At 41.5% G+C, this 72,089-nt stretch overlaps 4 protein-coding genes across 4 annotated transcripts in view; 2 read left to right on the top strand and 2 right to left on the bottom strand.

Annotated features, from left to right (window-relative positions):
* cdca7b (cell division cycle associated 7b) overlaps window positions 1–8,205 on the top strand; it is a 16,774-nt gene extending 8,569 nt beyond the window's left edge. Inside the window, exons 7-10 of the mRNA XM_039819970.1 lie at window positions 1–42; window positions 904–1,053; window positions 7,156–7,292; window positions 7,756–8,205. The exon at window positions 1–42 is cut by the window's left edge and continues 111 nt beyond it. Of these exons, the coding sequence (XP_039675904.1) occupies window positions 1–42; window positions 904–1,053; window positions 7,156–7,292; window positions 7,756–7,777 (351 nt within the window). The 3' untranslated portion in view covers window positions 7,778–8,205. The remainder of the gene's footprint in view (window positions 43–903; window positions 1,054–7,155; window positions 7,293–7,755) is intronic.
* Window positions 8,206–9,205: 1,000 nt separating this feature from the next.
* On the bottom strand, window positions 9,206–18,571 carry sp4 (sp4 transcription factor). The gene is made up of 7 exons (XM_039819969.1): window positions 17,955–18,571; window positions 17,603–17,673; window positions 16,304–16,654; window positions 15,007–16,201; window positions 14,402–14,600; window positions 13,470–13,669; window positions 9,206–11,644 (listed from the first exon to the last, which is right to left on the bottom strand). The coding sequence occupies exons 1-7, from the start codon at window positions 17,959–17,961 to the stop codon at window positions 11,373–11,375; spliced, it is 2,295 nt and encodes a 764-aa protein (XP_039675903.1). The 5' UTR covers window positions 17,962–18,571; the 3' UTR covers window positions 9,206–11,372.
* An 18,397-nt stretch (window positions 18,572–36,968) lies between these two features.
* Window positions 36,969–39,598, top strand: sp8a (sp8 transcription factor a). Its single transcript, XM_039819968.1, has 2 exons — window positions 36,969–37,247; window positions 38,026–39,598. Exons 1-2 carry the CDS (start codon window positions 37,227–37,229, stop codon window positions 39,256–39,258), a joined length of 1,254 nt encoding a protein of 417 aa, XP_039675902.1. The 5' UTR covers window positions 36,969–37,226; the 3' UTR covers window positions 39,259–39,598.
* A 926-nt stretch (window positions 39,599–40,524) lies between these two features.
* On the bottom strand, window positions 40,525–58,731 carry itgb8 (integrin, beta 8). Its single transcript, XM_039819967.1, has 16 exons — window positions 58,093–58,731; window positions 56,870–56,955; window positions 54,636–54,807; window positions 54,394–54,500; window positions 53,737–53,876; window positions 53,221–53,386; window positions 52,300–52,458; window positions 51,700–51,795; window positions 51,493–51,585; window positions 50,319–50,459; window positions 48,093–48,513; window positions 46,812–47,034; window positions 46,611–46,714; window positions 45,724–45,840; window positions 44,814–44,977; window positions 40,525–42,399 (listed from the first exon to the last, which is right to left on the bottom strand). Exons 1-16 carry the CDS (start codon window positions 58,184–58,186, stop codon window positions 42,271–42,273), a joined length of 2,412 nt encoding a protein of 803 aa, XP_039675901.1. The 5' UTR covers window positions 58,187–58,731; the 3' UTR covers window positions 40,525–42,270.
* Window positions 58,732–72,089: the final 13,358 nt, after the last annotated feature.

Below are 72,089 nucleotides of genomic sequence, written 5' to 3'. Positions count from 1 at the left end.
GTAGCGTACCGCAACAAAGACAAGATCTGGGACAAGGAGAACGTGAGTCACATCAGGCCTTTACCTATTTAGTGCTCTTGTTACTGTACTATACTGTCAGGCAGTGTTGTAGTACTCGAGACCGCTCTTGGTCTTATGACCACTTTTTGAAGGTCTCGTAATCCACCACATTTGTACTTGGGCTTGTCTCGGTCTCTGATTTTATTTCAAGACCACAACTGCAGCGTAATCACTAAATTGCCTGTGTATCGTCTGATTCATGTGTTAACATCATTACTGTGATTGGATGTAAAACTTCCTGCTTCAAATGCAACCAATAACTTGACTCATTCTTAGTTTTGAAATGTTACTGTAAACCCCCGTTCCCCGCCAACACTTAACACACACTCCAAAAGTAAATGTATGTGACAGGAGAAGAAGCTCTGGTTGTCTAGGAGATGTCAGCCAAATCGGTAATAACATTTAATCTTTTAAATTTTATTTATTATATATTTTTTAAAGAGCTTATTTGCAAAACAACATCTAAAAGAAAACACACAGCAGTGTGTAAATTCTGCAATGTAACACTAACCGACACAGCTGGGACCACCTACATTTTTTTATCTGCACTAAGTAAGGAAGTATTAAGGAAAGTAAGTGTGAGTGATGCTAGCTAGCTAAAGTTATTAATCTGCCTCTATAACAAAACTCTCCAGAAATCTCTTCACCCCTCACCCAAAGTGATACAGCAAATATTAGCTCTACATATTAGCTAGTTGTGTATAAACTGTGTGTTTCAGTTGTTTGGTCTGGTCTCGGTCTCGAAACTCTCTGGTCTTGGTCATGACTTTGTCTCGGTTTAGATGGTCTTGACTACAACACTGCTGTCAGGTGACGTGTGTGTGTGTTTGTGTGTGTTTCCAGGGCAGCTCATGTCACCAGTGCAGACAGAAGACTCTGGACACCAAGACAGTGTGTCGCAGTGGTGTCTGTGTAGGGGCCAAAGGTCAGTTCTGTGGGCCGTGCCTAAAGAACCGCTACGGAGAGGACGTACGCGATGTTCTGCTCGACCCGGTCAGTGCTAACACATGCAAATGTTTAATTCTCCATTTCTCTCACTTTCGATTTGGTAAACTTGAAAATGTGGGTTTGTCCGAGACTGAACTTAATTGTCATTTATTTATTCGTTTTTTGATCTTGCCACTTTATATAAAAAAAACTATCGCAAAATCCTACTGTAGGGACAATTAAGAGCAAATAATATGTAACAGGAAAAGTAATATTACTATCATTCACAACTGGGGTAATAAGTCGGGAACAACATTGATAAGCTTAAATAAGCTGTCATAAAATGTATACAATGATGTTTTGATGTTATTTTTCTCTTTTTACACTGCTTTGTTATGCTGTATTGTGTCTGTTTTAATGATTTCCCCTCTAAAAATAAATATTTGCCTTGATTTTACATGGGAAAATAATATTCTATTGTTTGTTATTCTTAGGCCTGTCACGATAGTCAATAAATCAATTAATGGCACGATAAAAAAATGAAAAAAAAAAAAAAAAAAAAAAAAAAAAAAAAAAAAAAAAAAAAAAAAAAAAAAAAAAAGAGAGAGAGAGAGAGAGAGAGAGAGAGAGAGAGAGAGAGAGAGAGAGAGAGAGAGAGAGAGAGTTAGTTCCCGCAGCACTTTGCGCCCGTCAAAAAAATAAAAGTATATGAGGCGATATCAACCGTGTTACCGCTCCCGTTTTCTCCCTTTCATTCCAAACCACACAGCTGACAACCTGCAAGGGGAGGGTGGGGGACAGGCTCGGATAAATATAGGGTACTAGGCTCGGACATACACGCGCTGTGGACTTGTGTCAGTCTATAGCGGTTTCAGGAAAGTGGCTGCATGTGTTTGACAACGCACAGAACATTAACGGTACAAGCCTACAGCTGTCTGTGTGTGTGTGTGTGTGTGTGTGTGTGTGTGTGTGTGTGTGTGTGTGTGTGTGTGTGTGTGTGTGTGTGTGTGTGTGTGTGTGTGTGTGTGTGTGTGTGTGTGTGTGTGTGTGTGTTTTTTTTTTTTTGGGCCCGCCCCCACGAAGCTCCGACCTGCAGAGGAGCAGAAGCCGCACCTTTGCCAAAATGAAGACTGAAAAACAGAACTATTTTGCTACAAACATTTACTCGCCATGTGGCAGATAGCCATATAGATAGATAGATTTAATTTATTAATTATACAGTGCCTTGCGAAAGTATTCGGCCCCCTTGAACTTTTCGACCTTTTGCCACATTTCAGGCCTCAAACATAAAGATATAAAACTGTAATTTTTTGTGAAGAATCAACAACAAGTGGGACACAATCATGAAGTGGAACGAAATTTATTGGATATTTCAAACCTTTTAAACAAATAAAAACTGAAATATTGGACGTGCAAAATTATTCAGCCCCCTTAAGTTAATACTTTGTAGCGCCACCTTTTGCTGCGATTACAGCTGTAAGTCGCTTGGGGTATGTCTCTATCAGTTTTGCACATCGAGACTGACATTTTTGCCCATTCCTCCTTTGCAAAACAGCTCGAGCTCAGTGAGGTTGGATGGAGAGCGTTTGTGGACAGCAGTTTTCAGTTCTTTCCACAGATTCTCGATTGGATTCAGGTCTGGACTTTGACTTGGCCATTCTAACACCTGGATATGTTTATTTGTGAACCATTCCATTGTAGATTTTGCTTTATGTTTTGGATCATTGTCTTGTTGGAAGACAAATCTCCGTCCCAGTCTCAGGTCTTTTGCAGACTCCATCAGGTTTTCTTCCAGAATGGTCCTGTATTTGGCTCCATCCATCTTCCCATCAATTTTAACCATCTTCCCTGTCCCTGCTGAAGAAAAGCAGGCCCAAACCATGATGCTGCCACCACCATGTTTGACAGTGGGGATGGTGTGTTCAGGGTGATGAGCTGTGTTGCTTTTACGCCAAACATAACGTTTTGCATTGTTGCCAAAAAGTTCGATTTTGGTTTTATCTGACCACAGCACCTTCTTCCACATGTTTGGTGTGTCTCCCAGGTGGCTTTTGGCAAACTTTAAACGACACTTTTATGGATATCTTTAAGAAATGGCTTTCTTCTTGCCACTCTTCCATAAAGGCCGAATTTGTGCAGTATACGACTGATTGTTGTCCTATGGACAGAGTCTCCCACCTCAGCTGTAGATCTCTGCAGTTCATCCAGAGTGATCATGGGCCTCTTGGCTGCATCTCTGATCAGTCTTCTCCTTGTATGAGCTGAAAGTTTAGAGGGACGGACGGGTCTTCGTAGGTTGTAGTGGTCTGATACTCCTTCCATTTCAATATTATCGCTTGCACAGTGCTCCTTGGGATGTTTAAAGCTTGGGAAATCTTTTTGTATCCAAATCCGACTTTAAACTTCTCCACAACAGTATCTCGGACCTGCCTGGTGTGTTCCTTGTTCTTCATGATGCTCTCTGCGCTTTACACGGACCTCTGAGACTATCACAGAGCAGGTGCATTTATACGGAGACTTGATTACACACAGCTGGATTCTATTTATCATCATTAGTCATTTAGGTCAACATTGGATCATTCAGAGATCCTCACTGAACTTCTGGAGAGAGTTTGCTGCACTGAAAGTAAAGGGGCTGAATAATTTTGCACGCCCACTTTTTCAGTTTTTTATTTGTTAAAAAAGTTTGAAATAGCCAATGAATTTCGTTCCACTTCATAATAGGGACCCACTTGTTGTTGATTCTTCACAAAAAATTACAGTTTTATATCTTTATGTTTGAGGCCTGAAATGTGGCAAAAGGTCGAAACGTTCAAGGGGGCCGAATACTTTCGCAAGGCACTGTATATTATTTAAATGTAATATTTAGTGTTAAATAATTGTTAAATGTAGTACAGAGTCCTTAGTCTATCCCACAAACACTCGAGGAATGCTGCAAACGTTTGACAGCCAGCAGGCTATGAATTACCTGGGAGAACATGCGTGTCACAAACGGCAAACAACAGCGTGAAAGACGACATACTAAAGAGATCAAAGACATATTGTGGATATTTAAAATGTCTTCCAGTTCCAGTGTTAAATATTCTTTAGAAATAAAAGTTTATTGATCTTTGAAAAGGTGTACCTGTATTATTATGCCATTATCATTATATTAGATGAAAATGGTCTCTCAACGACAATATGATCGTTTATCGCAATAATTTCTGGGACAATTTATCGTCCAGCAAAATTTGTTATCGTGACAGGCCTAGTTATTCTATGTTTGCGGGTTGTTTTTGTATTGCTGACTTGAGAATCAGAAGGGCTTTTGGATGAATAAATTTTCTGTTATGCTGATTGATATCTAGTTATTGAAAGTTTTTATATTTTCATTTCAAACACCGTGCATCTGGTGGGAAAAATGTGGGATTAAGTTTACATTTCCAGCGACAGCCATACCGTTTTTTTTTTTTTGTTTTACGTAAAAGCTGAACTGGGTTGTCAACAGAAGAGGTGGAAACCAACAAAGCAAAGAGCACCACCTACATAAACTACAACTTAATTACTGGAAAATTCAATAAAAATGGAAGGTATAAGGTGAATTGGTGACTCTAATCTTGACACTGTGGTGATTGTATAGATCTTCTGTGCTGCCGGGTTGAACGTGTGTGCGAAACATCCACATTTCTTTTCAGCAACATCCATATTTGAATCATTGTCTACTGTCATGGCTACAACTTTGTTCTATTAGAATCCGCTTTATTGGCCAAGCAACACATACGTGGACTTTGACTCTGTTTTTATTGATTTGGACCCCGAAGGACTGATATGATTTGACCCTCTTCGCTTTCTCTCCCTGGATGAAAACCAGGACAGGGGGCCTCCTGTTCTTCTGGTATTCTACCACAAGCCCGTTGGTTTTGCTGATAGAGCTTCAGGTGATTGTTGTTGCACCATGTGACGAAGCTCTCTATCAGTCCTCTGTACTCTTCTGTAAAAATAGTCGCGAAGGGAAGACCGCATGTTTCTCACTGTATATGATTCACTGGAATACATGTCAATATAGTGATAACTTGCATTTTGCCAAAAAATACACTAAATCCCTTTTCTTCTTTTTTTATTTTATTCTTTTTTAAATTAGTTGTAGTTGGGGCTGCTGAAGCTAACCTAATACATTACAGAACATACAGTGCCCTCCACAATTATTGGCACCCCTGTTTAAGATGGGGTCATGGACTTCTAAAAATTCTCCTTTTTTTTTAAACAACATAGAACTCAAATGCAAAAAAAGAGAAAAATCCAACCTTTTATTTAAGTACATTACTTTGGTGGTAAAAAAAGAAATCACACATTTAGAAAAAAAAAACTTGAAATCATGTGTCCCACAATTATTGGCACCCCTGATGTTAATACTTTGTACAACCCCCTTTTGCCAACAAGACAGCACTTAATCTCCTTCTATAACATTTCACAAGATTGGAGAACACAGAGAGAGGGATCTTTGACCATTCTTCTTTGCACAATCTTTCTAGATCATCCAGAGTCCTGGGTCCTCTCTCATGCACTCTCCTCTTTAGCTCACCCCACAGGTTTTCGATTGGGTTGAGGTCTGGGGACTGAGATGGCCATGGGAGGACCTTGAGTTTGTGACTGCTGAACCATTTTTGTGTAGATTTTGCCACATGTTTAGGATCATTATCCTGCTGAAAGACCCAGTGACGAACCATCTTCAGCTTTCTGGCAGAGGCCATCGGGTTTTTATTTAAAAATGTCCTAGTAGTTCAAAGCATTCATAATGCCATGCACCCTAACAAGGTTCCCAGGGCCTTCGGAAGAGAAACAGCCCCAAAGCATCACAGATCCTCCACCATACTTCACGGTAGTGAAGGTGCTTTTCGGCATACTCATCTTTTGTTTTACGCCAGACCCACTTAGAGTGTTTGTTGCCAAAAGCTCAATCTTAGTCTCATCTGACCAAAGCACACAATCCCAGTTGAAGTCCCAGTGCCGCTTAGCAAACTCCAGATGTTTACGTTTGAGTGTTAGTGAGAAAAGGCTTTTTCCTTGCATGCCTCCCAAACAGCTTGTTGGCATGTAGAGAGCGTCCTGATGGTTTTTTTGAGACTTCGTGACCCCAAGATGCCACTCTTTGATGCAATTCTGTGACAGTGAGCTTAGGACTTTTTTTCTTTACTCTTACCATCCTCCTCACTGTGCGTTGTGGCAAGATAAACTTGGGACCTCTTCCAGCCTTGTTTGTCACTGTTCCAGTTGTTTTAAACTTCTTAATGATTCCTCTGACTGTAGATACGGGGGCAAGTTAAGGCGAGTGGCTATTTTCTTGTAGCCATTGCCTGACTTATGAAGGTCGACACACATCTGCCTTACTTGAATTGTGTGTTCTCTTGTCTTTGCCATGTTGACAAATGGGTAAGAGAATTAGGACCGCGGGTCACGTCATATTTATACCCCAGGGAAACAGGAAGTCATGAATTACTATTTAAAAGTTCCTAGATACCCTGACCAACTTTAGCAACTACAGAAAAATATATTTAAAAAAAATCTATTAAATTTTTCAGTGGAATTGTGGGGGGGCCAATCAATTGTGGGACACATGATTTCAAGTTTCTTTTTCTAAATGCGATTTTTTTTTTTTACCACCAAAGTAATGTACTTAAATAAAAGGTTGGATTTTTCTCTTTTTTTGCATTTGAGTTCTATGTTGTTTAAAAAAAAAAGGAGAATTTTTAGAAGTCCATGACCCCATCTTAAACAGGGGTGCCAATAATTGTGGAGGGCACTGTATTAGATATACAGTATTATGGTTTGTTTGTATGCACCGGTTTAAGTTGTGTCCTTGTCTTTGCAATTGGGAGCTGCTGTCTTTGAGTTAAGTGCTAGTGTCACTTTGGGACATTTATCACAGAATGCAGTAAAAGCACTGACCACTTACCAACAAAGATCCTGCCTAAAGAAGAAATCTGTCAGATACAATGAAGAATTGTCAGTGTATTTACAGTGCGTGGCTTATTATGAATGTGTGCCTTTTTGGTAGCAACAGCAGGTGATTTGAAAATGTTTAAGACTTGAGGTTGGAAGGAACATAAAACCTCAACATGGATTCACTTGTGTAATAGATTAACAGCACGGTTGGTCACCCACATTAAATCCGGGCCTTTTTCTTTGTAGACGTGGTCGTGTCCCATCTGCAGAGACATGTGTAACTGCAGTCTGTGTCGTAAGAAGGAGGGCCGCTGTGCGACCGGCTGCCTGGTGGGATTGGCCCGGTACAACGGCCACGACAATGTCCACGAGTATCTGGAGAGGTACATCACCGCATTCTCACTGTACAGTTTAATGTTATAGACCTGGATGGGATCTCCCTAAAACTGTGACATCAATGTCCATGATGTGAACATTTTAGGAATGTAATTCAGAACAGTCAGTGTAAAATCACTGTTGGAAAATGTCTGTGCTTCTGCATTGAGCATTGAATTAAGAAAATCTACTAGAATTGATGCTTTTTGAAAATTGAATATCTTTTGGGTTTGGGACAGCAAGTTGGACAAAACAAGCTATTTGAATACATGAACTTGAGCTCTGACATACTGCCATGTGTATTTTTTTTAAATTCTTTTAATTGTTTTATGATATTTTAGACTGACGTGTTTATTGATTAGTTGGAAAAATTACTGACAAATCCAGAATGACAATAATCACCAGTTGTAGCCCAACTGAGAACATGTTGACAGCAGATAAAGCTCATGTGTTGTTTTGTCTCCATTGCAGCATTCAGAAGGATCTGCAGTAAAGTCCGGAGAGGAGAACCTGCTCGTACAGCTAGTACCCGGAGCAGGCTCTTGTGCTTCACAGTACCGTAGAACTCATTTTAATGCACATTTTTAGGTTTTTAGGTTAGCTTTTATCCAACTAGAGAAACAAAAGCAAAACATGTTTTTATGTCACCTTATAAGGCACATACACTGTTAATATGTTTTATATATCCTGATCTAAGCCTGCATAAGATGCAGGGATGTTTTTGTTGTTTTAAAGTCTGTTCTCAGTTTTGAGTTGAATACATTCTTTTGAATATTTCTACTCCTGATGTTCACTAGGGTTTTCTGTGTTAAGGAAGCAAAATGAGCCTTTTATAAACCAACTACTTTTCTAAAAGTGAGTAACTTTACAGCATTGATGTCAGTTCACTGTAAATTCTAATAAAGAATGGCATTATCTGAATAATTTTCCATGTTTTTTTTAATATGTATATTTATACAGGCACACTAGACCACTGTGTCTTTTAAGGAGAAAAGTGTGTGTGTGTGTGTGTGTGTGTGTGTGTGTGTGTGTGTGTGTGTGTGTGTGTGTGTGTGTGTGTGTGTGTGTGTGTGTGTGTGTGTGTGTGTGTGTGTGTGTGTGTGTGTGTGTGTGTGTGAATAAAAGTGTGTGGGGGTGTGGGTGTTGTTTTTAGGGGGGTGGGGGGGGGGGGGGGGGGGGGGGTTTGTTTTGGGGGAGGGCGGGGGGGGGGAATAAAAAAAAGGGGGGGGACAAGTCACGGGGGGGGGGGGAAGGGGGGGGGAAGGGGTTTTTGAGGGGGGAGAAAAAGGGGGGAGAAATAGAAAGGTCTGTTAGAACTTTGATCTAATCACCAATGTCTTCATTATCTATCTATAGTGTCTTACAGCGCACACTCAAAATTAATGTGGGTGTATGTTCACACTTTGGCAATACAGATCTGCAGACAGGTCCTGGAAAATATTTCAGCCCAGAGTATGTATTTTGGGGTTAATTTTCTTGATCAAACGCAAACCCAATGGACCAATTTACATCCAACAAGAAAATCGGTCCTTGTTCTGATATTTTGAGAGTTCCTTACATAAAACCTCCAAACCATACTCTCCAAAATCCACAAAAACACCCAAGGGTGCAGGAAGAGGTTGTAGATTCAGGTATGTTTGAGGTGCTTCAAAGGTATGCGTGAGCTGCCTACTACACAATTCTTTTTGAAAACTGGCAGTCAGTGACCTGGTGGTGAACTCTCAGAAGTCATACTTTGATCGTAGCAGAGTTGGGGTGTTGGATAAATATTTTTTTCTGAAGTAGAAAGTTTATTGGCTCATTATCCATCCACACAAACAAAAATAACTATCAAAGCAGCTGTTTGTTGGGGTCCACTGTTTTTCTTTGGGAGTGCTTTTTCTAATGGTTTCCATCTGATTGACGCACACAAACATCAGGGTGGAATTAAGACTGTTTGTTTTAATCACTTTATTGTCAAGTGTTATGCAGGCAAAGCATCTTTTCTGCTTGAAGTTGTCCTTTTTTTTTCTTTTTTATTGACATAACACGTTTGTACAAACCAGTTTTAAAAATATCAATAAACTGGGGCCTTTGAGGCTAACCTGGCAAAAAACCCATTATCAAATGTCATGGAGACGAACAAACATCTTTTAGAAAAAGATTTACAAATGAGATGTCACTACAAAATATCAAAGAAAAAAAGTTGGTAGTCACACAAAATATTACCAAAAACATCTAAATTTGTTTGGTATCAACCTTTTCAACTTTAAACAATAGTAACTTTTTTGCTTTCTTCTTCTTTTATTTATTTTTCTCCATAAAACACGGTATGGCGAAAAGAGAAGAAATGGACAGCAGTGGTCAGACGTAGAAAAAGAAAACCGAAGCACAAAGAGTAAAGAAGAGAGAAGCAGCACTACGGCAAAAAACTCAAACATGCTGTACACAACCTCAGAATCAACGCACACAAATACAAGTCCAGCAAAAGGCAAATAGTACAACTCAAGGATAAATAATAAATTAGCCATACACAGTGGGGCCATGTGTGTTAACATACTGGGAGGGGATTTTTTTTAAAACAATTGATAAATTCTATAAAATAAAGTATCTTTTAATAAAATAAAAAGAATGTACGCACTGAACTAACACAGAGCAACACCACCAGAAAACATCTCATAATATCCACATAGCTAAGTAGCCCGACCCCTTCCCACCCCAGCTCTTATCACTCTGTCTCACTTTACCTTCCTGTGCTGTGGTGTGCTCTCCATGTCACCCCCTAATAATGCAGGAGAGCTCCCTCTAGCTATCTCTGAGGTTCCCTCTGTACAACAGCTTGTGTTAAGGCAATTGTGGTACATCGGTCACGTTGCAGGGATAGAAATGAAGAAGGGATGTCACCAGAGCACAGAGAGCATAAAGCAACATCAGTAACTGTGCTGCTGTCCAACGAACCTGTCATTGCAGCTACCAGTACCATCTGATGGCGATCGATCATATAAAAACTGGCACTGGATAGACTGCAGCTGTGATGTTAAAGCCACCCTTTGGTATCCGAACAGTAACAGGCTTTGTTCAGACGACAGCGCTGCTTTCAGATGTTATCACTAATCTAAGAGCGAACTGGCTTGTTTTATTAACAGAGAAAACGTCCCCTGACAATGTAAACATGGTTTCACTTAGATTGTCATTATAGTATTGCTTTCACTACACAAACAAAGTTGTAGAAAGCTAGATTGTTTTTCTCTATAGAAACCTTTTTTTCTAATGGCCACTGCGCCTTAATAGGAATGCATTATTTATAAATCTTTTTATATGTGCTTTTTTTCTACTTTTTTTTTATTATTATTATTTTTAGAATTATCCCCTCTTCTTTAATAACAGTTTATCCATTGACTGGTCTCAAAGGAATCAACACCTGAATCTGATCTGAGGACTAAACCTGAACCATGAATAAAACTCAAATTAGGTAGATCCTCTCTGTGGCAGCATGGGAATACAAACTCATTCATACAGCACACACACACACACACACACACACACACACACACACACACACACACACACACACACACACACACACACACACACACACACACACACAATCCCAAGACTGCCCTGCTCTATCACTGCTCTGCAACAGTCCTGTACCATGATTGACCCTCAGGTATGAAACAGGAACACAACTTTGTGCATAGAGTTAGATTCTGTTGCGCTTAAGAAAATGTCTCTCGATGTTGGATGGTTTTAGATTTAGCAGGTCCCCCTGTCTTGTGCTAATCTAGACACTACTTACATTCCTTTCCCCACTGCGAATGGAATTATTATAAATTCATTTTAGAAATGCCAAACTCATCTTTCATATGTTTAGGCTAATTCTTTTTATATGTTAGTTATTTTTAGATTGTTATGTTTATATTTTTGCGTTTCTGTTCATCGCATGATCTCATCTCTTTTGAGTCCCTTTTCATGAGAGAACAACGTTTTTAAAATGATAAAAAGTAAAAAAGCAAAAGAAAAGCAAAAGCAGCCACCCCTACAGTCCCTGCAAAGGCTCCCAAAAAAACAGGAAGTCCGCCTTCAGTGAAGAAATGGGAGTCGGTTGCCTATTGAAACTCCTCCACTTCCTCCTCCTCCTCCTCCAGGTGATTAGAGATGGTGGGTGTAGCGGGGTCAGAGTCACGCGAGAGGGTTGCCACAGCGACAATCTGAGTGGAGGCGTCCAGGCCTTCAGGGGCATCTTCCTCCATGTCATCGGTGGTGATGATGGCCACTGCAGCGCCGACTTTCTTGTTCTGGTGGGTCTTGATGTGCTTGGAAAGATGGTCGCTGCGCATGAAGCGCTTGGAGCATTCGGGACACTCAAAACGCTTTTCTCCTAAAGAGGACAAGACAGAATTTGCTGTTTTCTAGTTTTCTACACATAATTACCAGTTGTTACAAACAAACTTGCTTTGGTTGGGGCCTTCTTGTTCTTGAGCTCTGTTAGAGAACTGCCTCACTAATTCTTACAAATAAATACATTTTTATACATAATAAATAAATAAATAAATAAACAAAATAAATAAATAAATACAGCTGTTGGGCAAGAAATTAAATTATAGTAGTTAAATTGTTTTAATTTGGGATTTGAAAGAGTTTGGATTAGAGCTCAAACAACTAGTCAGTCGACATAAAAATAAGCAGCAGGTTTACACGATGATGCTCGCGGGTGAAAACGACAAAATATATCAGGTGTGCCTTTTGTTTATTAGGGGTGGGGGAAAAAATCGATACAGCATAGTATCGCAATATTTTTCGTGGCAATACTGTATCGATACACAGATGCCAAGTATCGATCTTTTATGATATATGTGTTGGTCAGTCTGTCTGCTTACAATCCCATTTTGCAGCAATAAAATTGAAGTGAAGATGTCGACAAAATTTTCCTTTGGGGACATTATTTGAAATTGGGAAAAATTTGAAGTTGGAAAAAAGGTAATATATTGCAATATATCGCTGAATATTGCAATATGTTTAAAATCGCACTAATATCGTATCGTGACATAGGTATCGTGATGATATCGTATCGTGAGGCCTCTGGTGATTTCCACCCCTATTGTTTATACGGCGACAGTTTTTGGGGCTTAAAAACGCAAAAAAGTGAAACCACCCTCCTGAGTGGCAATGTTAAAAACGCCGTGTTCCCGTCTAAAGGATAAAAACGCAAACGTCTGAAGACTGCGGTGTGGAGAGACGACAAAAAGGCGTCCAGGTAGTCTGTTGTTACGGAGTACAAAGGCTACAGAAATTATAGGCTCCTGTTATCTAAAAGAATTTCAATGTAATGGCTCAATATTTAAATAATTTCGACAATGTGGATAAGGTTGTTATAGTTTGATGACCATATGTAGGCTACTCATTTGAGCCAGCTGCCAGAGTAGGCTACAATGTTGCGGATGAAGAGAGAGAGAGAGAGAGAGAGAGAGAGAGAGAGAGAGAGAGAGAGAGAGCAGGAGGCAGAGGAGGTTCTGCTTCAGGCTCCTCTGCCCGCTGCCTCTCGCTCTCAAGTAGCGGCTGTAGGGCTGCGAGGCTCAGGGTATTGGTAGTGCTCCCGTGGGTGCTGTGGCTTATCACGGTCGACTGTGTCGGTCATCATCAAACGTGCAACTCCACCTCCTCGTCTGTCCAGACAAAATAGTCAGCTTTTGTTGTTCGCTTTGACATGTTTTGGTTTCGCTCTACTAAGGAGAGAAGTAGAAGGAAGATTCTACGCAGGCGCGCAGACTTGGTGGTGCTGTGTGGCACTACCACCTAGCCACCTGGTGTGCATACTACATCGAATTTCACACAATTTTGTGCCACCATATGCACGCAGATTTCTCTCCCAAAACTCTCGTCTAAGCGCGGAATAAAAAGTGAGAACGCAACGCCACTTTTGCGTTTTCTCTTCATGTCGTTTCTGTCTAAACCTAGCCTTTGTTAATCATTTCTGTCATTCTTCAAGCAACAAAGAAACATGACTTGCTGCTTTTCTTTGGGTTTTCAACTGTAGGTCGAACAAAACATTTAAAGATGCCATCTTGGGCTCTGGGAAGTTGCCTTTTTCACTATTTTTTTTTCTTCATTATTTTTTTTTTTTTTTACATTTCATCCACTAAGACCTGACCAGGGTGACCCACATCACCAGTCTACATCCCTATGTCTGTATGTCTTTTTCCTACCTGTGTGTGTTCTCCGGTGTCTTTGCAGCTCGTCGCTCCTGGTGAACCTCTTGCCACAGAAGATCCAGTTACAGACGAATGGCCTCTCGCCTGTGTGCCAGCGCAGGTGGGCCCTCAGGTGGGACGTCTTTCCGTACACCTTTCCACAGCCCTCCATGTGGCAGATGTGCTGCTTCTTCTTTGTGGGGTCCCCGCTGTTCCTACAGCACGCACGTGAGTTAGGAGTGAGCTCGGGTGGTGTGTGTTTTGTAAAAGCTTTTAGGACTTGAAACAAATGGAATCACAGCTGGGCTTCATTGTGCCTAGGTTTTTTTTTTTTTTTTTAATGCATAAGTAATTTGGTCATTTTGCTGAATGCTAAAATAAATGTACAGTAAACAAGCTCTGTTTTACATATAAAGTTAATGTCTCTGAGTGAATTAATCAGACTTTTAACAAATTGATTAAATGATTATTCTAGCAAAGCTGAATACATTTGACCAGTCTTGGCAAGTGCTGGGTGGTGAGAGGTCGGATCTCTCACTTTAGGATACAAGCTACACTGTGCTCTGACCATCTGTCAAACTAGTCATCAATCATTTTGGAATAATCATAAAAATGTAAACATGAGTTTGTAAATCATGAACTTGGGCACGCATAGCTGCAGATTTGTGACAGGCAAACAATCAAATTTAGGTCACTGTGTTTTTCTTAACTTTAGGGGCTCAGTGAGAACTGTGGGTGGGATGAAAACATGAAGAATTTGATGCCTAAAAGCCAGTTTCTTTATGAATAACTGTATAATGCACTATATTTGTATTTTTGCATGAGACTTGTTTGTCAGATTTTTAAAAAGAGACAAAACCACTAATTCCCCATATGACTACATGTTTAACAGCAGTTTTTCATATCGCACCACTGCATGGTGCTCTGTGTTTCTAATGTGTTCGTACCTTGCCTCTCCATCCCTGCAGTTTGGACAAGAGCAGGCGACACGACGAAGCCTCTTGCTGGGCGGGCCCTCATGGTCTGAAGAACTTTGTACGGAGCCCAGCTGGTCTGGACTCATCGATGTGCCTGATGCCACGCTGCCAACAGTGACCGTCACTGGAGACGACTGAACTTTGACCCCATCCTGACCCTGTGGTTGACCTGAAAGGTAATTGGAAATGACAAAATGTGTGAACTGTGGGGTAGTCTGAAGAAAATATGAGAAGAGAGAAAGCTGACAAAGCAAGATCCTAAACAGTCTTCAGTACAGTTTCAGACACGCAATTTCACTGGGCCAGCAGGACATCTCTGTAAAGTTCAACTTTGAATGGTAAATGTATGAAGTATGGTGTGTGGCGTTGGTTTATGCTACATACTTAAGCCTATACAGTGTACAACACAACTAAAGATTGGAAGGTTGAAACTGGAAAGTCATTAGAGCTTCATATTTTCTCAATAACTAATGCTTAATCAACCACATTGCTTTAACCACATTTTGTTTATGGTAATAGTTTAGTGATGGATGAGTCACAACACATTTACATAGTCACTCTTAGAGCGGCCTTACCCTGTAGACCAGTAATGGTGAGGGGAACACCCTGCAACTGAACCCCAGCGCTACCCAGCCCTGCGATGCTGACCGTCTGTACCCCAGACCCCGGGTTGATCTGGGCTGCGCTCAGCGTCAGGGGAGCTCCACTCAGGGAGACCAGCCCTCCACTCCCCACTGTCGTCCCACTGGCCACCGGGGCCAGTGTCAGCTGCTGTGGAACGGCCGTCCCCAAGCCTCCCTGCAGAGACACTCCACCGGGCAGCTGCAGTGTCTGCCAGGTGATCTGCCCAGAGGGGGACAGGGTCGGGGTACGGATGAGGACCTGGGCTGGGTTCTGGAAGGCCTGGATGGGCTGCAGGGTTTGTCCTGGGGCCAGCTGGAGGGTCTGAATGTGCTGAGGCTGCTGCTGCCCCTGTGCCTGACCCTGACTCTGAGGCTGCAGCTGGATCTGCTGCACAAATTGGTGCCCCACCTGGCCCACAATCACCTGCTGAATTCCCGCTGTATCTGTCTGGTTCTGCAGCCCGTTGGCCTGGTTCTGGCTTTGAGAGTCTGCCTCACTGCTCTGCACTTGGGTGTCAGCTGGTCCTCCCTCTGATCCAGCAGAAACCACTTGTGTCACATCAGAAACGCTGTCACCTTCAGCTACTACCGTCGAGCCAGTTGATGCCGTCGCAGGAGCAGTCCCAGACACTGCTGTTGTCACCAGCTGGTTGCCATTGGCAACAGAGAATGTGCCATCTGCTGATTGGATAAGCTGCACAGCCCCACCCCCTCCAACATTATTTATCACAGGCAAAGCCAGGGTCATGCCACCGAGGTTTATGGGTACTGTGGTCATAACAGGAGTCTGGGAGCCCTGCAGAGTCTGCAGCTGTAGTGGGAAAGACTGTGCAGGGCGGATCTGCAGCGGGACCGTCTGATTGGCTGTACTTGTCAGGATGGCTTGCTGGTTGGCTGGCTGCAGGATAGCCTGGGTATGGCCTGGACTCTGGGTCTGGATGAACTGGACCTGCTCTTGTAGAGCCCCGATGGAGGCTGTCTGAGCTGGGCTGATATGGATCTGCTGCCCATCTGAAGTCTGCAGGTGAGGGATGACCTGATACTGGACCCCGCCCCCAGCATTCGGCAGGTTCTGAACCTGGATGATCTGGAACTGCTGCTGTTGCTGACTGGCTGCAACACTGTTGGTCCCACCTACTGACTTTACCTGCCCAAAAGGAAAGGAACAGTGATACAGTTAAGAGCACAAACATTGGCAGACAAAAAAAAATAATTTGCTCAAACCCACTGATTCCCCCACTTCCTTCACCTTGCGTCCTCCCGTAGAGCTGTCATTAGCCAAGGTGGTGGCCACCGTCACAGCAACAGGCTGATTGGTGTTCTCTTTGGCCATAGTAGGTGCTGCTGTAATGATCTGCCAGCCGTTCCCCGTGAACTGAGCTGGGACCAGTTCCAGCTGCTGGGGCACCAGGGCCTGACCTCCACCTGTGTCCACCACTATCTGACCCTGGAGCTGACCTGCCTGCAGCTGGATCTGACCAGCCTGGACCTGGAACTGCTGGGCCCCCACCTGGGCCTGGACGCCCTCCGCTCCCCCCTGCCCTCCGATCTTACTGCAGGTGGCCGCTAGCAGAGCCAACGGAGAGGGCTGTGAGGAATCCTGGAGGAGACAGGGTAGGAGGAGGGATGGAAGGGAGGGGCAGAGAGAGGGACGGTTAAACAAGAGTGCAAGGGAAGGAGGAGAAGCCAGTCGGGGTTAGAGAGCGATGGAAACACACAGAAGGCTCACATACATACACAAACAACAAAGTACAAAATGTAAGTAAGTAAGTAAAAGCCAAAGGGAAAGGACGGGCAGGTATCATTATGCACTCGCACAATTTGAAACAAAGATGAGAAAGAGTAAAAGAGGCGAGGGGTGGGGAAAACATGGTGCAGAAAAAAGAAACAAAAATCTGAGAGAAAGAGAGAGCTGTCAGTGGAAGTGGGCGGTATTACAGGAAGCGAGTGGGTGGGCGTGTGAGAACCACATCTCTCTTTTCTCAGAACACTGGAAGAAAATGCCGCCTGCTCTCTCTCTCTCCTCCCTTTCAAAGGAACTAGGTCGCAGGCAAATTTTAATGCTATACACCTCTGAAACAGCCTAGATTCTGTAACAAATGCAATAGCGTGAAATAACATAGCAACAATGCTTGTCATACATGTTTAACAACAAAGATGCATTTAAGAATAACTGCCGGTCTGAAATGAATCTCAAAGATACAACCTATAAAAAAGCAGTTCAAAATAGAAGTTCCACATTTGTAGAGCCACATACCAACGCTGCAGGGTTTTAAAATAAATCCACATGCAGAATTAAATAATTTTGACCCTAATTCAAACAGACAATTCAAAAGTACAGTGGCTGAAGTGTGACAGCCGTATAAGCCTATTCAAGAGGTCTGGCTTCTCAGCAAGGGCTACACAGAAGCAGGAAGTGGAATTCACCAGAGAAACGCCCCCAGAGGTGTCTGGCTGGCTGGCTGGCTGGGAGGGAGGGAGTACATTTTTGGCCTACAGGCAAGGCAAAAGTAATGAAGTATGATAAACTCCTATTTTTTTCTTTTACCTGCGATCCAGAACTTTTCCCCTTTTTAGATGCTTTCCCTCCTTCAGTTCCAGATGATTCCTTCTTCGAGTCTGTCAAAAGAGAATTAAAATGTGAGAATATCTCCAGTTACAATATCATCGCATGACTATTTCTGAATAGTACAAAGTCCCAGGATAAGGCACAGTCATGTACACACTAAGTTAAACAAAACCTGATCATAATGCAGATATAGCACAACAAAGGTGATCAATAAAGGTGAAGGAGAAAAAAACAGTAACCTCATCATCAATATCAAAGGGACTGGGAGCCTCCTATCTGTCAGACACAGTGAAAGAGGGGTGGAGACGGAGAGGGGGGGGAGGGTACCTACCACTCATAACGCATTAATATACCGGGAGAGGGTGTAGTTCACGGTAGAAGGCCGGCCGGGTACAGAGGCGGAGGACGGCCTATATGTTAGGCGCTGGGCCGTGGCGGATCTGCCCGTTTGACGAAACCACCCACCGGCCAGGAAGGGCGGTGCCAAGCGCAGGCACAATCAAGCAGCCCCAAATAACGGAGAACACAGTGACCGTCACCGGCCAGTCGGCCCCCTCGCAGCCCCGTCGTATGTCTCTTTTACCGGATAGCCAGTCCATAAACGAGTAAATTAGCGCTTGTCAGAATGATATCCACAGAGAAGTTGGCAGTGTGTGACCGTAGAGGCCCACCCACTTCCATTTAAGCATCAGGACAACACCCTCTTCGCTGCTCCTGCCTGTCGCCGCCGTTTCTCTCACCGCACGACGCGGGGACGCCTCGTCGCCGTCCGTCGTGCACCGAAAACAAACCGTCACCAGTGTTTGTATTTTACGCGTATTCCCCTTTTTTCGTGCACAATTGATTTTTTAAGGGGGAGATAGTGAGATAGCTGTGGCTTTTGTGGGCGGACGCGCTCCTCCCACATATTCAGATTGGACGACGGGGCTCGGCGGGCGAGGGTCGAGATGGGAGTTGTATTTTGGTGAGGCCTCGCCTTCTCGAGCTCAATTGGGCGGCCGGGACTATAACTCCCATGATGCTCCGGCGCGTCGGTCGTGTTGGAGGAGGAGCGACGGTGTTGGTAGTCACGTTGATGTGAGAGCGAGAGGGAGGGCGGTGACTTCTGTGTTGTGGGGGGTTGGGTGAACGGGAAAGGGAGGCGTGTGGGTTGGTGTGTGTGTTTGTTTCCACTCTGTACACTGGTGTCACAAGATGACAGCTGTGGTATAAAAGGAGAAGAAGAAGATAAACTAGTGGAACTAAAGTGTCATAATGTTTTAATTACTATGGAAAGCAATTTGTAAATAGTAAATAATGTTATGTTGTCTCTTTTCCATCATCAGTCCCATGTCTTTTTAAGTCAACTTTTAAGCATATGGGAGAAAACAGTAGGCCTACTAGTAGCACATGCCTACTTTGCAGTTACTACTTTGCCTGGTTTAGGGTTGAAACAATTGGCCAATTAATTGTCATTAGTTTTTTATACACAATATACACATGATTCTATGGATAGAAAGGGCACAAGCCCTGAGCTCTACTACTGTCTCTCCCTTCCTACAGTTGGCATCCACCCTGGCTTTTGGTTTTGCACATTCATCTTCTCCACAGCACACATCACGTGCCACACATATACTGCTTTTATTCCTGACATTGCTGATCTACCCACTCAATTGTTGGTTTTGTGTTGACCTTAGTTTAATATGTTAAGGCAGGGGTCTTCAACGTTTTTTAAGCCAAGGACCCCTTAACTGAAAGAGAGATAGAGCAGGGACCCCCTACATATAATGTATAAAATGAAGTTGCATATTAAACTGGGCCTACATTAACATGCAGGGCGGCCTAAAGCCTTTATACCATTTTTGCATAGAATACTAAAATAGCCTTATAATTGTTGCCATGATTTTATAAATCATGTTTCCATTCTAAAACATAGATGTGGCACAGTGAATCTTTATGATTAACTGTATCTTTGGATGGCTACCTTAGTGACTACCTTAAATAGGCCAGTAAGCCTATCTTCAGTGGGGATTTTTATTTTTGCTAATAATATGTTGGATTCTTTGAAAAAATTTCAAAAATGTACAATAATTTTGAGTCCCCCTGTATTGACTCTGAGGACCCCGTAGGGGTCCCAGCCCCCCTATTGAAGAGCCCTGTGTTAAGGTAAATAAATCCCTTTCGTGGTGGACTCCCTCTTTCCCTGAATCACATGCCCTGAGCCAGTGGGGTGGCAAATGGGGGCTTAACTATATATTTTTTTAATAATAATATATTCATAATGTAAGTTATTTATCAAAAACAAATGCAAAATTTCTCCAACCTCTCAGTTGTGAGGGTGTGCTGCTTTTTCCTCAGTTAAATATCATTGTAATTTGAATATATAAAATGTAGCCTTCCCCTAATAATATTTGGCTTAAAAAATGACTTATGCTCAACAGTATGCTCAACAAATGCATTTGGAGAGAGTTGAATCATGGGTATTTAGCCATGCAGTAGCAGCAATCCCACAGAAGTTTCATGTTTGTGTACAAGTCTGTAACAGAAGTAATGTCTCCCACCCACGCGCCAAAACCTCTTTCAATCTCCCGAAGGGAAATGTATCTGTTAAAGCTACATGTTGACATAGTAGGCCTAAATGGTCCCATGCAGGGGTTTCTGTTTGCCCTCTCCCTCAGAGAAACCCTCCCTGAGCAAGGAGTGACTTTAGCCAAGTGGAGTCACAGCCTTGGTTCACCGAGCAGAAAACATCATTAGCGGGCAGCCAACTGAGGATATGCCCCTGGCACACAAGGGAAATATTTAGGCTCATAGGCTGTCAGCCAGAGCAATACTCTGTCTCTCTAAGATGCACCGAGTCACATTAAAACACTAAGTCAGGATAATACTAATAGCTGTTCATTCATAGATTTGGAGAATTTTTAGTGATACCTCAAAATATGTGAAAATGGGAAATCTGAGTTCCAAATTTAGGATGTTACCATATCATCAGGATATCATCATGTTAAAATCGAACTTTTCCTCCTAAAGAGGCCTAAAGAGAAATAACTGTATTGAACATAGCTGCTGCTACAGCCCTGATAATAGCCTACTCCTGTGCTTTCTTTTTGGTCATGAGACTGACACACACACACACACACACACACACACACACACACACACACACACACACACACACACACACACACACACACACACACACACACACACACACACACACACACACACACAATCACCTAGTATAGGGTGGCCCAGAAACATTCATACAGACACATGCACTGTAATTACTGCGGAAGCAAAGTGCCTTGTTCCCGCCCCCTGGGCCACTCGGCAGGCCGTTGCTAGGCAACGAGGTCTGGTCTGCAGAAGGGTTGTTGCCTGTGTGATTGTATGGTGGTGGTGATAGAAGGGGGTGAGGTAAGAGGGAAGGCCATCGTCTGTTATAGATAACTATTCCACACATAGGAAAGACCATTTCCAATATGTAGTGCTGTAATGCTGTATGTTGAAAATGAGGAGTTATTTACAAAAGCATTAATCTTCAATAAATGTATCTTTTAGTGATCATAATGATAACAAAAGTCCTTAAGGGGCTCTACAAATTTAAAATAAAATTAGGATTAGCAAAAACTGAATTATCAATGGCAAATAAATGGATATTCCTCCAGTGCGAAGCAAGTGAAAGTGGTTGTAATACTTGGATTCCAGCTGCTACCACTAGATGACGCCATATACCAGCTGGGGCTTCATAGTTATTAACATACAATAAGATAAATCTTTATCCATCCCCAGAGAAGAAAATCGGTTGGAGCAGCAGCACAAAGACAGCAATAGTACAGATAAGAGAAAGTAAAATAAATAAATAATATTATATAATAATATATTCATATAATATGCATATATTATTATATATTATATATAGGCCTATATAAATAAACTCAAGAATACAATTAAAAACAGAAAAGTAGACTGTATACTTAACACCTCTCTTTCTCCATGATCTAAGAAGAATTCAGATCTTTGATTATGTAAAAAAGAAATGAAATGGAAATACCACAACTGAACTTACAGTTTCAAAGTTAAAGTACTCTTTTATATTGTATTTTATATTATTGCATTATTGTTACTAATTAATATGTAAGCAACATGTTAATGTTGAATGTGAAACTAACTTTTGCTACTACATATACTGTTAGGTAGGACTAGTTAAATCAAGAGCAATGCATCATATTTTATAGATAAGTCTTAAGTTGTAAAGTAACTAGTAACTATTGGTGTCAATATGTCCCAATGTGATGAAAAGAACAAAGAACATAAAATTAAAATACTCAAGTAAGTAGTACACTTTAAGTCAATTCCCAACTGTTCTGCTGCATCTTTCTAAAGAAAATATTACGATGAACATGCCATAGCTCTGTTTAAGCTGCTTTTCTATTTCTCTTCTCTAGGAACTAAGTTGCTTCTCTCTTCCTTCTTGTATTCAAAGTCATACTTCTATGGCACGTGTTGTTTTTAATTATTAAAATTGCAATGGCATTAGAAGAGAACGTTCTTAGCTCCGTCATGTTCATAAAAGCTGAAATAAAATGAATACATTTCCTTTGACTTCCATTCAGCCTGTTACAGTAGCTTTGGAAATACATTGATGACAAAACTACTAAGCAAGCAAAAAGAAAAATCAACTACAACTTATTGTGGGAGATCTGCAGGTCAGGATTCGAGATTGTGCATGAACAGGTAAACAGATCAAATGAAGAGAGGGCAAATTAATCCAGAATTTTGAGCATTTTAGATGTTTTGAGCTCACAAGAAAAAAAATTGCGACTAGATTTTAGCAAGCATTAGGGTTTGCTTCTTATCTTTAAAGCGGTGCACTCCGTTATGGCAGTTTGTTTCTCTTACATGAAAACTCCAACTGAGAGCAGAGGAAAATGCCTTTGGTTTGACTTTGTCTTCCCAATACTGTATGTTAAGTACCCAGAATTGGCTGAAACATAACTATTTCAAACTGAACATAATGTAATAATGTATACTTTATTAATCCCGCAAGGGGAAATTACAATGTAAATGGAATGATGCATGTATTGTCGCATGTTCTAAAATCTTGACATGAAGATTAATCAAAGCTGGAATTTGTTTTGTGCCCAGTCCAGTTGTTTAAAAAAATAAAATAAAAAATGTATTAATAAACTCCTTGTTTGTCCAAATCAAAGTAACAGTAACAGATTCAGAGTAATGGTCCAGACATCAACAATGTACTTCAGACAAAATGTTGCCCCTCTAAGGTGATTGCAGTGTCCACCTCACTTCCAGATGTCTCGTGAGTATGAAACACAAGGGGGTGTGTGTGTGCATGTACAGGAATGTAAAGTTGAAATGGTGCACCTATGCATAAGCATATTGGCATGTGTGAGTCAGTACATGCTTGCGTGCAGTTATGTTTTTCTGTGTGATATCCCCATCTCTGCGCACTCATATGCGTTAGGTGTGCGTTTGTCACACAGGGCCTTGGCGTCAGGATGTCTCCCTTTCCTAAAGGTTGAGTTGTAAAGATTTATGACTTCTACCATGAGTTAGTCTTTTGGCAGATGTCCCTGTTGTTCACACTGTATGTGTGTGTGTGTGTGTACAGACCTTGTTGACAGGTGATAACAGACATGTTTCACATAACTGTCCTCTAAGAAGCTGTAATTATATATATAAATAAATACATAGATCTAGATACAGTAGTTGGACATTGTGTAGTCATAGTCATCCTTTAGTGCCAGTAAATGTGAATGAGAACAGGTGATGTCACTCCTTTGCTATGGCTCATCTTCAACTTCCTACTGGTATTACACAACATTACATGCACATGTACACACACACACACACACACACACACACACACACACACACACACACACACAATTTGGATGATTGGGAAACTGTAGCTGTAAGTTAAAATTGTTTCTCCACTTTCTATCTATGAAGTATGAGCGCAGTTACTTTTGTATCCTGGCGTTATAAAAACAAGGTTTTTTTATTCCTGAAAACATGACACATTACATTATACTAAACTGTACTGGCATGAAGCTCTGGCAAAGTTGGCAGGGTCTCACTATAATGATAGTTGACTGATTGATGCTTCCTGGTGTCTGGATTAGGTGGAAAACAGCCGGTGTGTCTTAGTGGGCATGGTGCCAGTTCAGGGTGTGGGTGGGACATGTGTCAGACCCACACCTTTATCAAGGTGATTTTTTTCTTTTTGTGGCTATGTTTTACCTTTCTTTTTCTTTTTCTTTTAGCACACATGCTACAGTATTTCACAGAGTGTATCAGTTGTTTATGTTTTGAAAAGCCTGCTGAAGAGGGATAGTGTGCTTTCCAACCTTCCAACTACTATTTGCGTGCTAATTTTATATACAATGCACTTCTCATTGACTCGTGTTCCTATCTGCCCTCATAAACAAATAGGGATGGTGTCTTTGTCTTAAACTAGTAAATATCTGCGGGCTGATTTTTAGAGGCTTGATGTGAAAGTATCTTCTCAAAATACATTTCAAATTTGACCCAACTTAATACTTTCCTATTAATATTAAGAACATTTTAAGTGTCATTTATGACAGTTGTTAATTTGAAGGAAGCTTACCCTTACATGTATAGTGCTGCTTGTGCAATACAATAAATGGCCTTATATGACGTATTTCTAAAAAGGCCTTTATATAATCATAAAAGCAAAGAAATGCTGCACTTTTGAATGGACAACGGGAAATAGGGGATATACAGTAATAGATGGAGCTAATCAGAAATAAAAACAGGCTTGTGCTCAGTTGCTTTTCATTTCTGCATTTTAACGAAATTATTAAATACTACATTTATACAGTGCATAGATACAAAATAGTAAAACTAAACTACAGTTTAAATTATTTTGAAGTTCCCAGATTTAAACCCCCTTATTCAATACAAGACTTATAGATACTAAAAAAATGCCTCAACCCAGATGCTTTAATTTTGAAAGATCACCTTGATACTGTAGCTTTATCATGTGATATTTAGTTGAATCTATTGCCTGTTGCTGGGATTTATGGGCACCATCACCCTCAAAACAAGTCAAATCTACTATGACCTTTAAACAACAACACATACAAATCTAACCAGGGTGTCGGATGGAAATTAAGGAGTGCTTCCAAATTGTCCAATTAGCACAAGTGATGATGTGGTTGTCACACCCTCCATAATTTTGTCTCTGTTGGAAATTTTACAAGACAGGAGCTGGGTGTGTCTGTAAAAGTAAATGACAATGTTTTTTTGTGAGCTTGTGTTAGTGTGTGTGTCATCAGGATAATAATTTTACAGATTCTGTCAGTTCCCATAAACATTTGTCAAATATGGTTTAATTGTCCGGAATAATAATACAGTGATAATGCAGTTTGAAAATAAATGTTTTGTGAGTGTGTGTTTGTTTGTGTGTTTGTGCGTGCGTGCGTGTGTGAGAGAGGTGTGCACAGTCTGAACCCAGCAGTGTTTCTGAAGGAATTCTTTCGCAATTACCCTGAACACCAGAGTGCAGGGCGGAATGTTAACCACGGTTGTCATGGTAGCCAGCAGAGAAACAGCCAATCAGTGGCTGGATGGCAATGCATTACACAGAGGCTGAGCATCAATTCTGACTTAAAATAAAACTTTTGAAGACCTCCAAGGAAAAAAACTCCTCCTCATTTTTACCTATCTTGATCCATACCAACAAATCTTACAACTTGTTACATTTGAACTCTCAAACAATCCCATTCAGCAGATCAAAATCATGCACCAAGGACATTCTGACGGCATGTGTGCTTTTGGTCCGTCTTTGTGAACTGTGTATATTGTATATAGATGAGAAGTTCTTTTTCTGCCTCTTACTTTAATGTTGGGCAGTGAGATAATTATTGAGGGAATCATGGCTCTTTTAAGGGGAGGATAGTTTTAATTTGAAATGACAGTTTGCATAAATGGCCTTATATGACGTATTTCTAAAAAGGCCTTTATATAATCATAAAAGCAAAGAAATGCTGCACTTTTGAATGGACAACGGGAAATAGGGGATATACAGTAATAGATGGAGCTAATCAGAAATAAATAATAAATAATGTGCTCAGTTGCTTTTCATTTCTGCATTTTAACGAAATTATTAAATACGACATTTATACACTGCATAGATACAAAATAGTAAAACTAAACTACAGTTTAAATTATTTTGAAGTTCCCAGATTTAAACCCCCTTATTCCCTAACTTCACACCTTGTTCCCTTGCACCTACATGTGTATATCAGTGTGTACTGTACTGGTACACAGTATAAAGAACTACACTGTAAATTAGAAAGAATTACGCTTTACGTTTCAGGCATTTCTTTTGTGACATTTTACCAACCAAACCATGAATCAATCAAGAAATGTTTTGGCATCCATTTTTAACTTTGCATGTTTTAGATTCAAGGTACATATATGACACTAAGACTCACAACTCTTTTATCATTGACATATATGGTTAGTTATGAGCGTTTGTGAACTATTGACCACAGATAATGTCTTTTGAATGACATACTGTACATAGGTCACTTACATGTTGAACTGCTGATTTTCACTAGTGCACGTGCAAACACGACTCAAAGGACTTCAAATACTAACAAACTGATTAATGCTCTGTCTACAGCTTTGTTCCAGTGACAGTGAGTCAGAGAGCTAAACCTAATTACAACTCCTGTGATTCAGAAGACACCTTCAAACACAGAGTCTGAATGACCAGAATGTGTATGTTGGTGACGACAACTGCAGGTATTTACTGAATGCATTCATCTATGCCGCTGTGTGTGCATGTACTTATGCAAAGTGCCTCGGAACACACCGACTTGAGCGTACTTTCTGTGTGTGCGAGACGTAATACGTCTCCATAACAGCAGGCAGCGCTAATCTGTATTGTCGCCCAAAACATGAAAACCGGCAGCTGATTGGACGAACGCGTCACGTGGGTCTGGCTTCGCGGCTCGTTCGGAAATACGATCTTGTATTTTACGAAAATAGTTAACTGAAACGTGTTACTGAAAACATTTAGCGAGAAATAGGCCATGCAGTTGCTGAATCTGTCTTCATTTCAGATCGACAAAGGTCAGTTTAAAAGATTTTCGTCAGATTTTGAGAGGTGTTCGTCAAGTTCATCCTGCTCGTCATTTTGGGGTTAGCACTCCACCAATCAGATTGGTCATTGAGTCCAACTACCCGCCTTCCGATTCAACATGTCAAATCGGCCCAAATGAAGGCCAATGGCTCATCCAACTGACGACGGCACGGAACACACCGAGCAGACTCGAGTCACCGACCTCGCCAGACTGGTGTGCCTTTACATGCAGTGTTTCCCACAGGTTGAGAATTTACTTGCGGTGGTGTGTGGCGCAGGATGTGACCGTGCGGCGCATAATGGGTGGGTTTAGTAATAATGGGTTCAGTTATAAACTAGTCAAACGAAGGTAAAAAACAATGACTACATAACATTATCAGATAATTTAGAAAGACAACAACTATTTACATATTTAACAAATTAGACTAAAAGATGATACAGATGAAAATATTGCGACACCATGCAGCATCTGACACAATTTCAGGGTAGTTATTAAGGCTGCACAATATAAGGAAAATATGCGATATGCCCTAACGTTGTTGAATATTGCGATAATGATATAACTTGTGATAAATAAACAGATATTAAAATGTAGCCTACTCAGTTCTGCATTTCTGCTGCTTTCAGCATTTTGCTAAAATACAACAAATTGCTCGTTAAATTTAAAACAAATGACAAAAAATTGTAGTCATGATGTGCTTTGTCAATTAAATCAGTTTTTTTGCCAAATGTTAACGGTTCAGCAGATAAAATACCTGTAATACTGTAGTATGATCCATACAGAAATTGACATGTTATTATTTATCTCAACACTGTTCCCTCCTAACTCCTGTTAAATCATATAAGACTAGGGCTATCTAAAGTTAATTCTCGTTCATTTTGTTGGTTAGATCATTGTCCGTTTTTTAAAGTGCATTAATCTGTGATTTGGGGATCCTTAACACGCCGTTCTGCATAACTACCCTGTTGCACTCATTTAGATCTCATCTGAGCAGATGTCTGTCATTCAAACAACTCTGAGTTGTAGTATAAAACTTTTACAGTCAATATAATAAAATTAAGAATTTTTATAACATAAATACAGTTAATGGATACAGGCAAGGAGAACTGAAGGCACGGTTAGCAACGATTAGCTCTGATTAGCCAGCTAGCTCCGTTATAAAGATATGGAGCGGAGGAGACTGCCGCGGAGAAGGGTTACCACCAGACTCTGATAAATGATGTTCGGAGAGCTTTCACAGCAGCGTGGCTGCGTTGTTTCTATGTTTTTATTAGTACAGTTGAAAGACCACCAGCCGCATGCTACTACTAACGTAACGATAGCCACTCTGAGCAAGTGCAACGTTGACGCTGTCATGCTCAGAACTTCTTGAGGGGGAGGGGCTGAAGGCAGCTGGTCTGTGTTCGGTGTAAAAAATACACCGTTGTTTGGAAAGAAAATTTAATTCAGATTTTATCTACCTGGGCGGGTCTCAATTTACCTGAGCGGTGCGCCCAAGTTGAACCTATGTATGTTTAACACTGACATGCACCAAGAGAGGGGAAAAGTCAACCTGCGGTCAGCCTGCAGAGGTATATGACCCCAGAGGTTCAAAGGTCACGACAAAGAGCTCCTGAGGACAGAAGATAAGATGATCTAAAATGTAACATCATTATGGGAAAGATAGGAGCAAAACCTTGAACTGAGACTGAACTCTGAGTTGAATTGTGACCCCATAAATCATGCATTAAGCTGGAGTTTAAAATCTAGTTGAACATTTATGATTGGTTCTGCTGTTGGCAAACAAGGCAGTAAAATGCATATTTCAAGTTCAAATTAGAGGTTGCAAAAACAAATTTCAAATCAGTCAAGCTTTATTCCGTAAGAATAACAAGATTCCTAGTGATGTATTTTATAGTTCAAAACACGGAAATCTTCTGTCTTTGCTAATGAGGGGCGGGTGTTATTGAAAAATACATTAAAAAGGAAATGTGCTCTCCATTATCTCAGTTGTTTTGCAGTTATAACTTCACTTCCCAAATGCAGCTGAACTCAGAGACACAGAATTATGCTGAATTGAAAGACTATTAAAGAGGACGGGACGCATGCTGTGCTTTCAGACAGTGAGCAAGCATGTGTTTAAGCAGTCTCTTTGAAGCCAAATGTGAAATGATTAAGTCCGCTTAGAAGTCTGTGTGGCTCTTCGGTGTGTGCCTGTGTGTGCGTGCATGGACCTCTTTGAAGATGCTACTCTTGTACGGGTTCAGGAAGACCTTTACAGCAGTGCTAAGTGGAGGGTGCAGCACACCATAAAGATCCAAGATAAGTGTGTAAATGTGTTTGTGTGTGTTTGTGCGTGTGTGCCTGTGTGTGTGTAGTTCAGTGCAGGACTTGACATGACTTGCGGGCCTGCTAGAGCTGACGCCAAGCCCTTGTTTCTGGCTGTCTGTGTATGTCCTGAATGACAGCCCAGAGGCAGTGCATGTGTGTGCGGTTAGGTGGGAAAAGAAACGTTTCATGTTTGACGGGAACCATCAATAAAACAGCAACCATGAAATCACCTCAAAACCACCTGAACCTGGCCCGAGAGTGTGAAGGAATATGTGTATGTGAGAGAGCAAAGGAGAGATTGAAGGAGATGCATATTGACCTGCGCTCTTTTCTCTAATCTGTTTCCCACCTCCATCCACCTTACCCCTATTGATGACCATGTAAGTAAAATGTATGTCTGTTTGTGCAGAGATTGTGATAGGGTAAAAAAGTGTTCGATTTAAGCTTGCCTTATAGTGCACACGTTTTCAGCTAAATCTGGGGTGTTTTGCATTTCTTTGTGGAATAAATTAACAATTTGTTGCACGGCAATTAGCATGAAAAAGCAAGCAGCTTTTTTCCAGTCAATTTAACATCAAGCCATCTCTCAGTGCTTTTCTTAACCCCCTCTCTTCTTCTGCTCCCTCAGCCCCTGAATTTTATGGCAGGCATTGTGGCGAGGTGAAGCGCAATGAGTGGGAGGAGCACTAGTTAACCAGGAACATAGCATGAATTGTGTGTGTGTGTGTGTGTGTGTGTGTGTGTGTGTGTGTGTGTGTGTGTGTGTGTGTGTGTGTGTGTGTGTGTGTGTGTGTGTGTGTGTGTGTGTGTGTGTGTGTGTGCGTGCGTGCGTGCGTGCGTGCGTGCGTGCGTCGTGCGTCGCGCGGCGTGTGTGTGCGCATGGCTGGGTGCTATTGCATGGGTTTGTGCTGAAAAGTGCTTTTGTCTACATAGAATAAGTCATGGTAACCCTTTTCACACACCACGCATTAAAAAGTAAGTACACATAGCTAAGTAGAAAAGGCAGAAGGACATTTATGTGGACTCTTGTGTAAAAGAGCCCACATATACTGGAAACATTTAAACCCTTTCAAATGTCTGAAAAATATGATTCTTTCGAGCTATTGAAATAGTTTAAAAAGGTTACATTCTTTATAATTTTAATGATTTGCTAGTGACCTGTTATATAAGATAAAACAAACTTTATTGATCCCACACAGGAAACTGAAGTGTCACAGCAGAAGTACAAGAACAGATGCATATGTAGCTTTAAAAAAAAGGGCTGGGTATATTTAAAAAAAATGACGATACCAGTACCCTTAAAGTGATACCGATACCAATAGAATGCTTCATTTAATACCTTTTTATTTTTATTTCATTCAGTACCCATCATGTCAATGGAAGCATTCAGCGCACTTAGGGACTTAAGAGTTTAAGTATTAGTGACAGTTTAAGCACTAAACAGAGTTGGAGTGTAAGCGATGAAACTGTTAATATGTGGGTTAATCACTGCATGACATTTTTGTTGAAAATGAAAGTGCTAAGAAAACTTGAACTTTGTTTGAAATGCCAGTTGACTTGTAAATATGGAAAACAGTTGAATTATCGGTTCAAGTTTAAGAGGTGAAAGTAGTTGAAATTGTAGTTGAAGTGAAAGTGCTGGGGTAATTGTGTGTGCACTTGAAGCAGCTGAAGTGTCAGTTTACAGGCATTGAAAGTGGTTGATATGTTAGTAGATGTGTAATAGCTTAAAGGTAGTTGAACTGTCAGCTGAAACAATGGCTACAGGGGTTTCAGCTTACTTTTTTAGAAGTTTTTTGGAACGTTCTTGCCAGAAGCCACGTTTTCCAAATCTCGACAACAGAGGGGATAAAATAGTCAAATAGTGGAATTTCCCTTTAAAAATCACAATTGGCCACACAAATGCACACTTAAATCCAAACAGAGTTGGCTGTCATGGCTGGTTGTCCTCAGGGTAGCAAAGGGAGAAGAGACCCCACAAACAGGCCTTCTGGTGGGGATGGGGGAGTCTACTCAATCACTACTTGCCTCATACAGACTAATGGACTGCCGGCCAATGAGACACACACACACACACACACACACACACACACACACACACACACACACACACACACACACACACACACACACACACACACACACACACACCTACCTAGAAGATGACCTAGACCCCCCACGCTGAGGTAGCAGTGATCAGATGCTCTCCAGTCCATCCATCAACACTGAAAGTGAAAAATGACGTCTGGAAGTGTATGATTATGCTCCTGGGCTTCTATGCATCAATCAACGGACACAGACACACATTCGATCACACATTAAACACAGAGAAGACGCAGAACTTGAAAAATGAACAAGAGTAAATTAATCTTCTTGTCTGTGTGTGTGTGTGTGTGTGTGTGTGTGTGTGTGTGTGTGTGTGTGTGTGTGTGTGTGTGTGTGTGAGTGTGTGTGTGTGTGTGTGTGTGTTTGTTGGTGAAGAGCCGAAAGAGGGATGAACAGTGTTATTGGTGAAGAGATCACGGTCAGAGCAGGATTTAATCAAGGAGAGAGTGTGAACAAGTTTGTGTATGTGAGTGAGTCTGGTGACTGAGGTTTATCTGAGAGCTCTTTACTGGTTGATGCTGAAGAACATCACCAGCTTCAGTCAAGGAAAAGAAATCTTACACAAGCTTTGAAAGAGATTAGAGAAATCAAAAAGTGTGACATGAACCAGCATTTTGGTTCTTATGTCTTCATCCCTGCTCCTCATCTTCTTCTTCTCTCCCTCTCATCACCCTTCTTCCCTGGTGTGTGAAACACGGCGCTATCGTAGTGTGTAATTTAGAAATGGTGTGTGTGTGTGTGTGTTTCTCAATTTGTGTGTCAGAGCCAGCTGTGGCAAATAGACCATAATAACAGACTTTAAATGCCACATCCGCTCCTACTTATCATGTTAACTCCTACAACAGTCACCACATGCTACATAATAAAGTGTTACTGTTTCCTTTGTTTATCTATGTTGTATATGAGAACTCATATACTGTAGGTTCAAAGAAAAGTTCCTATTCCTCTCTGTTGGGTATAAAAACTAAATTAGCAGAAACTTGCTTGAGTTGTGTAAACTGTTACACTTCTTATCAAGTCTGCATTCATTTTCAACTTTTTTATTGTAATGTTATTGTAAGTTTAAGTGCAGATTGATTTGAAAAGTCTGCTCTGCATTACCTCAAATACAATAATACAATCTGACAAAAAGTTTAGTTTTGAAATAATTTAATTTCAAACTATACAGAATTAATGGAAACAGTGCCTGTGTGGAATGGTAGAAAAATACATTTAGATTTCTAAAACAAAGCCATAAAATGGTTAGCTGTGATGAAACTAAATATGGGAAATATGGGATTTGTTGTAAATGAACAAAAAAAGTATTAAAACCCTTATGTGGTTTAAATGGGTTTTTGTTTTCATGCAGGTCTGTTGCCGTGAAAACGTTGGCTGTCGATCAGAGCAGATATTTATGATGGCTAACTGACGGCTAACACCAAGAAAGCAGTTAAAAGAGGAAACAAGGAGTGCAAGGTGAGTGGAAGGAGGATGAGGGAGATGAATGTGTGATCAGAAGCTTGTGATTTTCTGCAAACTAACCGGTCACCAGTCGTCATTTGAAAATTGAAATTATAGCATGTGACAGAATGGATGTCACAAGGACAGGAGGTGAGAATTACAGCACTGAGACGGACTTTAGCAGTGGGGTTCCCATATTTTAATGTCAAACGAAGCTTAAGAGATCGATGTACTGTCACAGGCTGCTGTTAAATAAGAAGATGTCACGTTCGCCTCCTTCCCTTAGATATGATCAAAAACAGAACTTTATTCTGAACTTTGGAAGTCTCAAGCCAGAGGCATTTGAAGAAATCAATTGAGGCTCCTACTTCAGACGCATCTCATTAATATGTCGGAGATGAAAGTTGATGGAGGAGCAGAGAAACTCATAACGCAAGCAGCTTCCACAAAGGTACCACTTTACAGTGTGTGTGTGTGTGTGTGTGTGTGTGTGTGTGTGTGTGAGAGAGAGAGAGAAGAGCTTTTCATCCACTCCAGTTACTAATCACAGTCTCATTCTCTCTCACCCTGCATAATTCTCCCCCTCGCATTTATAAATCTTTCCACTCTCTCCACCTCTTCCTCTCTTTCTGAGGGCAGAGACAGCAGATGTGTTGGCAGCTTAAATGACCTCTGTGATGTATGACTTAACAAACCCCAGGCATCCATCAACCCTAACCTAAGTGTGTGTGTGTGTGTGTGTGTGTGTGTGTGTGTGTGTGTGTGTGTGTGTGGAACAAAGAGAGAGAGATGCTACTCATAGTACAATTGTACTCAAGTACAATTTCAATTCACCTTCAGCACACTTGTGCCAAACAGAGAGTAGAGGACTCTCCTCACCCATGAATCCATCCCCCCCCATTTCATGAACGAGCATGTCTACTGGAGTATGTAGATGTGCTGTATACATGAATGTGAATGAAGCACTTCAACAGTGTAATTACATTGGCCATGATTCCCTCTGTCTGCTGCATAGATACACTGATGAGACATGCCCTTTCTGACCCCTGCATGCATGTGGGTGCAGTAAAGCTTATTTAAAGTGAGAACTTGCATGATGCATATAGCCAAAGAGATGGTGAGTTAGACAAAGATAGTGAGTTTATGTGCGTTTGCATGAGAAAAAGAGGGTTTTCTGTGTTCATTGTTTCTTCATTGCAAGCTTGCAGATGAAATAAGATCTTGTAATTCGCTTATGTGAAAGTTTTCATCACAGCAACCCAGACACGTTTTCCCTGCTCTGCTGCCACAGTCGTCCATCAGCCGTGCGCTGACAGACGGCGGCCGTGCCCTCTCCATGCAGTAATTACAGGAAGCCAAGGAGGAGCTGCTCCAGGCACATCCTGGCACACGGCTCACCTGGATGACTTTTTCCTCTCTCAATTTGTTTTAGGGGTTGAGTTTAAAGGGCATCAAAAGACAAATTAAGGTAAGTCTGTCTGAGATACTCGTGCATTGTTTTTCTCTGGTACTCGTTATACTCTTTATATAATATTTTATGATTTCTTAAGTTTTGTGTCAGCCTACAACACTGTTATTAGACATGAGAATAAATAAACTGTATTTAGTTTGATAACTTAATGCTATTTAACTACTTTCAGTTAATGTAAGTTCAGTTTATTATTCACAATATTGTCTCTTTGGAAAATCTGTCATGGACTTCTCCCTGCTATTCCTTAAAACAAATCCGACATACCAGGAACATACAGTATATTATAACACAGCTTAATAAAATTGTTGACAATAAGGCAACATACCATATTTTGGAATACACATATATATGTCCAGCTGTAAAGATACAGATGCACAAAAGGTAAAGATAGACAGCAGAGAAGAAGTTTCACTTTCTATGGACATTTTGATTGTTTTTTTTTATTGAATAAAATTCACTTGATAATATTGTAGGATTCACCTGACGGCCAAATTGTGATTGTAAAATGTTAATGAAGGAAATTATTATGCAGGACAGATATGACAAGCTGCTATCAATGTTTGCATACTTCTGTCTAAATCCATTACAACCAACTGAATTTAATCTGACCACAATCTTATTGTGCAAACTAAAAACATTGTTGCATTCTTAGATCACCAAAATTTCAGGCAACCATAAATAAAAAAAGAAAAGCTCATAGCTTTAGAGGCCTCAGCATATTCATTTAACAATAGAATAAAGATAAGAGAAATGAGAAGTCAATGAAGCTTTTTTTTTTTCAAATCACTTGGGCAGTGTAAAACTAAGGAGGAAGCATGAGACTCCACACCAAGCAGCTACATCATTGTCAGAAATGCACCACAGGACTGCTCAGGATCTGGAATCTGTTGGCTTTTTTATCTTTCTTTTACACAAATTGATTGGCTAACCCCCTGGTTGTAATGAATATTTTTTGTGTCATGTTTAGCAGCTTGTCTTTTGACTCTCTGATTCATCTGCTAATTGTCTCAGCAGGGCAGCTGACCAAGATGGCCACCCTGCCCTCTGGATCACTGTGACTATACTCCGCCAACAAAAGAGGAGTTGAGGAAAACACCAAGGAGAAATAAAATACTTCACCCGTCCCTCTCCCCAAGAGGTGCCAGATCTTTATTTCACTCTTTTCTCTCTGGTTTTTCTGTCTCAGTGCCCACAAAGTGATTGGAAAGCACACGACAATCTTTTTTTGTTGACGTTCGATGGTGCGAGATAATGTGGTCATTATCATTGCTAAAGGAACAGGTTGGGGCTCAGACAGGGTTTCATTGGGGGCCTTTAAAGTGCACACACACACACACACACACTTTCAGTGTGGGAAAAGAATGCATTTAAAAGAGGGACAGCTGTTTGGGTGGCTCGTGAGGATGGCAAGATGGCCTACTGTAAACTCCACCTGTGCATACGGCCATGCCTCAGGCTGTGGGGGAAATCAGGGGCCAGCATGGGAGCCTGTGATTTAGTCCAGTCCAATGGGAGGTATGTATTAGTGTGGATTCGTAATCGACTACATTTCAATGTGATTTTATAATCACAGGAATTCTCATGAAAACTTAAAAAAAAAAAGCAAAGTTGAGTGAAAGAGGTTTCAAGTTTTCCGGCTGGCTTGCAAACTGTGTGACGGATAAAACAAAGTTGTTGTTAATTTTATACAATTTTATGCTGATTCTTTTACCCAAAAATATAAACAAAAGGTTATTTTAGCTTGTTTCAGAAATTAAACTTTGTTTTGATTATTTATAGTCCATATCTTATACTTTATCTTTTTTTACTGTCTGTCTGTCCCTCTACTATTTGTGTGTGTGTGTGTGTGTGTGTGTGTGTGTGTGTGTGTGTGTGTGCGTGCCGCATGTGTGTGTGAATATGATTAACTTTTCCGTCTATGTGTGTTCAGCTGATTTCATTCAGGTTGGGTCATAGAACAAGAGAGATGAAGAAAGGGCATGGAAGCAGTTAATACCAAACAAATGAAGAAAATGGATTAAATCCTGATGTTTTTATTAAATTTGAAATTCAAATGAAATGCTCCCTCTGTGGGATAGCTCATATATTTAGAGGCCCAAGATCATTCTGTGTTATTTCAAGGGTGTGCTTCATCATATTGGATAACCATCCATGATTTTTAAGAATAGGACCTATTTACCTGTTTACATTCAAGAGATAAAGGTTTTCCCTCACAGTGTATACAGCTTGTGTCTGAGCTTGGACGAGAATTTAAATGATCTATAAAATTGGGAAAAGAGGTGTTTTTTTTTTTAAAGACAACATTTGTTTTGTGTTGAACGAGATGAAATGGCGGAGGTAGTGGTGGTGTCCTCCCCTCCCTTCCCCAGGGCTGACTAGATACGCCCCCAGGGACAGGATGGGACGGAACGGGCCTGCCTCTCATTCATCAGCCTCTCCAGTAAAAAACAACATTAGGCTGTATAGTTGAAAACAAATCTTTTCTGTTTATAACATTCAAGAGTGTTAACCTTTACCTACAAACACACTAAAACTCATTTGTCTAAATTTTTCACAAGGTCATGTTATCTTTTGTTGGTTAAATTGTGAATATTTTCACACACATTTTAAATAGGTCTAATAGACCTACCACAGTGACCTGGATCATTGATGTCCACTTGTGCCCTTGTACTTTGCCCACTTTACCTGGTTCGTAATGGAGTGTGTGTGTGTGTGTGTGTGTGTGTGTGTGTGTGTGTGTGTGTGTGTGTGTGTGTGTGTGTGTGTGTGTGTGTGTGTGTGTGTGTGTGTGTGTGTGTGTGTGTGTGTGTGTGTGTGTGCGTGCGTGCGTGCGTGCGTGCGTGCGTGCGTGCGTGTGTGTGTGTTTGTTTTCTGGTCAAATACCTCCGCTGAATTTATTGTCTATAACTTCATATTTTCTCCTACTTGTTGCAATTTGGAGCGCGCCACTCGAGAGACCTCACTGTTAAAATTTACGACGACCTCGAGCGCAAATATTGAGTGACAGTATGAGCTGGTCTCTGATTGGTCCTCGGGCTCTCAGCGGCACTTCAAAGCCACGAAGAAGCTACAACTACTTAAGCAGTCCGAGAGGAAAACAGACTCATCACGTTCAGTCACCGCGAGCACACACTCAGACGAAGATATCAAAACACAGATAATGGCTGCTACACTGCTAGGGGTAAGTTTACTTTTCTATGTATTTACTGAAACATATTTTCCCCTAGATTTCGCTAAAATATTGGTTTATTTTGCTATAATAGACTATCCCTAAATGGCTCAATGTGTATGTGGTATTCAGGGAACACAGTTAACTTCGTACTTTAATACATTTAACTCCTGTAGTGTCGCGGCAATAACCAATAGGCTGATATAAATATGATAATTGCCTGGCCTACTATAGTTAGCCTACACAGGCCTATGTAGGTCCACTCTGCATTAATCCGACAGCAGTTGTTTTTACTCGTCAGTTTTCTTAGTCTACCTGTTGGTTTTACTGATCATGGCAGTTCGTGGAAGCTGTAAATGCTTGTTAAAGTGAAAGGAACAGGCACTATAATGTGATCTAATGAAGTACAAGTGTGGTGTCACAACATAGATATCAACTTTATTTGTTGTTCATAATATATATATATATATATATATATATATATATATATATATATATATATATATATATATATATATATATATATATTATTTAGGCTACGTGCTTTAGTGTCTGTGCTATTGGCTGACAAAACACTTGGTTTTTCATCCAAGTCAGAGGCACACTGTTTGTTAAACTTAAATCATGTTACATTATTAATGTACATGACTTGAATTTAGTCTGCGAGGCCCAATTTTTTTTGCACAGATCGCATGAGGCTTTATCTTTTTTTTTGCGCGTCTTTACGCACACCATGTTTATAGCCATGACTCTGGAGTGACAGGCCTAAATGTCTGTGTGTTCCCCACAGGAAGAGCCCCGGCTGGGCAGCGCACCGCTGGCAATGCTGGCCGCCACCTGCAGCAGAATCGGTGAGCCCAGCCCCTCGTGCTCCCCTGCTCTTTCCGATGGAGCCCAGGGACAAGCGAAGGGCTTTCACCCGTGGAAAAGAGGCGCACCGGGTACCAGCAGCCTTGGTGCCTGCTTCACCTCTTCCGGGCTTCCCTCTGGAACCTCCAGAAGTAACGGAGCCGGTCTGACGGACACCTCCAGCGCTTTCTCAGTGACCACTGCCAACTCTCCTTTTGGAAATGATTTTTCGATCTACCAGACTTCTGTGCCATCAGACAACAGTGTTCCCGATGCTGCGCACGCACAGCGGTCTGTGTTTCTGACCAAATTCCCCTCCTCGGTGGAGGGCATAACAGGGATATATCCGAGGATGCACGCGCATCCCTATGAGTCATGGTTCAAGCCAGTGGGGGATGTCAATAACGGGTCTACTGCTTGGTGGGACATGGGAACCAGCTGGGTGGACACACAGAGCCCGGCCGGGTTACCCTCTCATCTGAACGGCTACAGCACTGACTACAGCTCCGCCTTCGGCTCCGGCGCCTCTCAGCACCTACTCCCCGCCACACAGCACCTGTTTGACGGCTTCAGGCCACCTGTACCGACACACTACACAGAGCCTACGACGACAGGGGCACCTGCTCTGACCGGAACCCCCGTCGTTTCTCTGCCCGCATCTTCCCGCTCCTCCTCACGACGCTACTCCGGCAGAGCCACGTGCGACTGCCCGAACTGCCAGGAGGCGGACAGCCTTGGTCAGGGGGGCATGAGCCCGCGGCGGAGGGGCTTGCACAGCTGCCACATTCCGGGTTGTGGTAAAGTTTACGGCAAAACCTCTCACCTGAAGGCTCACCTGCGCTGGCACACCGGGGAGAGGCCGTTTGTCTGCAACTGGCTCTTCTGCGGGAAACGCTTCACGCGCTCCGACGAGCTCCAGCGGCATTTGCGCACGCACACCGGAGAGAAGCGATTCGAGTGCTCAATTTGCCACAAACGGTTCATGCGCTCCGACCACCTCAGCAAACACGCGAGGACGCACAGCGCTGAGGGGTCAGAGGATGGCGCGGAACCGGGACTCGGTAAAGGGAGCAGCGACACGGACAATAGCCTCTCCGGTAGCCCGAGCCAGTCTCCCGGGGTACACGTGCGTGGCACTGTCCAAACCACCGAGGGACAGAGTGCGGTGGAATAATTTACAAAGCTAACCAAGAACAAAGCAACACGTGGACATTTGTTAACACTACACCAGCCTGTATGGAGTGTGTTTTCTTGGACACCTAAAAACTGATATGGCACTTTATGATGAACTTCAGCTGTGGATAAACACTGTGTCCTTACCTCATCTATTTGTAGCCTTCTTTTAAAATAAATTTGTACTCTACAGTTTATAAGACTTGTGTTATTTGAAGACATTATATGCGCCTAATTTATTACTTTACATACATGTTTTACATAATTTTTGTTTAGAATTAAACAAGTGGCCTGTTATATCATTATCTGGGTTATTATTGTTATAGGTTATTTTAAAATGTTTGGTTGAAAGACAAAACTGATTTATCTCTGCTTATAAATCATGATTATAACTCAATAAAACAGGAACATTTTTGGACATATTTCGTTTATCGTTAAACCTGCTATGCATATGATTTAATCCAAGCATTTTTTGAAGGCTGTGTTATAATTTATGACTAAAGAGTAGCCTACTATTTTTTTAAATTCTAAATTTAAAACAGTATATAACTATTATCTTGACTATAACCTACATAATAATTAACTAGGATACTAGAATGAATCACTGTATATACTAATTTATCAGTTTATTCATTTGGGTTTAACTGAGGCTTATAGCAGGCTTGTGAAAATCAAATTAGCCTGATCAAGGTATTGAAATGATTTCAGTTCTGCACTGATCTATTGAAGAAAAAATTATATTGGATCAATTACAAAACGTATTTTGCACGCTTTCTGTAACAGCATATTGCTTGAATATTTACAGTGGTCGTGAACACACATCTCAGTTGCCTCAGTGTGCATCTCCACCTAGTGTTCAGTTTATACAGTCACAGGTTTTTGGACCACATTTCATGGTCACAACTTGATGTTTGTACATTTTGTTGCATAAAAAAATATAGTATATATATATATATATATATATATATATATATATATATATATATATAGTATATATAGTATATATATATATAGTATTGCCAGATCTGCACAAAACATCGGACTAAACGGAACTGAAAACATTGACTTCATATTCATTAAGAAATCTAGGTTAGGTTGCAAATGAGACACTAGGCTTGCTTAATTTGGCACTGCCTTATAATATGTAATACATATTTCCATATTTCACCACACTGACATGAATTTGGCTGCACAAATTTTCCACATGTTCATTAAAAATAATTAAAATACAACCTGTTGGTACAGAAAAGCTAAGGAACTCAAGAAATGATTAAAAAAATCTTGCACATTTTATTGTAATGAAAACATTCATGCTACACAACTAGTCACATTAATTATCAGCAAAACTACATAGAAAAGTGCTGTTGTTACTCCGAACTGAGTTAGATGAGATGGTTATAACCTTATTGCTGAACTATTCTCATGGTTAGAGATAGAATGTGCTATATTAAACACAAACAGTACTAACTACCGGTAAACCAAGTATCCTTATCATAAAATAGCACAATTAACATAAATAAAAAGAAAGAATAATAAAATCACAATAAATAATAATTAGCGTTCCTGACTTACAGTGAAGGAGAGCTGCTATTGCTGTAAACAACATTATGTTAAATAAAATCCAAAAAGAGGAACACAATTGGGCAAGCAAAAGTCTCACAAGATGCCATGCAACTAGCACTCTCAGAGGCTCTAGTGCATGAGGGATGTTATTTCACCTCGGACCTCAGTACCTTCAGAGACAATTTGGCCCTTCGCACAGGAGTTGTTCTCAAAGTCATAATTTGTCAGTAATGGCTCTGGGATGATCAGCATATGCATCCAGACACGGTTCTGTTGTTGTCTCTGTTATAGAGGCCACACGTGCAGGCATTTGATGATGCAGTTGCCATGTCAATATGTCATTAAAAAAAAAATTATTTCAAAGTCCATAGTTATTCCAGTGTTGTGGATGTGTTACATTAGCTTCAAATGCACTTAATGTGTAGATATATGCCTCCTAATGCCCAAGATATAGTGAACCAATCATTTCACACCCACCATCACAGCTCTCCTGCCCCAGAGATCCCACAGTTTTCAGTAGTATAATGCAAAACAATTGCTCTAGTGCAAGTCTAACCAGATTTAAAAAAAACTGACAATCACTTGAAACTAAATTCTTACTTATGATAGAAAAATGCCTTAAAGTAAGACTAATTTGCAATGCAATTGATCGGTTGACAAAAACAAAATGCAATAAAGACAATACATGACAAGGTATGCCACAAATAACAATCAAATAAAAAAATTAAAAGGCATACAGAGTCATAGGTGTACTTCATGAATTAGATACCAATGCATTACAGCTGAGGTCAGTAATGTGTTGACACTATTATTGGAGAGAAACATGTTGTACCTCAAGCTGGCCACAGGGGGGCAGACTAAGACAAGGAGAGCAATGGAGTGTCACACAATCACATAAAACCTAAAACATGTAGTGTTGTTTCTATAAAATCATAAATAGAAAGCCTAGATAGATCATACATGCATCTACCTGGACCACTCTCTCTCTCTCTCTCTCTCTCTCTCTCTCTCGCTCACACACACACACACACACACACACACACACACACACACACACACACACACACACACACACACACACACACACACACACACACACACAACAATTAGAGCACTAACTGCTGCATGGCTAAAAAGCAAGAAATGATCACCCTTTACCCTGTGGAAGAAGCAGCCTTCCTGCTGCTACAGAGGAAGAAGAGATGGGGGATGTGTGCTCTTTGTTTCATCTCGATTTCCAGGATACTGGCCACATTAGTCATCAGTCTATGGGAGTTTGGTCAGTTCATTTTACAAATGTGATCCCATGGAGGTTTCATAGTTTAGTTTATCACTATCACTAGTCTCCATGTGCAGCTGGTTGAAGTTTTATGAAGTGTAAGAGGCAGAAAGAAAGCCTTTTGTTGATTCTCCTTCTATATGTCTCCACTGACTTCCTTTTGACCTTTGCCTAGTACTGCCAGGGGTCACCGAGGGGCATCTTGGGAACCTGGATGTGCATCTCCAAGGGACGGTCAGGTGGACAGTCCCTCCTGTAGGTAACTGTCTTCTCATTGGTTGTTGGGATGTATGACAGGTCCTGAAGGGTAAAGTAATATGCAGTCAATAATAGACACACGTGCACATACACACACACACACACACACACACACACACACACACACACACACACACACACACACACACACACACACACACACACGCACACATTTTTCTGTCTCACGACTAAAACAACTTTTGAACGTACACATGTTCCACCAAAACAAGTTTCTTCTGAGGCTATTTTGCAGAGGTGCCGTTGCACCGTCCGGGGCTTAGTGCTGCTCAAGACGATTGTGATTGGTTTAAAGGAGTGATAGAATGCAAAACCGATTTCACCTTGTCATAGTTGAAAAACAACAGTGGTGGGTAAATTAAACATACATAGAACCTCAAAATCCCATTGACACCTCTGCAAATCTCACAATTTGAAACTGCCTCTGAAAACGGGCGAATCTCAACAAAGCTAAAAGTTGACGTCAATTCCTCAACTCCTAGTCTTTGTCACGCCCCAACATTTGCATAGCCCACGGTTACGGTTTACGGTCGTAAATGCAGTGTTCCAGGCTGTACAATGGAATACTGGCCCAGAGAAAAGTGTTTAGAACGAGTAGATATCGGACAATGGAGCGGGAGTTTGGATCTAACGCAACGGCGCAGAGGACGTGCCTGCAGGGATTCACGCTCCGCTAAATTTCCCCACGCTGACTAGCTACAGGGTGAGTTGTGATTCTTTGGTGGAGGTTCCAAGGGTAACGTTACAACAACACTAGTTGTAATGAAAGTGTCGAAACTTTGCATTTTGTCTCCGCTGTTTTAGCCGCGCTGCAGCCACGGCTCGCGCCGGGCATGTCTGGGCATGTCAGTGTGTGTGTGTAGTTCCGTGTGTGTGTGTAGATCTGTGTGTTTGTGTAGCTCTGTGTGTGTGTGTGTGTGTGTGTGTGTGTGGTTGTGTAGCTATGTGTCTGTGTAGTCCCGTGTCTGTGTGTGTGTGTGTGTGTGCGTGTAGCTCCGTGTCTGTGTGTGTGTGTGTGTGTGTGTGTGTGCGTGTAGCTCCGTGTGTGTGTGTGTGTGTGTGTGTGTGTGTATGTGGTTCGCTTAACCAATGAGCGCGCAGCTCATCTAAATATTCATGAGCCTACCATATTTGGAAGAAAAGCTGTTGTTCCAAATAGGGCCAAAACACAGGGCTGCATAAGGACCCATAAAATATCAACTGGGACATTTTCCGCCCAAAGAATGTTACGTACCCTATTAGGAGACCTTAGGGAACAGTGTGAAATACCCTATATAATAATTATATCACCCCTTTAAAGAAATGCCAAAAAACCAGTGCACGTTTTTCTCCCATCCCAGAATGCTGTGTGGACTTGCCAGACCCTCCTCCGCAGCGCTGTGGAAGAAGGTCTGGCAATTCTATAAACGTGAGGTATCACATGTAATGCAGAATGGAGATATCGTGACCTTTAGTCCCTTATATGGGTTAAGTTGTATCCCAGTTGTGAACTAGATTTTCCCTGAGAATAAAGTTACATCTGTGACATTAACAGGGAGTCATTTCTATGTACATTTTCAAAAGTTACTGAAACACAATTGTTTCCAGACACTTTCACAATAGTTTATAAACTATTGTGAATAGTAACACATATTTTCATAAACCCCCGCCCCCCCACCTGAGAAATCTCCATCATTTCCCTCTTCTCAAAGGTGCTGTACGTCATTGTAAAGTCACAAATCTGACACTGTAGATGGTGAGCTGTAGCCAGGCTAGGTGAGCTGGGTGTTAAAAGGAAATGTAAAATACAGCTGTACCTCCAACAGCACACTCAATTTCCTCACACTTGGTTTCAGCAGACAGTACACATGAACAAAAATATCCTGAATAATTAAGGGGTCCCTAATACTTCTGAGTAGCCTGACAAGCCAGACCCACATCAAGATGTTGGGTCTGGGAACTCACCATTGGCAGGGCTCAATCCGAGGGGCGGGATAAACGGTTGTCTTTCAAATTCCCTCTGCACGCAATAGGATAGCGCTACAACCAGGCAGAGCAACGAAGAAGGTAGCAAAGCTAGTTGATAGATAAAACTTTTGCCGTATCCAGTCGGCAAAACTCTGAACACATCTGCCTTTTTTTCTGTGCCGTTCTTTGTTCTTTTCTCAAAGAAAAGCTTAACTCCCAGTCTTCCAGAAGACCGCTGTTCCCAGCAGCAGCAGCCATAAGCCCCACCCCACCGACTCTATACATGATGTGATTGGCCTGACCAGAGTTTGGTTTTTCCAGCTCGCAAGCCAACGGAGAGTGCCTAGACCCCCCTGGCTGCAAAATATATTTACTGCCACTAGGGTGCATCTAGATTTCTAGGCTAACTTCTGAGGGCTCCAGAGACATCTAAATTAAAACCTTGTTGTGCGGATGACCAGCTCAAACATACTCGACTTTTGATAGCTAACCTTTCCAGTGCAGTGATAGCCTCCGTCCTCAGCAGCGCCCTCTCGTGACAAGTGTCTCTTCTGTAGCAGCAGCCGGGACACAGCCACCACCACCAACCCACACAGCACTGTCAGAGCACACACACTCAGGAATGTACCTACCAGCCGGGTGCTGCTGGCACACTCTGTGGACACACACATAAGGTTTCACTGTAAAAAAAAGTTCTTTAAAGTTTCCACTCACACATTTTTTTTAATCTCTGAAATGTAGTAGAGTAGAAGTATAAAGTAGCATTAAATGGAAATACTCATGTCAAATACCTCAAAGTTGTACTTAAGTAAATATACTTAATTACTGTAAATACAAACACACACACATACATACACAGCCTAGTCAGTGGCAGCTGTGCCAGTGGTGCTGCACTGAATAGTCAGCTGGCTGTGTTCTGCTGGGGAGCATGTGTGGATGACGGGCTCATCGCTCAACACAAAGAACCCAAAGAGTGCTCTGACATTTTGTAACAGGGTTACCATAGAGACCTGGCTCCTGCTGCACCCGGGAGGAGTGGGCGTGAGCCGGAAGAGAGTGTCCCGTTGGGTGGAGGGGTGGGGGTATGGGAATAGGGGGAGATGGGGGGGAACGCACAATGAACGGTGCTGTTCCAAAAATTGAAAAGGCGGGGATGAACTGTAACACTTGGATGTGTCAGTAATGTGTGTGTGTGTGTGTGTTTGTGTGTGTGTGTGTGTGTGTGCGTGTGTATGGGAAAAAGGTAAGCTGGGAACTGAGGGGAAATGTAAAATACAGCTGTAACGCTGACAGCAGGCTTGCTGACTCAAATACACCAGGGTGCAGTGGTGCAGCAATGGTAGCAACGGAAGTGACCTCGAATGAAGGCCTGTGCGTGTGTGTGTTGACATTATACTGTACCTGGTCTTGTGCTTATGTGAAGCTGGGTCTGACCAGACTGTGAGCTTGTTTGAAAGCGATAGCGACAGCTGTCATTACTGATGTACATACACTGAATCCACATCTCCCCTGCTTGGCCTGAAAATTGTGTGTTTAAGAGAGAGAGAGAGAGAGAGAGAGAGAGAGAGAGAGAGAGAGTTGTTATTCAGTCCACATGTTTAACTCAAATCCCTACTGAAAATCCTCTAGGATTACTAAAAACAAAAGAATCAATGAGGGTAGCATTACAAGAGAGCTGCTGTGTTTTACAGCTCTTCAGTTTTCACCTTAAACCTAAAGCAATCAACATTTTTATACTACTAACAATGTATCACATTACTACGTGTAATGTAAAAGGTGCTTCTGGTAGTGACAAATCCCCAAAATTATAACCCAACTCATAAATAACTCGTATCACCCTTTGTGTTGGTTTTCTTATCAACCCATTTTCAGCACCAGCAGTGATAAAACTGCTGTACACTTTGTGCCCAGCACCAAACAGCAGACAGATCAAGTTAGTGACTACCGGGTGAACATCGAGCATTTATTTCCTAGGAGCCAGATATGCTTCCCAACAGTTGGTGGAGACCAAAACTGATCTAAAAGGAGAGTGTATATTGGAGTTACAGTATATCACTCAAGTCAGAAACATGACTCCAAATCAATGCTTATGTTGTTCTGTGTCTGCTGTATCTGTAAATAGAAGAACGAGAGGCTGCATCTTTTGGACAACAAATAAACACGACGTAAACCCATCAAAGTCTATAGTCTATAGTCCAACTTTCCTTAGATCCACAAAACTACAAACGTGCAAAGCCCATGTGTAAAGTGTAGCACAGAGCATATTCTATTAGCTAAAGTGGCTGTACCTGATACATCATCCATGTAGCCCACCAGTGGTGCACAGGTGTTGTTGCAGTGTCCTGCCTCTTTTTGTGAAAGACCGTGTGACAGGTGACAGTCCACACACTTCCTGAGAGAGAGAGGACCACAGTGTCAGCTTCAGCTACAAATAGTTCTGTAAGAGCTCCCATCATGCTTTGTGGTAGCAAATAGAAAATGACAAGTACCAATATGATTGGCAGGTGCTTTGGCAAGCAGGACATCTCTCACAGAAGTCTCCAGAGTGACGAGGGTCTTCACACAAACACTTGCCGCACACACATCTCCCCCGCCCGCTGCAAAGCAAGCCGTTGGCTGATTGGCAGGTTGCTGTGGAGACGGGGCAACCACAGCTATAACCTGTCCAGTCGTCCTCACACACACACTCTCCTGACACACACACACCATGCCCTGAGAAGGACAGACAGAGACGGAAGGAAAGTGTTACAGAAGCAAACAAAGATGTAGACTATGTATTCCTTTGTATCAAAAGTGCTTTTTGATTTCTTGTGATATCGCTATTACAGTTTGTTTTTTTGAATTGCTAAACGACAGTGGGCACAACTGGAGCCACATGTGCAAAACTCTAACTACAGTCTGCACAGCAGCAGTTCATGTGGACCAAACTCTAGTTCATTTTTCATTGCTTGAACACAGTTTTCAAAAACTCTACACACTTATCCAATGGCTTTAACTACAACCTGTACAACACTGTGGATTTACAGCACTTTGTTCAAATGCTAACACACTGCTGTCAAAACTGTTAACCACACATTCAAAACAGAATGGATTTCAGTCTGGTGCATTTCAAACACTGCTGATTGCAATTTCAGCTGAAAGCCTAAGCAGGTGTCTTGTCTTAGACTTATTACAGTATATATATAGGGAAAGCTCAGGAAGACGTTTTTTTGGAGATAAAAAGAAACACCAAGTAAGAATGAAACAGTTATACATAGTACCGTACGAGAGAAACAGTGAACAGGTAAAAGAGCAAAGATACCAATATGTCCAGGTAAGATGTCTGAGGTTACATATACACAGCTATAAAAAAACTGTGGAAAACACTTCTTTTACTACTGTAGCTGCACACTTACTGTTTTTCAGAAAGTAATGGAGGTGGAAGCAATGCAAATACCACATTAATTTGTATTTATAGATGATGCAGGTGCATGGCAAGAGAGGACATCCAATGTGATGATGAAAACTTGTCGCATGATGCTGGAGAGAGGCAGGATTGTTCAAAGTGTTAGGCTTCACTGAGCCTGTTTTGAGACGTGTGAAGAGTTGTGTTGCTTGGAATGAGTTTTGCAGAAGATGTTAACAGTTTAGCTCAGGTGACTGTTGGTAATGCAGACTGTAGTTAGAGTTTTGCACATGTGGCTTCAGTTGTGACCACTGTTGTTTAGCAATTGAAAAAAACTGTGACAAAGTGTACATAATACATCATTTTTTAAGTGTTCCCCACTTACCTCCACACAGCAGCCCTCTTTCGTACGGGCAGGAGAAGTCATCTATCTCGCAGTATTTTCCATATACTGTCCCAAGTCTGGTCTGCTCACACACGCACCTCCCACACTCACACACTCCCCGACCACTGCAGTCCACATCAGACCCATCTGCTCTGCAATTCCAGTTTGAATCTCTGTCTGAGTCCTTAATTAGTCCGTGATCCGGCCTCTGCTCCTGATTGGGGCTGTCTTGTGTTCCTTTGCATGTTGATTGGCTGTCGTCATTGCAGTGCCTCGTTGGTCCACAACTGCAGCGGCATTTAGAGTGGATCCTAACGATGGTGGATTCGTTGTAACCTACAGGTCGAACCAGCACTGTTACATCTTCATCTTCACCATTGTCAGGACAAGAGCGCATTCCAATGGTGATATTGAAGTAGACCTGCATGTGAAGACAAAAAGTGGATCACCACTTTGGTTCAGACTAAAATATCTATTAGATGGGTTGCCATGAAATTTGGTACAGACATCCATGGTCCCCAGAGGATGAATCCTAAACACTTTTTGTGATCCTTGACTTTTTTTTGTTCCTTTATCGAATCAAAATTTAAATTTGTCCACTACTTTGGTTTAATTTGCAAAACTGTTAACATGCTAAACTAAGATGGTGGACATGGTAAAGATTATACCTGCTCAATATTAACATGTTAGCATCGTCACTGTGAGAATGTTAGCGTGATGTAGTTAGCATTTAGCTCAAAGCACCACTGTGTCTAAGTACAGCTTCACAGAGCTGTTTGCATGTCTGTAGGTAGATTTATTTGACAGTATTAAAGGTCCTGACATGCAGTACAATTAAAATTGTTGTGGATAAAATACATAGTAAAGCTTATTTATGTTGTTGTCCCTGTTAGAAAGAGGGAAAGGGTTACCCTTTGACAAATATACAAGACAGGTTAAAAAACACACCAACACAACAGATTAATGATTGACTAACAACCCTTTCTTGCTTTAGAGATACTACACAATTCCAGAGAAATGCAGCAGCGTAAAAATGTATTTCCCCATATGACACTCCTGCTGTACATCTAAAAAGGAATAACATAAAATGATCTACCTCCTGTCATTGCATAATTATGACAATCTGTGTTAAGACTTAAATACTTCCTGGTTATTATCCAACATAAGTAACGTGGAACTGGATTCTAAGTGAGATATAACTTAATGTGAATAATTATTCTGTTCATGTGGTTGGGAAATTGTGCATGCCTAAGCTTTGAATCTACAGGAAGGCCTTTCACTTGATTTTTATCACCATTCTGGTAAATGTGGGTACTTTCCATAATTCACTTTAATCCACCCATGGATTAAAAGGCTGAAGTCTAGCTGCACAATGGTGCAACTATAGAGCGGCCATTAAGTATCTTGGTGTTCGACAAAGTTAAGAGCCCCAAAAGGTTATGGAGGAGAGGAGTTTCATCGGCAGTTTAGGGAGTGAACAGGAAGAACTTTTTCAAATGTGCTGAAAGTGTTGTTATTAGTATCAAAAGGGGGTTCCTTTGGTTGTTATAGTTGAACATTTGTTGATAGTAGCCTTTTGTATAGTCTCGCATTGACTGACCTTTCTCCACAGCGCTGCGGAGGAGGAGGGTCTGGCTAACCCACACAGCATTCTGGGATGGGAGAAAAACGTGCTCTGGTTTATTGGCATTTCTTTAAAGCAATCACAATCGTCATGGGCGGCGCTAAGCCCCCGGACACAATGACGGTGCCTCTGCAAAATAGCCTCAGGAAGGAACTTGTTTTGGTGGTACATGTTCAAAGCTCCTCTGCAGTTTTGCAGACTTTTTTTCTTTCTGTGAATAAATGGAACAGGTATGAGCGCAGTGGATGTCCAATGGCCCATTTCTAAATATAAATGTCCTATTTTTTTCTTCTAAGGCTCTGATGTTGGGCAATATTAGGATTTTAGGATGAATAGGTCATGGAATCACATGAAAATGTTTTCCTGTTAAACACAGCCTGTAATCCGCTCAACTGGGATTATTCACCAAATCTTTAGCTCTCAGTGATGTGTGTGTGGGAGTGTGTTTGTATGTGTCATAGTAATCCAATACAACCAATACATGTCCTGTGACATCTGTAGGAGTTTAAAGCAAAGACTTCGGTATAAGTATGAGTAACACTTCGCTAAATTCTTGTATTGTTTTAATCCTGTGTGTGCTTTGATACTGCTTGTGTGTTTACCGTCTGGTTGGGCTGCACCCCCGAGCAGCTCTGGTCCTTAGCTGTGGATCCATTGGGGCAGAGGGGAGATACAGACACCCAGTACCTGCTGACTGCCTTGTCCTCCACTGACACTGACACAGCCACCTCTGACAACAACCTCTGGATGGAGCAAGGGTAGAGAGAGATTAAAAAGCAACCTTAACTTTACTGCTTGATATCAAGAAATGCAATGTTTTATGCTGGTTGCAAGGGAATGTGGCTTACGATAAAAGAGAATGGTAAGAACGGCGACAGTTCTTGTGACAAAGTGTCAAATGCATTGAATATAATCGTTGTGAGTGCAAAGTAATGAGGCACGGTAACAAAGAGAAAGAGAGACAGAAAGGGAGAAGTGTGATTAATTAAAGTAGTCACATGTCCCAAGAAAACCCTTTCTTTCAGTCTGAAATACAGGGGGGTTTATGGGAACAAGGAGATGGGGCCGAAAATAGCATCTTTGTATTCGTCCATGATTAGGACACATGGTTTCCGTGGGGATCTGATAACTATTATAATGCCAGCTTCTGTTCGGGCTCTGCTGCTGTGTGTGTGTGTGTGTGTGTGTGTGTGTGTGTGTGTGTTTGTCTGTGTGTGTTTGTCTGTGTGTGTGTGTGTGTGTGTGTGTGTGTGTGTGTGTTTGTCTGTGTGTGTGTGTGTGTGTGTGTGTGTGTGTGTGTGTGTGTGTGTGTTTGTGTGTGTCTGCATGTATGCATGGCTGTGCACCCGGATCTGTGGATTCGGCAGATTCTCGAAGCAAACAATGGAGCGCTGTGCCTGAGGCAAAATTATAGCCTACTGCTGCCAACTGAACAAACCCCTAGTCTCTCTCCCTCACAACTCACACTCACACACACACACACACACACACACACACACACACACACACACACACACACGCCTTACCCCTCCATAACCTCCCGTCCTCATATGTGTTTTTCAGTTTCATTAGGCCTTTTAGCAACTAAAAACATCTCTAATCATCTCCAACTTCAGAATTTTGTATTACAAGTGTCTGTCCTTTTTTGCCTCTTCTACCTAAATGTAGCCTTTTCTGTAGTATGACTGATTCTGAGGCCTTTTGAATCATGTACTGTGGGAGGACAAAAATGAGAAAGAAGTTGCAGAGGAAGTACAGTAGGTGAGTGCTCTGTACCTTGTATGCATCCACCACCAGCTCTATAAGGTTCGGAGCCTGGAAGAGGCCTAACTTCCCCAGGTAGGAGCCAGGCAGCAAACGTACCAACTCCTAAAGAAGAAAAGGGATTAAGAAATTGTGATTTTATGGAAGTCTCCACACCCTAAAAACATTTGTTTTCTCATGTATACGTTTTGTTGTTTGCACTTGTGTGGGAGAGATTACCTCGTACCACTGGTACTGATGCTTCTCCACAGCAAAGATGGAGTACATATGGTTTTCAAGCAGCTTATCAGACAACTGACCCACACTGGGATGATCCTGAAAAGGAGACAAACAACAGACTAAATACAAATAAAACTTTCTCAGGAAAGCATTTTTATGTCCCCCCTGATGTACCATATCAAGTTTAAGTCTACCATTCTTAAAAATACAGTAATGTGTCTATAAACTTTAGAGTCTACGTGGTCCACATTTCAACTGCACCCCATGTAGTAGAGCGTACACAGTTCATATTAGCATGTGACCATGTTGGCTTTAAAGGAACAGTAGAAACAGAAAGCAAATAAGCATATTTCCCAAAAACTCAGCATAATATTCCTTTAAGTATGAATTATTTGTATCTATCTGCAATTGAAACTCTACGAGACTCATTTCACCGGCAGTCCATGTAGTAATGTACAGTCCATATTAATGTGAGACCATGTTAACTTTAAGATGCATTGAACGCCTAGTTAAAAGGTTCAGCTCTTTTACAGTTATAGTTTTCAGCTCTTTTATGTAAGCTCGACTTCCCAGCATCTACAAGTTTCCTCCTCCTCTTACCATCTTTGTGCTCCCCGTGTATACATTGTTTTCCAGGTGACACAGGCCATCGTGTGGCGTAACAATCCCTGCCAGCCGGCTGTCCAGGGCGAGGTGAGACGGCTGGTCGGTCATCAGGAGCAGCAGACGCTTGGCCTCTGGTCGCCAACCCACCGACCTCTAAAAGAGAGAAGGAGAGGAATCAGGATATTGTGTGTGTAATGTGTGTAAATCATTCATTCATCAACGTTCCTGAAGAGTAGTTTTATAGATTCTCTCATTTTTATCCCCTTATATCACTAGTGAAGTGGAAAATATGTTCATGCTTTATATTTTTACACATGTGGTAAGAAACTGCAACATTTTACTCATCCAAGCTATTAGTTCCTGCGGTGATCAGCTCTTTCTGTGATGCCCAATTAAAGGAAACGCAGCAGAGATTCCTCCACCAGTCATAGACCCTCCCTCAGTGTGAGAAAAGTTTGTTTACGAGTGTGTGTGTGTGTATTTAAGGAAACCCAGTGAGTTTATAAGTAGGCCTTACATAATGGAGAGTCTATTTCTTGAATGATGACATGGTGTTCCCCTGCAAGTTGGTTACTCAGGGCCCCCCTTGCGTGATGTTACTCACAGCCCTCCTGCAGCCATAGCATAAGCAACTGTGTGTGTGTCTGCCATACCCCAGCAATGGTGTCATTACTTAGTGGGATTCCAGTGGTAATATCCACTGCTGAGTCAGAGTGCCACCATTCTCCCAGAATAAATGCCTCTTTCCCCGGCATGCAGGCTTACTACCAAATTTGGGGTTATGCCTTACTTTTCTGAACATATTCAAGACACTCAAGGAAACTGGCTGGCCATAAAAAAATCTGTTGGTAACTCCCTCTCCCCTTTGTTGCACACAGGTAGCTCTTGTGAGCCTGATTTCCCAGCTATACAGACCTGGCAGACAGCTGCTTGCAGCATAGCATCCAGTCCTCCCTCAGGTGTGTCCATGTTTCCGGAGATGCGCTGGCGTTTGATCACACGTGTGAACTCGCTCATATTTCCAGTCATACTCAATACGTGGTGGAAGCCGTGGGCTGGACGACAGCGGATCTCATAATCACTGGTGAGAGACGGAGATGGTCCAGATTGTTTTAATTGCAACATATAAGGATGTAGAGCTCAGTACAAATGAATGTCAAAAGCCTGTCTGTTGTTTCTGTTTGCCAGCACGGCTCATCATCAAAACAATGTTGCCCCTCAACAACTGACAAATCTGTTCCTGAGTCACACAAAATTGGGAGCAACTAATGGGAGCAGCTTGCTTGGATGTATTTTTAAATAATCACTCAAATCATGACACCACTCTTCTTGTCTCACAAGGCAATATATATATATATATATATTCTTTTCAACGCAAGAAAAATCTAAAAAAAAGCTATATGGAGGACTAACCCTAATTTTGTGTCTTACCTGCAGGGGTTGTTGATCTTGGAGGGATGGACATTGATGTAAGGGGAGACCGGTTTGTCCACAAACGAGCCGAAACCCAGCCAAAGGTCCGAGGAGTGCTCCGTCATACGAAGAGACAGCGCCACACCCACTGTCTTCAACTGGACCACAGAGAACATGCAGAGGCAGGTGGACACATAATGGGGAATCCAAGGGTTGGTAAAAGAAGGTAAGAGGGAAGTAGAAGAAGAAGAAGAAGAAGAAGAAGAAGAAGAAGAAGAAGAAGAAGAAGAAGAAGAAAAGATTAAGAAGCAGAGAACAAGAAGAGGGGGAGATAGAATGGATTAGGCCAAAGAGAGGAACACATTTCTTTTAAATTCCTTTCAGAGAGAGTCCTCATTGAAGCACATTTGTTTGAGCTCTAAAATGTTTACAGTTTATTCCAGGCCAAATGTAAAGACGGTAGCCATCTCAGAAGCCCCAATAATGTAATACCAAACTGTTATCTGTGTTTATAATGTATAATTTGTCTTGTTTTTTTCTCCAACCATCATAAAAACGATGTAGGAGTTTGTAAAAAAAAAGTTGTGATGATTTAGAATTTAGTTTAAACCTTTGGAAATAGACTTTTTCCTTAAGAAGAATAAATGAAATGCTTCAGCAATGACGAACACCTACATGGTCAAGGTTCTCCTGCATAGATGCCGACACATCAACCAGGTAGTACAGATCCACAGGATAACGCTCCAGCTGCTTCACAGCCACTATGACGCTGGCCTCTGAACCTAGGCATACACATATAATGAAATCACTTATTTGAAACTTCACCTCAGCTGCTTCATCACACACTAAGAAAATAAAAAAACAGTGCATATCTGTGTTGCATTCGAGGCACAAATCCAGAGATGCCTGTCGTATACCTGGTCCAAGGGTGATGCTGATGTCTCGTGGGGACACTTGTGTACTGCTGACGGTGGCGTTGACCTCCACCTTGATCTCCGACTGCTCCATGAACTCCGGTTCACAGCCTCTCCTCAGCAGCTTCACTGGCAGGTCGCAGCGCTGGCTTGGCCCCGCCCCATCCAGAAAGTCCTACAGGTCACACAAAGCCAGTCAATATACTTTATTTGCTGATTTTTTTTTTTTTTTTTGAATGAAACAAGACACAGGAGAAAAGCTGCCAGACCATTTCAAAGATATTACAACTAAGTTGTCTTTTAAGAATGAATGCCACATTATCCTCTTTGACCCCATAGGCAAGACACACTAATCCTGCCAAATACGTGACCATCATGGATGTATACTCAGTCAAATGTGTTCTGTGTGTTGGGTTTATGCAGCTGTAAACCTTACATATCTCCTTGAGTCACTGTGAAGTAGATGAGGCAGGAGATTTCAAGTTTAGCAGAAGAATCAATTCCCTGCATCCCTGTACTCTTTATTTACTCTCCACTCCTTTTCTAATGTTACTACATCCCTTCACAAATATAGGAGCACACACACAAACAATCCAGAGTACAGGGTGTGTGATACATGTGTTATTTCGCCCACTTTATTCTCTGATCTCTCCTTAAAGAAGAGTGTGATAAAACTTTGTCGTTAAAAACACGTTGGTTCATTTCACACAAGAAAACAAGGCAAATTGAACCAGTTTCACAGTTACCTGCCTTGGTTTTGTTTTTCGTTTCTGTCATTTGTATGATGTTTGTATTGATCTGTGATGTAGTTACACTGACATGACAACAAACGACAAATTACCATAATTTTATGTGATTCTGAAGTAACTCATCAGTTTAGTGTATTAGGGAGAAGTGTCCTGTTTGTGTTTCTCATCTGTGTCAAGACCCAATCTTTCTGTATCTGATACAGAAGAAATGACAAAACTGGCCGTTCTGATGGATATAAAAGAGATTAGATAGATCCAATTGGCTTTTACTTATTTAGGATATGATTTAATCATCGCTTCATTGAATTAATCTTGCCGTAACTATAAGCTCTCCGCTGCCTCAAAGCTACTTGCTCCAACAATACAGCACAACAGCGTCATGCTTTGCAGCTTTAGAGTGAATTAGTGACCTTTGGTACTTCCATCTGTGAAAAACACGCACACAAGCACAGTGACTAGCACTGGAAACAGACCATTAAATGTGTGTATTTACAGCAGGTCATGGGCCTGATTGGTATGAGTGTGACATAACCAACAAGATCACGCAGATAGAGAAGGAAATTAATTGAGATTACTTTTAAAACAGAATTAGCACACAAGCAAGCAGTAAACAGTCTACAATAAAAGTTGAAACTGCAGCTGAATATGTGACCATGCCATCAATTTGAAAGCTAGACTGAATTTGGTTTATATATATATATAGCTGTCTCTATGGCTTATAATTGTCCTGTAACAACTGTGACTACCAGAAAGTTGCACAGTGACTTCCCGGGACTTTCCTTAACAGAGTTTGCCCCTTCGCCTCACATTGTATATGTCAAATGACAAAATGGAAGCATGCAGGTTTACAAGCACTGTACCTGCTTGCTTTTCAGTGCTTGTGACGTTTTGTGTGTGTGTGTGTGTGTGTGTGTGTGAGTTTAGAGAGGTTGGCGTTTAAATGCTTTCACACACCAGTGAGTCCCTGCCCCACTTAATGATCGGTTAAGGTTAGGGTTCACAGGATGGGAAAGCACCTGAAGTCTGTAAACACACACATGTTGTCAGTCTGGTCTAGACGGTGTAGTTTGTGTGTGTGTGTGTGTCTGTGTGTTGTGACTGGTGTGGCGCTGGGATGCTTTACAGCTTTTCAAGCCTGATTCGGGGTGGGCTCTTTACGAGACAGACTGACACCCAGAAAACAGATACAGACAAACGCAAGGGAGTACATGCACAAATGCAGTGATATGTGTGAGCACCTAGACTAAACACGTGGAAAGAAAGTGGCTCTGTCTATGCTGCTACTGCATGGGAAAGCACGCATGGAAACATTCACACACACATGCAGACCTACTCCTAGGCCACTAACCCTGAACATACATATTATATTCGCATCTGCGGATGGCATCAAAGCCATGGTGTGTGTCATCTGAATTTCTGCCACGATCTCTTTTTTTCCCCTCCTCTCTGTCACACACAAACAAACACTTTTTTGATACACGTTCCTACCTCCTTGAAGCACCAGGCACACTGTGGTCCCCGTCTGAGACACTCTGTACAAGAACTGATACTAGGAGACCAACACACACTGTCACCTGCAGAGAGAGATAAATGGGGAAAGTGGTAAAAATTGAAGGGAAAAGGAGACAGATGGAAGATAAATGGGATGAAGAGAAGAGTCTGTAATTAGCATATGAAAGAATGTGTGTGTCAACACTCATTAGCCATGCAGTCGAGCCCCTGTGGATATTACAGATCTCGTGCACACTTTTGATGATGGAAGCACCACTTAGCATCTCATATGAGGCTATTCAGTACGTATCAGCCAGCCGTTTAGTGGGAAAACGGCTGTGAGCGTGGGAACAGGTGCTTGAGTTTTTGGAGTGGTGCAATGGATCGTCACCCACACAAACACACACACACACACACACACACACACACACACACACACACACACACACACACACACACACACACACAGACAGACAGACAGACAGACAGACAGACAGACAGACTGTCTAATTGTCCTTCATGTCTACAAATATATTAATGGAGTGACACTGTGACAAATTACTCATGCAAGATCCTTTAATGCAACGTTAAAATACTGCAGGCCAGGGATGTACACTGAAGATTTCACAGGGTGACAAAAGGCACAAAATGAACCTTGAGCTCACTGTAGTGGGATTAATAATTTATTGAAGTGATTTATCTGCTGAAATCCAATTTTCCAGAGCCATTTCAGTGAGCTACAGGGTTGAAATGTAGGGCACAGAAATGCTGCCTAACATCACCAACAGCTCACTAACAAGCAGCTCTGACCCAATTAGCACTCGGGGCCTCTGGCAAACCTCAGAATAGGTGAAGCATAACTTCTAATTAGAACTGATCAATACATGCTGAAACAAGAGGTTGATGTGGTGGGTGCCTTGCTTGTGGGTTTACAGGCGTATACCTTCAAAAATGAATAGTTCCCTGCTTTAATGTATGTTTGGTTCAAAGGTCCATTAGTCTGCATAAAACATGCGATTATGAAAGTTGTGTGGAAATATAATTCTTAAATGCTCATAAAGTGACTTCTTTGCGTGAAACATTTGGGAAACCATCGACCCCTTGAAGAGAGCACAGCACTGGAGCTGATGTTGCGCAGTGATGTCTTCACGTAATAGCCTACATGATGCAGGCTAATAGCTGGGATATGATGTAATTGGCCCTAATGAGCCTCCACTCACCGGCACTGGAGGCTTCTGCGCAGACAGCGACCACCAAGCAGCAGAGCAGGAGACACAGAGGGACGCTGCCAAATGTGCGGAGCCAGGAAGTCATATTATCCTATCCACACCGGGAGGGCGACCTGAGCGAAGCAGCGAGGGGACACAGGAGCAGAGGCTACTGAAGATGAACCGGGGGAGACCGGGCACCCTGCGTCCGCGGCCGCACGAACAATAGCCGGGAGTGCCTGACCGAGCCGCGGGGCATTGTCGTTCAGCCAATAACCTTCTAATCCCGGGGAGGTATTCACATCCCCTGGGTTAAATCAGTTTACAAGCGCGCTCCCCCGTGGACCACGAGAGGAGGTGAAGTAGGCTAATCGGTTCGAGTGCGGCGACAGCGGCGCAAGTCCCTCCATCTAGCGCTTTCCATCCAGCCGCAGGTGTGCGACGTGTCCCCGCGTGCTTCCACTATGGACCTCGTCTCACAGCTGGTGGTGAAGTCTCATCCTGGGACAGAGCAGAGCTGATGCGTTTTCTACACAACCTAGTTCAGCCGGCGCGCACCAACATGCTGACTGACAATCCCACACGAAAGCCAGGAGAGTGACCGTGTTTTAACCGCGGTACTGACTCAGACAAGCGGTGCCATGGCAACGACGCTCTATCCTCGCTGTGTCAGAGAGAGAGAGAGAGAGAGAGAGAGAGAGTTAAAGAGGGAGGGAAGAGAGACAAATAAGGAGAGAGAGAGAGAGAGAGAGAGAGAGAGAGACATGCTTACCACATGGAGTTTTGGTGGGGTGCATTCCAATGAACCATGGCCTTGAATTGAACACTGATGTTTATATTGCTTCTTCAGGGAGCAATTTACCACTGAGGGCTCCTGTGTGTGTGTGGGGGGAACTGTGTGTATGGATGTTGGGGTAAAGGGGTATGGAGGGAGGGGTTCAATAAAACCAGAGCTCTTGCAGAGGGGTTCACAAGCATGGTGCTAAGGAGGAAGAGGGGGGTTTGAGTCCATTGTGCACAGATTCCAATGACATGGAGTAACCTCGCCTCGCCGGCTGCTCCGCTGAGCAGGAGCCAAAGACTTTACTAAACAACTCAACATTTTAAGCTGGAGGAAAACAGAACCGCGCAAGGACAAAAGACAAAAGTCTACCATCTTTGGCATGATCCTATATGCTTGTCTCCGGTAGAGGTATATGGGCATGTTTTGCTTGGCACGCAGCTTAAACAGTAATTGTGAGTGTGCCAACAGTCCCAACCAATGCACAGCAGTAAGCTCACCAGCACACACACTCACACAAGTCCATTATCTAGGCTACTCTGTTTGACCCCATCTGTTGCTTATGAGCCTGGGGCCGAGCCAGCTACGCGTCTCTCATTCATTCACATAATTTGTCAAATGGGAATTTTGGAGGGGTAGTGCCAACACCTAACCGCCCGTGCCCTCTTAGCAGTCACTCTCAATTATGGTAATGATGCAAACACACACCACACTGTTTTCTAAGTGTGTGAAACATCTCTGAAATCAAGATTCCAAGCCACTCCACTCATAGACCCCTCCCAGGGCCAAGTCTCTCCTCTCTGGGCTTGGGTGGCAGGGAGGGTTGGGGGATCTGGAGGACAAAATATGGATCAGTTCTCCGCTGAACAAACTTGATAATGGACTCTAGTGTAAACACTCCCCTGACCCTGTCAATACAGGTCAACATCAGCATCTTAATGACAACTGTCATTGTTGTAAAGCTGACACAAAACACCCTTCTTCTCTGTCGTTCCTCCCCCACCTTTTCAACCTCCCTGCCCTCCCCCCCTCTTCTCTACCCGTGGTGTGTTTGTGTTAGCAGTCGGCTGGGCTTTCCATCACGCTGGTCTGGTCTCATCACCCTCCAACCACACACATTCGTAGTTCATGTCCACTTTCGAACCACATAACTCCCCATCTAAAACCTGCCCAACTATGTTTCCAAATCGCCCCTTTAACAGTCAACTCATCTCACTGATTTTACTCACTGAAGTATTTTCCACACTCTCCTTTCTGCCACACATTCTTTGGCTAAGTTGATGTAAGGACAAAGTATGGGTCAAAGGTGATGTGGGAGCCACGTGGGGATTCCCACTTGCACAGACCCAAACCCACCACCACAAGTGCACAAAGTGAATTACTCGGAAAAAAAAGACACAACAATCGCACAAATTATTTAGAATTTCCTCTCCTAAAGAAGTGTATTTCATCATGATTTAGTTAAAAAAACATCAATCTGACTTCCCCTTCCATGCTATATGTCAAGATCTGGCATTTAGTGACCAGAATTTCCCCCACACATGTAGAGTATTTCCATCCCACACATACAGTACATTTACATACACACACACACACACACTGATTAAGTTTTTTTTGTGTGTGTTGTGTTTAAGTGGAGCTTCTGTCAAAACTATACACTAACATCAAAGAAAGAGGTAATAGAGATTTAAATGTGGCTACTGCTATTAATCAGACTCAACCCACAGACAGACGTATTTCACTTTGTGAGATCCAAAAATAGCACAGAGGAACCTTTTGTTCCTGTTTTTGTGCATGTGTGTCTGTATTCATTTCTACAGATTTTGTAAAAAAGTGTCCTCCATGAAAACTCAATGTAGAACTGAAATTTCTGAGGTGATAGTAAGACACAATTGTTTGTAGAGACAGTCACATTGTTTGGTCTATGTCCTCATGTTTCTGTTGTAACCACTTCAGTATTTTGAATGTCACAATGGGAACAATGTACAAGTTGTTGTGTGAACTAAATCCCAATTGCTTGATGACAGGAATTCCCAGTTTTTGATACTTATTCTCCAAATAACGTAATGGACGAATGAACTTGAAGCTATTTTTACACGTGGTGGTCGAATTTGTGGGTGACGTTGAGATCCAAGCTGATATAATGCGCTTAGTGTTCTGGACATTTCGAAGGCCAACAACCATTTTAAGGTTTGATTAATCATCAAACATGACTGTTTAGCTATCACATTTTAAGGTGAATTAAAACTTAGTGCTCTAGGTCAACGGATTGTATTAATTAACACTTTCATTTATAAAATAAATCCATTTCTTTTAAATATGTCTTAGCTACCTTGCAGAATTCAGTAAGTATGTTATCATCATTTATGTTTTTCTAGACTCAATACTCTGCACTGAAGGTCAACAAATACATTATTCATGAAGAACAGATGCACATTTATTTCCCAAAAGACAAACAAACAGAACAGCTACACAACATTTATTTTAAATGAGGACAAATATCACTCTATTATTATCACTGTTATCCACTGTTATTATAATTGCAGATTTTGCCACCGAAACAAAAAAACCATAGCTGAATGTAAAGAGTTCTGACATGTTCCTTCATTATAATGAACATTAGCACTGTAGTTGGAGTCGACCCGATATACAGCATTCTGGTACCATATACCAACTTGCCCATCAAATCTGCAGGTGACAAACTCAGATAAATATTCACTCTTATTTGATTAGAATTAGCTAAAAACTACAATGCCCAGATGTTAATTAAAGTATATATTTTGTGACCCATTTTTAAAGATTTAGATCTTCTGTAACAAATGAGTGCCACAGAAGTCGGAAAGCATTGAGAGACTAAATATTGTTGGTTCTGTTTTCTGAAATGCTTTGGACAAGGTGACATTTTCCTTAATATCAATCTGTGGGGTGTCCTTGTCGATGTGTACCATATAACTTAACAACTCAATCTTAACTTTCAATCATTCTAAAAAAGACAATACTGCTAAAAAATGATAAATTGGATCAAAATCCTTTAACTTAAAATGTATACTAAAAGTGATAAGACCTCTGGGCATGGACCCCTGTCCTCGCTCAGTGTTGAATCTAGATGTGTTTGTGCTTACTGAAAAACATAGCAGTCATTATAGCAATGGCAGTGAGAGAAACAGTGACAATAAAGTGCAACCTTTTCTAGTATCATCTCTTAATATCAACAGAAAATGTCAGCGATATTTTGATACAATCATTATAAGAAAATCCCCCACCCTCTCATGTCACTGGTGGTGTTTGCACAAGTGTTTTTCCATATTGAGACCACAATACCCATAAACCCTATAGCTCAAAATACGTCTATGCAACTTGGTCAACTTCCTCCTCCATTTTTCACTTTCCTTTTCAAGACTACAAACATGTTAGAGTTAAAGTTTTACATAGACATTTCATTTGCTTCACTGCCTGCCATTATGAGGAACATTATTTTGTATATGGAAATATAACTTTAAGATGTTTAAATTGAGATGTATATCTAGGAGTGGGAACAAAAATAATCCAATATTTCCTTTTGTGTTTTCCTGGTTGGAACAACGGCATGCACTTGAATTTCGGAAAACATCCTGGACGCAACCAAGGAAACCCCGTGGTTCTTATCATGTCAGCGCTGACATTTATGTTGGTAATCAGTGGCCTTGTGGTCATGCATGCACGCACAGATACATGCAGACACCTACGCTTCACTCAACCAACAGTATGACTGTCAGCACATTACAGACACCCCAAGACCACAGTGACCCATATTTTTCATTTTGTTTTTACTTTAAGTAGTCTCTCAAAAATGACTCAATTCTTTTTAGGATCTGATAAAACTACTAAGAGACATCAGGTACACAGTTCAATGTGCAAATGTCACTTTGAATATAACAAATCATGGGCAATGCAATACTACAAAATATTACCTATTTGATTTCTTGACGAGAGTTAGATGAGAAGATTGATACCACTCTCTTGTGTAAATGCTAAATTAGCTTAACACAAAGACTGGAAACAGCGAAATAGCTAGCCTGGCTCTGTACAAAAGTAACAAAATCCACCCATCAGCACCTTAATAATTAACACTAATTATATCTCACCTCTTCAATCCATACAAAACCCGGTTTAAAATGTCAAGGCAGGCTTTTACATGGAGTCATGGTCCAGATTTTTTCTTGGTCCGGACCAGTTGCCACCTCACTAGCAGAGATTCTAGGAAGTTACCTGTTATAATGTGACCGCAGCTCCAAACGTAATGTGATAACAACTAAGAAAACTAATGAAAACGATGAGATGTTGTTATAAGTTCTTGAAAAAGCCAATAGCTGGACCCTCAATAAAGGGCACTCCTGGTTATTTTCTCGGACCTGACAAAGCCACAGAAGGCACTATACTAGAGGTGTCATGAATCTCCAAACCCAAGATTCAAGTTTAACTTTTTTTCAGCATTGACAGCTATGCCACATTGGGAACCACTAGATGGCAGAAGGGTATTTTACAACAAGTTTGAGTTTCCCTGAATTCACTATGAGTTTACGATGTGCATCTGTATGCACCATTAAGTCCACTCACTTTACCGTTCATTGTTTGTGTACATCACTCCTGGGGAAGACAAAATGTTGCCACACCGGTAACTTCCGGCAGTGGCCATGGTGTTTGGAAAAGTGCAGATGCAGGCAACCGGTGGGCTAATGTCACGCTGTGTCTTCAGCTGCATGCTTGTTAGCTACACTGCGCGTGTGTTGTTGCCTTTTTCTTCGGATGTGCGCAAGTAGGCCGCGTGGAGAGAAAAAAAAGTCCTGGGAGAAATGTCGATCCTGCTTTTGATTTTGATCGAGATTTAAAGCTCATTCCGATCAATTTTTGAATCTCAGTGGCACATTTCAGGAACACTCAATCACTTGTCCTTGAAATGTGAAAGTGAAATGCAATAATAGAGTTCCTGGAGAGACTGGTTATCTATTCTCCTCATCTGCCATTTTCCGCTCACCAGGGAGTCTTGGAGAGTCCCTGATTTTCTCACCCACATCCTGGGTGCCTGCTGCGGTGCACTTTGCAACTGTAATTCTATCAAGGCCAACAGAGCTGCTCTCCGGCTCAGTGCCAGCCTCGCCATGAGAAAGAAAGAGAAAGCGAGAGAGGGAGGGAAGGTGGGAGGGAGGAAGAAAAGTCACTGGTCTCAAGGACTTTCCGCCACAGTGTCTATGTTCAGGGAAATAACAGTTTGGACTGCAGGGCTGCAGCAGGGAGGGGTAACAATGTACCATCCTGTGGTTCAGTTTGCAGTGCAGTCCACACATACACACCCACGCTCACCACCGATTCCTCTGAATCTCCACCCAGCTTATATTTCACTGACACAACTGTATGGGATGTCTAGTAGCCAGGACCACTCATGTGGAAATCGGCTCTGATTTCCAGGTAATACCTATCAATGCAGCAAATGTTCTGCTGCAGATGACTATTTTGGCCTCAAAGTAGCCATTGTGTTCACTTCTAACTCAGGGCCGGGGACTAACGGGTTGTATTCACTGAAGGCAACACAATTACAGATTTGTTTCAGTGTGTATTATGGTAATTTGGATACAAGCAAAATTCTGTAAATAATGTATACAAGAAAAGAAAGGAATCCTGTTCAGTTCAAATGGGTGATTTGAGTCAAATGGCCAGAAGAGAAGCTTTTTAGCTCATTGGCTAAAGCTTCTACTCTGCATTGATGTCCCCACATTTCCTGTTACAAAAGAATAAACAAACACTTAAGCAGTGATGGTAGAAGAGGAAGTTACACATTTTTGTGGCCTTGTTAAAGATGGTGGAAAGTGGACAAAGGCTCACGTAATCTATAACAAATTAATCATATCTGATCCTCACCCCAGAAGGTGTCAATTCTTCGAAAGCGTTGCCACTGTCAGCGGAAAAGTTTTGGGGGGAAATTCATTGCGTTATAATCTGCATCACTTTTCTGGTTAATTTCCCAGCAGTTTTCCACTTTCCTTCCCAGCAAACATTCCAGTTAATTCACATGGTACTGGCTGATACCAAGGACAGTCAGCCCTGTAAACAATAACTTGAGTATCAACAAAGATAGTGATTTCATACAGACAGAGTTTCACATTAATTAGCTGCAAAGCTAATTTTTAATGATGCAAGTAGCGAGTTCAAAAGCATTTGTTACTGGCTGATTATGAAATGTCAGGTCAGATTGGTCAGTGTAACTCTTATCAGTTCAATTTTCTAAGCACAAACGGACATTTGGAAAAACAGAAAAACGGGTTCAAATGTCAAATTTTTATTATTTTATTTTTTTCCGCCTTGACAAATTAAAAAAATTGGATATTTATTCAGAGGATCAGAAATTTAGAAAATTACAAAATTGCATCTGAGCTCCAATTACTGCAATGGTATTCTCTCCCTCTACTTTGTGGAATATGCAGGTCATTAACTGCATATGGACCAAAATACAAAAAAAACCCCGATAGGGTCAGAGGTGAATGCAACTGATGATTTCAAGGGGGCCGGGCAGAGCTAGGCGGAACGAGGGAGAGAATACCATTACAGTATTTAATAATTGGAGCTCAGACGCAATTTTGTAATTTTCTCAATTATTGATCCTCTGAATAAAAAACAGAAAACTGGAAAAACGAAAAATTGGATATTTGAACCTATTTTTCTGTTTTTCCAAATGTCCGTTTGTGCTTAGAAAATTGAACCGATAAGCGTTACACTGACCCAGATTGCATGTAACCCACATACATACATGATACATGTATCAGAAAGGCGCTGCACTACAAGCCAAATTTGGATTGTAGTGAATATTGCAGCTTCAAGGTATTCTGTAGAGGGCGCTAGAGGTCTGTAGAAAGGGTCGATATCCAGCCAGGGGTCAAAGGGGAAAATTAAGCGAGACAGGAAAAAAAAGAACGAGCGGTCAGGTATGCACGCCAGCTACAGTGAGAAGGAAAAGTTGTTTACTTAGCTAGCTAAAGGCTGATGTTAAAGTTAGTTAGGACAGAGGTACCGTGTTTCAGTATTTTATGGTTCACAAGAAGAGTACGGAAGACTAGGATTTGATCTGTTTTGATGATTATTTTCCGGTGAGTGTATTTCATTTTTCTGTGCTAGCTTAAACTGCATGTAACTTTACCTTGTGTTTATCTACATGACTGTGAATAGAAAAAAAAAGCAAACATGTAGCTACAGCATGTCGCTAGGCCTACTAGAAACATAGCACTGTATGAATGACTGTGTAAGGGATTTGGATGTGAGGTTATAGTTCTTCAGAGACGTTTGTCTTGTAGCATTTTAGTTTTGGTAACGTGAATGATTAAAAAAAAAGACTGCAAACTATCTGCATATTGTGAAAGCAAAATTGTCATTCATTTTAATTTAAACTATACGATATGCAGTTATTTTTATTTTTGTATTTTCTGAGGGAGGACGACCGAGAGAGAGGAAGGCTCTGACCGAGCACAACTGAGGACTTTCAGCGAGCGGGAGGATCAATAAGGACCACTGCTGCCGCGTGTGGGTGAATCGAGAAGCCGCTGCATGGATTTGGATGATTCTTCAGTTGGATTACAGATAAGTTTAATATAAAAAAATAAATAAAATATATATATATATATATATATATATATATATATATAAATATATATATATATATATATATATATATATATATATATATATATATATATATATAAATATTATATATATATATATATATATATATATATATATATATATATATGGGCCCCTAACTGAACTGAAACTATGTAGTTAACAAAAAATCCTATTGACTTGACTGACTTGAACTTAACTTCTTCAAGGAAGAAATACAACTTGATCCTCAGGAGGGAATAAACAAGGACAAAAGAAAAATGTACTGAACTAAATGGGGCTCAATTCTAACTTTTCAAAGTGATTGCCGGCTTGGCAACCAGGCATAAGCTTTTGGTTGCCAAAATTGACAATACGGTTCCCATGTTTTAAACTGCCTATATTTGGAGTAATTCATTTCTTATGTAACTATACCACACATTTTATTAAACAATGAGATAATGGCTTGCAATATAATTTCCCATCCCTCTCAAATAGGGGTGCAACGGATCACAAAACTCCCGGTTCAGATCACGTTTTTGAGTCACGGATCGGATCAGCTTAAACTGTGTTTAAATGTGCTCTAGAACTTTACTTACTTACTTTACAAGAGACAGGGTTTAGAGAGGAATTCTCAACAAAGTAAACGTTTTAATCCAGTCACTACTGCAGCTAACGGTAGGCTAATGTAACCTGCTGCCAAGTGTAACATGTTATTAGTGGTTACTAGCGTGACAATCAGCGATGCTTCTGTTACCTTTTAACATGGGTTTCGGAGCATCAGAGCGCAGAGCAGACGTTTAGGTGGCAACGTAATGAGGCACCTAAATTCGCACTGCTGTTCTGTCCGGTAGATACCGGGCACCGGTGCCATATTAGCACAGGATTTTAAGATGCGCCGCTACCATGATCAAAAATTTGCGTTGCCTGTATGTTTTCACAAACGCATGTGTGTGGAAAGCTGTCGCACAACAGCTGAAATTTTGTGTTGCGCACGAACGTAGTGTTTAAACTTTACGGAGACAACCAAATAAAATATTGACTTCTTTAGAAATAAGATTTTCCAGTTTTATACATTTTTGATTTGTTTTTATTTTTAAAAAACACAAATATTGAACAGGTGGTTGCCAAAGGGGGCAACCTGAGGCCACGGAATGGTTGCCAATTGACTCCATCTGGCAAACGTCGAGCCCTGTAAAAGTGTGATACTACCCGAGTACTAACTGAAGGGTGGACAATTTAATTTCTCTTTCTTTTTTTGGTTTTGTATTTTGAATAAGAGCTCTGAGCAAACAGAGATAGCCTACAACCAAGTTGGTTGTTTTATTTTAAAGGGTCTATATCTATTCCATCTAGAAATCTAAGTGAAAAGAATTTTGGAATAAATTAATTCTGTCTATTTTCACAAAGTAGTAGTTGTGTCTTACTTATCATCCTCCTTACAGGGCCTATAATTAAGATACTGGTCTACAACTAATTAAATCTATTTCACTATAATAAGTGGTACACATAGTTCATAAAGTAGGAGCGCCTCACAACGACAGGAACACTGCCCCGGCCCACAGAAATCTATGCCACTTTGCTTGTTTGCAAGCCATGATGTCTCTCTCTCTTTCTCATGGGTGGGCCAAATTCTCTGGCAGCAGAGAAAGAGGAGGTAACCTTGCTCCTTATGACCTCATAAGGAGCAGATTCCAGATCGGCTCATCTGAGCTTTCATTTTCTCAAAGGCAGAGCAGGATACCCAGGGCTCGGTTTACACCTATCACCATTTCTAGCCACTGGGGGACCATAGGCAGGCTGGGGGAACGCATATTAATGTTAAAAAAACTCATAAAGTGAAATGTTCATGCCATGGGACCTTTAATTTAACTCTTTGACTGTGCTAATATCCTTATGTGATGTTAATTAATGGCATTAAGCTGCAGTGCCACATCTCGAAACACCAGCAATCAAATCAACACCAAGCAAATCTGCCTGGTGAAAAGAGGAGCTGCAGCAATGTGCAGTACAACAAAAATATGGTGTTTTATATAACCTCTAACTATGAACCTGAAAATCAGCATGATGTGAGCACTTTAAGAATATATCAATGATTTAGGGACTTGTCTCAGCAGGATTTAAAACTCACTAATATCAGGAAAGTGTTACACTGGCTTCCTGCTTGTCAAATAATTGACTTGTCTCTACAACTTATTACTTACAGTGATACTTGTTTTGAGTGAGTGTACCGATGATGAGGATGTTAAAAGGTGCTACCCAAATGAACCTGCCTTGCCTTATCCTCACACTATATGGAGAGTAAATGGTTAATTCTTGCTCTTCGTGTTATGGATTGTTGAACCATAAAAGTTTAATATCTTTACGTTTAGCTATTTTTGTGTTTATGACATCATGTCAATGTAAAGTCTCAATATGTCTGTTATACAGCCGCAGACCAAAGCATATTAAGAAGAGAAAAGAAGAGATTGCTTCCAACATTCTTCAGTAGAGAGAAATATTTGATCTTAGAAGTGTAACAGGAGGCAACAGCATTTATGTGAAATGTGGATTTTGAGTAAAATAGCATTAAGCAATGATGTGAGATTAAAATATATAGGGATACATGTTAAATGTTTATTTATTTCACATTTTTGTTAAAGTGTGCACTATTACAATGAGAGACAGAAGTTTATGTGCGTCATAAACCATGTTGGTATTCAAACAAGCAGGTCTGAGAGGTGGATCTGAGTATGAGTATTGTGGGAGTGGTGTAAATGTGTTTCTTTTGTTGCTCTATAACCACTGTATGTACTGTCATACAGTTGGCTAAGGCTAACCCTTAGATATTCACTCTGTGAAACAACAGCTCCAGGAAGCTATTACATCACCTCTACAACTCTGTGGGTGGGTGTGTCGATCCGTTAATTTATTTGTCCAAGTATGGTGTGAGGTTTTGTGTGTGTGTGTGTGTGTGTGTGCGTGCGTCCCTCCCTCCCCCTCCCTTCCTATGCATCATTCAGGGGTATGTCATCCTTACTACTCAACGAAAATTTGTATTTCAGCAGTTCTCTGATCTCCTTTATACTGGCAGCAGCAGACCTGCAAATACTAAAGAATCTGCTGTGAGAAAGAAGAGAGGGCCGCTTGTTTTTATTAAAACAAACTGCTGCCAGTATCACTATGAAATTCAGCCTTTGATGTTTGCGGTACACTTGAGGGAGTCAGCTAATGTGTGTATATTGACTCAGCCCCCCACTTTCCTCCTCTGTCTCTCTCAGAAACACATGCATACAAACACACAGCTGCTGTAGTGGACTTTGGACTGACGTCCTTTGGGAAAGTAGGGAGTTTCCTTCCTGGGTGAACTAGTTTCTGTGTCATTCAGTGAGTTGCTCTTCTGGTCAGGAGAGAGGTGAAGAATGAAAACAAGACATCAAAGCAAAATTTTCACCTCCAGATTGAACGCACACACTCATGATTTTCCCAAAATCTGCCTCTCCTCTGCTATATACTATACAAATGTAGTCCTAGCAGTGTTTCCTCTATGTTGATTTGGAAATGGTGGCCCGCCACGGCAAAATTTCTGCCGCCACGGTATCAGAAATAGGGCAGACGAACAATGTAGTCACGGTTGCCTTTTTAAATTATCCTGCCTGTTTGAAAGCCTGTCCACACCCCCTGTAGGTGGATGGCGATACTGCAGTCTGATGTCGGTTTAGTGGGCGGCACTGCGCTTTGATGTCTGTTTAGAGAGGCAGCAGACTTTTTATTTATTCCTTTTCTCCATTCTGTCTGGTTTGTGAGGAAAACGTGAGTATTGTACATGTGGAGTTTGTGGTGTGACACCATGCAGGACAAATAAATCGGTATAGTTTAATTTAGATCGAAGTTATGGCAGGAGGGGGGTTGTTCGGACAGACCTGCCCCCACTGCTAAAAAAAAAAAAAAATCCTAAAGGAAACACTGCCTAGTAATTTTCTACCCATAAAAACCACTATAAGACGTCACAGTGAGTGTGAAAAGGAAAATCACCAGATTAAGGTGACACACTGTTCCTCCAGTCTGAATGATTAATCAAACAATCCCTAAAGGTGAACTAGACTCATTGGTGGAAGGAGTACCTAGATCTTTTATTTAAGAAGTATTAATACAACTATGTAAACCCACTCTATTACAAGTAGAAGTCCTGCATTTAAACTCTAATTTAAGTAAAAGTACAGAAGCGTTATAAGCAAAATGTGCTTAAAGTATCAAGGTAAAAGTACTTGTTCTGCAGAAACATGACCCCTGTGATTGATATATTATTATATATGACATTATTAGATTGGTAAGACTGATGCATCAATGTGTAAGCATTTTACTGTTGTAGCTGTTCTAGGTAGGACACCATTAACTACTGTATATACAATTCTCCAAAGGGTCATAAGGAAGATCTGATTGGTCATTAGAAGATTAATGTTGCGGGAAAGAAAAAACAACTGCAGCTGTTAAAATAAAAGTAGTGGAGAAAAAATTGCAAGATTTCCTTCTAAAATATGGTGTAGTAGAAGTATAAAGTAGTCTAATATTCTGTAAAGTACCTCCAAATTTTAATCATGTACATTAGGTAAAGTGAAAGTTAATTTCCTCTGACACACAGTTACTTATGTAATCTTACTGCATTGTATGCTGAGTGTGTGAGACACTGATTGGGAAAGCAAGCAATTAAATTATACGACTGCAGCACTATTTTGTTAGTTTTTATTGTGCAGGCAAATTTGTTTCAGAAAAATCTGACCATAAAACCCAATAGAGCTGAAATAAGTAGCTGGTCAATCGCTTAGTAGGTCAGCAATTTTGACAACCTATTAATATTAGTGTATTAATCAAGAAAAGAATGCCACCATTTCTCAAAGATTTGCTGCTTTTCTATGTTGTGTATAGGGCTGGGACGATTCGTCGACGTAGTCGACGTCATCCATTACATAAATGCATCGACAAAAATAATTTGCGTCGACGCGTCACTAAATAAAATAAATAAATAAAACTTGCGTGCCAATTAATTAATGTAATGCGGAACTAATGTAATGTGGAACTACTGTTAGATATACGCGGGTTCTAGGGACACCTAAACTGTAGCCCCGCCTTAGCGCTGAAGCTAGCCGAGCTCCTCCGCCTACGTGCAGTTTTTTGTCAGGTCGACGGTCCAGTGAGTGAGTCAGAGATGGCAGCACGAAAGGACGAGTATAGCGAGTGGTGGCGACCCACAAAAGTTCCCCGCTGTCCTCTTTAAGATCGCAAGTTTGGGAAAACTTCGAGACTGTACGGCTGCAGCCTGGAGCTTCCCGTGTCATGCTTTCTCATCTCACGCCGCCCCCGCCTCGAATATGTCGCCCTTCGGGTCCGTTCCAGTAGTAGGCTACAGGCGAGAGAGTGGTGGATAAGACGAGGACTGTGTGTCGGCGTTGTTCAGCAGTTGTTGGGTATGTGAGTGGAAATACATCTAACATGCTAACGCATATCCGACGCCATCACCCAGATGTGCCAATCACTGGAACGAGACAAAAAAAACTGTCCAACTTCTCCTCCCTACAGTGCTTAACCAGCCTTTGGATACAAATAATTAGAGTTAAATTAAAGGAAG

This window comes from Perca fluviatilis, chromosome 13, assembly GCF_010015445.1.
Source record: "Perca fluviatilis chromosome 13, GENO_Pfluv_1.0, whole genome shotgun sequence".
Lineage (NCBI taxonomy): Eukaryota > Metazoa > Chordata > Actinopteri > Perciformes > Percidae > Perca > Perca fluviatilis.
The sequence above is the reverse complement of the archived record's forward strand: the minus strand, read 5'-3'. Positions and strand labels throughout refer to the sequence as shown.

Bases quoted from the DNA above. Each gene is read 5' to 3' on its own strand.
- sp4 (XM_039819969.1), bottom strand. The intron at 14,601-15,006 runs GTAAGGCCGCTC...ATTACCTTTCAG, and splicing joins CACCATTACTGGTCTACAGG to GTCAACCACAGGGTCAGGAT. The intron at 11,645-13,469 runs GTAGGAAAAAGA...TGTCCTCTTTAG, and splicing joins ACACCGGAGAACACACACAG to GAGAAAAGCGTTTTGAGTGT.
- sp8a (XM_039819968.1), top strand. From the start codon at position 37,227: ATGGCTGCTACACTGCTAGGG. The intron at 37,248-38,025 runs GTAAGTTTACTT...TGTTCCCCACAG, and splicing joins TGGCTGCTACACTGCTAGGG to GAAGAGCCCCGGCTGGGCAG.
- itgb8 (XM_039819967.1), bottom strand. From the start codon at position 58,186: ATGACTTCCTGGCTCCGCACATTTGGCAGCGTCCCTCTGTGTCTCCTG. The intron at 54,501-54,635 runs GTATACGACAGG...GTGTATGCCTAG, and splicing joins CAGCATCACCCTTGGACCAG to GTTCAGAGGCCAGCGTCATA. The intron at 45,841-46,610 runs GTACAGCCACTT...CACAATTTTCAG, and splicing joins CTACATGGATGATGTATCAG to GCCAAGCAGGGGAGATGTGG.